This window comes from Ipomoea nil, unplaced genomic scaffold (assembly GCF_001879475.1).
Source record: "Ipomoea nil cultivar Tokyo-kokei standard unplaced genomic scaffold, Asagao_1.1 scaffold0298, whole genome shotgun sequence".
In the NCBI taxonomy this organism is placed as follows: Eukaryota; Viridiplantae; Streptophyta; class Magnoliopsida; order Solanales; family Convolvulaceae; genus Ipomoea; species Ipomoea nil.
This window is the reverse complement of record NW_017616726.1, coordinates 754104-826192: the sequence shown is the minus strand read 5'-3', so window position 1 is coordinate 826192 and position 72089 is coordinate 754104. Positions and strand designations below refer to the sequence as shown.

Here is a 72089-nt window from a genome sequence, read left to right as displayed (position 1 = left end):
TCCAAAATGATTAAAAATTTAAAATGCAATAAATTAACAGTTAAGAAAAGACTTGCACTCCAGTGTACTTCAAAAACAAATTTATTACTCCGTATTATATTCCGTGTAAAAAGGCACTAATATCAATAAATATTTTCAATTTTTTACTTTTAAATATTTGTTTTTATTGGGGTTTAACAAACTTGACAATTTTCAACACAAATTTATTCTTTTCAAATTTTACAACTATAACCAATTGAGCTGCTTATACGGACACCAATTCATACTCTATGTAGTAGTCTCAGCTCACATAATTTTTAATAAATATTCACTTAAAAATAAAATTAATTAATTAGCACAAGCTGTATAATACATAGTGCATGGTACTCTCTTCGTAGGAAAATATTGTATATTTAAAGTATATATATATATATATATATATATATATATATATATATATATAAAAGGGATCAGGTGCATTTGTGGCTTCCTGTGCGGTTGATTAATGTGCGTGAGTCTTGTGCTTAATGTGTCTGAGATTTGTACTTAATGTGCGTGAGTGTGTAATGTTAATGTGCGTTAGTTTTGTACTTAATGTGCCTGAGTGTTGTGCTTATTGTGCAAGAGGTTTGTGCTTAATGTGCGTGACTTTTAACACAATTGCACAGGAAGCTATAAACAAAATACATTCAGACCACAAACTCACACACATTAAACACAAAAGTCAGACAAAGACGAAGACGTATATGATGAAGAACAGAGAGAAGGGACGAGAGCATTAAGAGAATAGGAAGAGAAGACAAAGACGTATATGTATAGGAGCAACATGAGCACATTGACATTACACAGTCACGCACATTAAGTATAAATCTCATGCACATTAAACACAAGACTGATGCACATTAAGTACATAACTCACGCACATTAACATTACACACTCATGCACATTAAGTACAAAGCTCAGGCACATTAAGTACAAAGCTTACGCACATTAATTAACCAAATTAATGTCTTAAGTTCAGATTGAAATACTCAAAAAATGATGATTATATTATATTTGACGGTATAATTATATTGGGTAGACACCCAACCCGGAATCACCCAAAGAAAGTAGGGGTTTCGTAACTGAAACATTTACTCCACCGACCTATTCAAGAGGAGCAATTATGGTGAAGACCACACTCAATGTAGGCAAGGCTCTTCATTGTTATGAAACTGTTACTTGAGCATAAAGACTTTGCAGACATTAGTATAAATAGAAAACATTTCAATAGGCAATGACATGTTCTAATTCTTGGACCATACTCCACACTCTAAGTAATACAACTTTGATTACTTTCTACGTACATAGTATCTGGTAATTTATTTACCGTCATTAATATTCAAGAATTAGATGAATCATTCTCATTCTGCTCTCTTAACCATGCTGCAAACGGACGAGATCTACTCACGTCTAACCTTGTAAGTACGCTACTTCTCCTGATATAATAAACACCAAATTAAATGCATAATAAATATAATATAATACTACGTCTATTAAAGAAGCTTGGCATGCTAAAGATGTAAAGTATGAAACCTAATTGATCACCTTAAGCTCCCATAGCGACGAACACTGGGAGGTGCTGTATAATCAGGCTTGAAAGGCTGCAGTGAAACAAATAAAAGTAAGTAAATAAATAAAAGAGAAAAATTTAAACACCAATCCACTTCGAGATAAAACTTTAAAATTGGTATTGTTTTGGTTTCAAGTAATAGAAAGTGTTAACAATAATTCCCCTTAGATTTATAATGATACATTCGGACGAAAGATGTCAACAAATACAAAAAAGAGCATAATTTTTGTGTAAATGGAAATTAATCTAAGCATAATACATGCTCAAAGTATTTCCTATAAGCTATAGTTAAGTTTTACTCGGGACATCTCATTATTTAACGAAAACAGAGCTTAATTACCTGGTGACAAATCTCACACACAGTGTCACCTTTCTCATTGCACCACCTTTGCACACATTCCCTATGTGCGTACTGAAACCGCCCAAAACAAATACAAGCTAATTAAGAATGATCAAATTCAGAATTTATATATATATATATATATATATATATATATATATATATATATATATATATATACCAATTGATTATGGCTACTTGAAAAAACAGATCCTTATGAAAGCTAATTAAGCACTCAGAGATAAAGTAGTAGTCCAAAATCTTCTCCTATTTGAATACATTAAAATTGTAGTCTATGATAAGTTGGTGTTAGGATCAAAAGCTATTTTTAATAGTGAATTGAATGTACAACTATATTTCTTTATATCATACAAATCATTCTGCTCTCTTAACCATACATTTTCAAGAGTAAGGCTAGTCACATGGTGTTGGCCGGAGTTGGCCCTTCGTGGCCTCAACCCAACAGTTGGGGAAAATAAATTAAACACACTCAAGAAAGGTTCATAGAGTACATAATATACTCAGGTGAAATTAAAAATTTTGGATTTTATTAAAAAAAAAAAAAATGAAAAGAAGCCCACAAACCTTCAAGGTACCACGGCAAGAGCAAGGAGTCTTCATACTTGACTCCAAATCTTCATCATGGCATATTCTGCACTCTACCATCTTGCTTGAAGCCATATCTGCAGTTTTCGATTCCTTCTAGAAAGCAGACATGCAGGGTAAAATCAAAGGAAATGAAGCAAACCCAGGGCCAAACAATGATCTTTGGAATCAAAATTAAGATATAAGTCCATAACAAACAAAGAATCAATTCAATGAAGAATGGGAATTCATTAGAATATACACAGAAGAAATGGAAACAAATTAAGACTTACAAGCTGGACTCCCTTCTCTTCTTCAGAGAAATCTCTGTTTGGGAACGAATCAAAAGAATCCATCACTTCTATTATACCAGTACACCAGATTTCGTGTATAAATACATATTAATTGGTTTGTGTAAGTTACAGTTTGTTCCAGCAAATGACCACCCCGGTCCCTTCAAATGTTTCCAAATTATTAAAATATACTCCATAATAAATTCAATCCCTCACATGTTACATGTAACATTATTTACTTAAAACTTAAGAAATTACATTTAAAGATTAAAAAAAAAAAAGAAAAAGATTTGAAATTTAAAAATGAGGCTATCCCATAAAGGAAATTCTTTGATTACATGTATTATACCTCTTTTAATTATTCACAAGTGAATGAAGTGGTAGCTATAACTATGTGTATTTATATATAGTTACAATTTTCTGGAACAGAAATTATATTATAATGTTAAATAATATGTAAAAAAAATTTAAAATTGAAAAATTCTTATGAAATTGTGTTATGTGGGAGATGTAATATTTTTCTTAGTAAAAATGTAATACTTTTTAAAAAAGATTTCATAAAATATTATATTATCACTAAAAAGTATTACGTGTTTAATCAAGACTCACAATTCAAAAACTAATATACATGTTTTTTAATTTTGTGTTTTAATAAATATCACAAGATTTTATTTTATTTTATTTTTGATATCCAATTCGATTTTATTTTTATTATACTTATATTGAAGTTCAAGGATTGTTTGATCACCATGTCCTTAATTAGGTGTACTGATGAAAAAAAATAAACAATATCCAATATTTCTGGTCAAAGATTAACAAAATTTGTAATCTTCTTTAATAAAAGAAAGAAAAATCACACTTATTTTAAATTATTTTCAATTTTAAAATGTGCTAGTCATTCGATTCTTATGGAAACAAATATGATTTGTTAAATATTTGCTCAAATTGTCAATTTGATTACATTGCCAATTATTACAGAATGGATTATGGTTCATCTTGTAAGGTGAATCACTAATATAAGGAACATTTTTATTATACTGAAAGTATATTTTTAATACACTAAAAGTTTATTTTTTTAAATAATGTACATTATTTGTTATAATAAAAAATAATGAACCTTCAGTATACAAATAATTTATATTTAATATATTAAAAATGTACATTTATTCATGATCCACAAATGTGGCAATCGTTATATCGTGCACCAGGGCACACAATGCATTGTGCGCCCTGACCCAAAACGACGTCGTTTTTATAAGTTGTGTGGGGAGTTGACGCGATGGACACCATTCCGTCCGTCCAATCCCGTTACAATTTTTTTTTTAACAATTGTGTTTATGTGTATTATGTTAAGAGTTTATGTGTATTATGTATTATGTTAGATTATGTGTATTATGTTAAGAGTTTATGTGTATTTTACTATACAATTCTGTACATCCGAAACAAATAATTCTTTTTTTTTTTTTTTTTAGAAGTTAACGGCAGAAACGAGAAACGGCGTCGTTTTAGCTAGGGCGTACAATGAATTGTGCGCCCTAGTGCATGATATAATTTGCCCAAATATGAACCATAGTTTACAATATAATTCGCCTTAGATTGTGAGATGGCCAGATGGGCTAATTGAAAATTAGAAGGACCCCATTTTTTTTTTTTGGAATAAGGGTCAAATAGGTCATCGAACTGCACACAATAAAACAATTAGGCCATTGAACTTAAAAAACCAACAATTAGGTCCCTAAACTAATCAATTTCAAACAATTCTTCCAATTTGAAGGTTTCCAACAGGTCAACAGGTCATCTCCCAAATTAATTATTCTTTTAAAAAATAAATTTTAAAAATTAATTATTTATAAATTAAATAAAAAAAAAAAAAAAAAAAAAAAACTGGAATCCAGCCGGAGACGGTGGAACCAGTTTTTTTTTTTTTTTTTTTTTTTTTTTTTTTTTAATTTAAATAATTAATTTTTAAAATTTAAATTTTAAAAAATAATTAATTTGGAAAGATGACCTGTTGACCTGTTGGAAACCTTCAAATTGGAAGAATTGTTTGAAATTGATTAGTTTAGAGACCCAATTGTTGGTTTTTTAAGTTCAGTGGCCTAATTGTTTTATTGTGTGCAGTTCGATGGCCTATTTGACCCTTATTCCTTTTTTTTTTTTTTTTAAAAATAAGGAATTACAATTCAAGATAATAATCAATTTAACAACTAAAAATGTAATCATCCTATATAAAGAAAAATATTTAATTTCATTTATTATTACACCTCTTTTATATTATGCAATCATTGTAAGATGAACCTAATATAGGTTTTAATTTTTTTTTTTTAGTATACTACTCCGTATATGTTTATTTTTAGTTTATTATCAGTTCATTTTTAATTAAGAAACTTAATAATCAAAGTATTGGTCATTTGTGCAAGTTAGGTACCGTTTAATTTCTAGAAATGATATGTATAATTATGTGCATCTATATATAGGATGATAATGTATTCGGGATGTGTTTGGGATGACTAAGTCCATTACCCAACTCTTGACCCACAACTGGTGAATTTTTTTAAAAATTTTCCAAAATTAATAATAATATTTAAATTATTTTATCCATAATAAAATTACAAATTTTGTTGAGAAACGGTGAAAAGTTGCATGTTGATATACTTGGGCTAATTAAGTCCAGAGAAACCTTGTATTACATAGAAGAGAAGAGAAGCTCGATGTCATTATAGTCTCTAAGGCATGGATCGATATGTTTAGGGAGGACAAAACAACATTGAATAATGCTACATGCAAAATATATATATATATATATATATATATATATATATATATATATATATATATATGTGTGTGTGTGTGTGTGCGCGCGCGCGCGCAGTGGGACAATGAGCCAATGACCATCTCACTCTGGTCTTTTAATTTAGGCTTTCGTATTCTCTAATCTTATAAGAAATTAAAGGATGGGATGAGTGCTTCAAACCATGCATAAACAAGCTAGGATGGCATGCATTTTAATTTAAGAAAATTAAATTCAAGAAATTTGTAGCCAAGTAGCTAGGATTACAAGGAATTGATCAAATTTAAAACAAAATTGACCAAATTAAGTCATCTTAAGATTGAAATATAGAAAACAATATATAATGATGTTCATATATATATATATATATATATATATATATATATATATATATATATATATATATATATATATATATATATATATTCAAGAATTAGATGATGAATCATTCCCATTCTGCTGCTCTCTTATCCGTGCGGTAAATGGATTTGGCCGATTACTGGAGTGTCTCCTTGGAACTATCGTACCTCCTCTGATAGATATAAACAACAAATTAAATGCATAAATACGAGTATAGAATATATATTATATTAAAGAAGTTTGGCATATATATATATATATATATATATATATATGCTGAAGATGTAAAGTAGGAAACCTAATTGTTCACCTTAAGAGGCTAGGAAGGCTCCCATAGCGACGAACAGGAAGGGGAGGTGCTGTATAATCAGGCTGGAAAGGCTATAGTACAGTGAAAGAAAATCAAGTAAAAATTAAAATAAATAAAAGAATTAGAAAGATTTAAACATGAATCCACTTCCATCCGCTTAAAACCTTAAAACTCATATTGTTTGGGCTTCATGTAATTAATAGAATGTGTTAACAATAATCGATCTCCATTAGATTTACAATGATACATACATTCAGATTTAAAGTACCTCCTATATATAGTTAGGGTCTATTTAAGCCAGAGCTTAATTACCTGGTTACAAATCTCACACACAGTGTCACCTTTCTGATTGCACCAGCTTTGGACACATCCCCTATGTGCGTACTGAAACCGTCCAAATTAAAACAAATTAATATGATTAAGCTCCAAATAAATTACCAGGACTATGTGGTCCAATGGTACCCGGGTTGGACTTCCATTTGGAAGGTTATGAGTTTGAGCCTCAGTGGAGGCGTTATTAGCTCTTTGTGTTTCAGTAGGTTGAGAAAGTATATGAACAGATACTACAATGTAATAGAGCTAGTAGCATTCAAAAAAAAAAAAAAAGCTCCAAATAAATTGGATTTGCTCTTATGTAAATAAAATTAAAACCAATAGATTATATATGAGAAGTTGGGCGAGGGAATTAAAATAAGCTAGCTAGCTTAGCATTTAGCGTCACGTACAAATCTACCTACCTTTAAGGTACCCCGGCAAGAGCACGGAACCTCCATATTTGAATCCAAATCTTCACCATGGCATATCCTGCACTGTACTCTCATCGTTGAAGAAGACATATCGATCTGCACTACTCTTCCTTAATTAGCTTGTCAAAGAATGAGAATGTATGTATTAGAATATATATACACAGACGAAAAGGAAACAAAGACTTACAACAACTCCGTGCTCTTCTTGAGAGAAATGGCTAGCTGCTGTTTGGGATTGAACGAAGCAAAAGGATGAAGATCACCTCTATTTATATTGATGTTATACAAGCAGATTTGATGAATAAATACAGATTATATATATATATTGTTGTTGGTTATGTTCCTGTACGTTACAGTATATATGTTAAGCAATTGACCACCTGTTGTGTCCAAAATGATTACATTACAATAACTTAATATTCTATCTGTTACATTTGATCTGTTGTAATATTTTTTATTTACTGGTCAAACCAACAATTTTATTTTACTTATTTTTCTATAGTTTTTAAAATTTTATTTTTTTGTGTGTTTAATAATAATTTTAATACCTTTCAAAAAAAAATAATACTTTTAATATTGTTTTTAAATATATAAATTTTATATATTAATAATAAATTTAATATTATAAAAAATTAAATTATGAATAACTTTAGTCGTCTATACCGAACTAGATATAAACAATAGGAAAGCATAATAATGCTTAGTGCCTGATACTCCATTTTTACAAAAATATTGTATATATTTAAGCCGTAAGCTTTAAAATAAGCTTTACAAAGCATAGCCTTAATGCATTTATTTAATCATACATTTCTCTCTTTTTTAATTTCTCATAATAAATATTATGTAAATTGCTTTTTCATATTAAATGAAATAAATGAAAGAAGGCAATTTATTTTAGAACATATAGTTTTAATTTTTTTCTTTTAAAATCAACCGTTAATATAAACTTCAATACTGTTATGAGACTAATTATTAAAGAGCAATTATTGCTGTGTGGGCCCGATCCACATAATAATTTATCGCAATAGAGCAAAACAATTATATAATCAACCCTCGTGACTTTAAGAAGTTTGATCATGAATTCATTAGATGTACTAATAAACAAAATTAAACAATATCTAATATTTTGTGTCAAAGATTAACAAAATTTATATCAAAATTATTAAACTTCTTTAATAAAAGATAGAAAAATCACACTTTGATTGTGTTAATTATTTTCATTTGGATTGTAGTTCCTTCGACTCTTAAGTAAACAAAATTAGCATTCAAAAAAAAAGAGTAAACAAAATTGGTTTTGTAATTTTCAGTGAAGTTGCCAATTTTGTCCATCAATTCTAATAGATTGAAGGACAAAATTGACAACTTCAACAAATATTGAAGGATCACATTTGCTTACTTAAAAAAAAAGAAATTACAGTTCTCGATAAGAAATAATTTAACAATTAAAAATGTGAATATCTCATAAAGAAAATTTCTTTTATTACATTTATTATACTCTTTTATTTTCTCACAAGTGATAGGTATAACTATGTGTATTTATATATAGCTGTCTGTATTTTACTCGAATAGGAAATTATGATCTTTAATAATACCATAAGAACTTTCAAAAATCATAAAATCTTTTGTGAAATCATATTATGTAAGGTTTCGAAAATCGTAAAATACCATAAAAACTTTTTAAAAGGTTTCAGGTCTGGTTGTTATACGGTGGATCATGGTCCACACAATTATTTGGACCATGGTATGAAAACGGTGCCATTTCTTTAAGTAAAGAAACGGCAGTCGTTAAACTTTAACAAATCGTGCATTTTTTGTGTGTACAGAATAAAATGAAACTGCATTGTATCTAAAATGAAATTGAATAACTTGTCTCACATATTATGTTTATTTTATCAAATGAAACTGTAATTGAATTGAAATGATAGTTTTGTGTTAAAATGAAACTGTAGTATGCATAAAATGAAACTTAATAACATGTCTCACATATTGAGTACAATACTTAGTGCCTGATACTCCATCTTTACGAAAATATTGTATATTTAAGCTATAAGCTCTAAAATAAACTTTACCAAACAGAGCATTAAATGTATTTATTTAATCATACATTTTCTTTATTTCCTCATAATAAATATTATGTAAATTGTTTTTCATATTAAATGAAATATATGAAAGAAGACAATTTATTTTAGAACATATAGTTTAAATTTTTTTTTTTTTCTTTCAAAATCAACAGGTAATATAAACTTGAATATTGTTAATAGAGCAATCATTATTCTGTGGTCCGTGGTCCACACAGCTGTGTGGAATACGGCCCACGCAATAAATTACCGCAATAGAGCAAAACAATCATATGATCAACCCTCGTGACTTTAGGAAGTTTGAACAAGAATTCCTTAGATGTACTAATAATTTTTTTTTAACAATATCCAAAATTTTGTGTCAAAGATTAACAAAATTATTAAACTTTTTTAATAAAAGATAGAAAAATCACACTTTGATTGTGCTAATTATTTTAATTTTTGGAATGTAGCTTCTTCAACTCTTAAGTAAACAACATTGGTTTTATAATTTTGAGTGAAGTTGCCAATTTTGTCCATCAATTCTATTAGATTGAAGGACAATATTGACAACTTCAACAAAAATTTTGAAGGAGCACAATTGTTGCCAAGCACCTTGTGCTCAGATGGCACCCGAGTTGCACTCCCATATAAGAGGTTGTGAGTTCGAGCTTCAGTGGAGGCATTATTGGCTTTTTGTGTTTCAGTAGGTTGAGAAAGTAGCTATGAATAGATACTACATTGTAATAGACCCAGTAGCATTACAAAAAAAAAAGAAGGAAGGAGCACATTTGCTTTCTTAAAAATTAAGAAATTACATTTCAAGATTAGAAATAATTTAACGATTAAAATTGTGAATATCGCATGAAGGAAGGAGCACATTTGCTTTCTTAAAAATTAAGAACTTACATTTCAAGATTAGAAATAATTTAACGATTAAAATTGTGAATATCGCATAAAGGAAATTTCTTTAATTACATTTATTATACTCTATTATTTTCTCACAAGTGATAGGTATAACTATGTGTATTTATATATAATTGTATTTTTCTCGAATAGGAAATTATGATGTTTAATAATGCCATAAAAACTTTCAAAAATCATAAAATCTGTTGTGAAACCATATTATGTGAGGCTTCAAAATTGTAAAATGCCAAAAAAAAAAAAAAAAAAAAAAAAAAAAACTTTTTAAAAGGATACAGACTTAGGCCTAGGCTTAGAGCAATTTATATCGTGGACCAGGGTTCACAGTGCAATGTGGACCCTGGTTCAATACACATAATTTGACTTCATAATGTACAGAATTTATGTTTATAATACACATACACATAAACACGATGTAATGAAGACACATAAACATTTAACATAATACACATAATTTGACTTCATAATGTATAGAATTCATGTTCATAATGCACATAATTCATGTTCATTATATCATGTTTATGTGTATGTGTATTATGAACATAAATTATGCGCATTATGAACATGAATTATGTACATTATGAAATCAAATTATGTGTATTAAACTAGTGTCCACAGTGCATTGTGAACCCTGGTTCACGATATAACGATTGTAGGCTTAGGCGTTAGGTTTCCATAGCAGGTTTAGGCCTAATTTTATAAAGCACGACTCGGCCTGACCAATTTACATCAATTGGCTCAGATTTTCGGTTTGATGATACCAAACATATTTTAAAAGTTAAAGACCCAAATTCTTTTATTTTTCTAGACTTGGGCATTTTCAAATTGTAAATCTGAAATGTTCACTTAAAGGATGGACTTTACTAATATGAAATTTAAAAACCGGAAAGTAAACTAAGTTCGAAATGTAACCCCATGATAATTTAGTCTTGGAAGGTTAGAACAGTAACTTCTGAAAGGTTAATCTTCGAGAAGTCAGATCCAGAAAGCTGAAGAAACGAGAAGTTGAAGATTGAAGACCGAAAAGCTGAAGACGAAGAGTTGAAGACCGGAAAGTTCAATTGGAATGTGGAAGAGTCAAACTTAACAAGAAAGTTGGGGATACGTGATGTGAGTCCAATTATGCATATTTCTAGTATTAGTTTGATTACATTTGTTGGGTTCAAGTCCTTGAAATTGGTACATTTAATTGCATATTCCATTGGTTTATTATTTAGACATGGTTTACGCTTGTTTTGAATGTTTTACGGTGTTTGTGAGTGTTTTAGAACCATTTTAGGTCAAGTGCAAGAGCAAGGGATGTGCTAGGACAAATTTGGACTCAAAATGGACCAAGGAGACTATTACAGGGGATTGGACGCGTCGAGATTCGGACTCGACGCGTCGAAAAATTCTAGTAGCATTTCAATTTTGAGTTCAGGGAACTCGACGCGTCGAGTTGCGCTGAAAGTCGAGAGGCGATGGGCGCTGAATTTAAAAGAGGCAGCCTTCTCCAAATTAAAATGGGGGGGGGGGGGGGGGGGGGGGACAATTCCAAAGTTAAAAGGTGGCACTATTTCCAAATCAAATTGGTGGTTTTTTCCAAATTAATAAAAGTCGACAATTTCCAACAGAAAGAATAGAATTCCAATTTCGCCGTGGTTTGACTCCCGCTATAAAATCCGGCCTTGGTTCAACTTTAGAAGACTTATGCTTAGTTTTGGAGACAAAAAAGAAGAATTGAGAGCCACAAATTGTCTTGGGAAGTAAGAAGAGAACTAAGGAGATTCGAGAGAATTGCTTGGTTTATTCTTGTACTCTTAGATTATTTTGTACTCTCTTTATTTTATTATGAATTCTAGTTTAGCCATGCTTGGCTAAACACTTTAGAGATTCTTGGGTGATAGTATTTATGAACCTTTGTTCCTAGTTCTTATAATCTTTAATATATTATTATTTGGGTTTTATACTTGTGTTGCAATTGTGTTTTGTATTGCTGAAGCTAGTAATTAGTGGCCATAGTTACTTGTTTCTTATGCTATTTTTGTGTCACAACTGGAGTTAGGTATAATTGAGGGCACACACCATTGTAATTAACTGTTACACCTTGGGAGAGGGCAATTTGTTTAAGGAATTTAATTCTTGATTATTGCACATCGGTAGATGGTAGTAGTTAGGAATTTATTATGAATGCTTATTCTTATTTTATTGGGTGTTTATATCACTGGAATGAATATTCACTAGGGTTAGAGACTACGTGAGTAGCTCTATACCACCTTTGGATTCTCACACTTGTTTAAACCGAGATTTAATATTGAACTTAGATTGACACTAGGTGATTAAATACTTGAGTCCCAGAAATCTCATTCTCTCTTTATTGTTTTCACAAACTTGCATCCTTTGTTTTATTTTAATTGTCTTACGCAAACATCCATGTCTTTCGTTAAGATTAACTTCATAAGAATAAATTAGTAGCTAGTGCTTGATACCGCTCCACTTCCCTGTGGATCGATAACTCGTTACTCATAGTTTATTTGTTTGAAAATATACTACAATAAAATTGGCGTCGTTGCCTGGGAAATGACGTTTATGTATTGACATTAGTGAAAGTTTTATTCTAGGAGACTAGTCCATTTTATTTTATTTTATTTTTGCTAACCGTTAACGAGTTGATTTTGTTGAGTGTTATTTTGTTTTGGATCTAAGAACTTGGATTTGTATGCGTACACGATCTTTGGGGAAAGAATGATTATTGCCTTTGAACCTTGAGATTGAGAAAAAGAGCCAAGTTTCTTAGAAAGCAAAGGAGGATGGCACAAGAACAAGACAGCATCAATTTGAACCTAAATGTTGAGGGTGAAGGAGTCGATCAACCACCACCACCCGGGAGGTCCATGTCAGATTACATGGTACCCGAAGTTGGAACACATGATAGCATCAATGCCCTAGGGGTGGAAGCCAACAACTTTGAAATCAATCCGGCCATTCTACAAAGTTGCGTCTTTTTCCTTTTTTCAGTGAAGGATAAAACTCACAATTGGCTTCTCACTTCCAGACAACCACTTTGTTATATGGGATCAACTACATGGGGAGTGTAACACCCCGTGTTACGGTCTTTAATCCCGAATTAATAATTTAATTAATCCCGTTAATAATAATTAAAAAGGATTTAATTTGGTTAGGATTCGCTTTAATTAATTAATATGGTCCACCATGGACCATGGAACCTTATCCCTAAACCAAGCCCTTAGTCCTATAAGGAATAGAATTAGTAAACCCATACCATTCAGACCCTAATTAGGACTCATATATATATATATATATATATATATATATATATATATATATATATATATATATATATATATATATATATATATATATATATATATATAGGAGGCACCTAGAAGTCACACCACAACAGATATCACCACACAAGAATTCCCAAGGGATTCCCCACAACCAAGCCTAGGGAGGTCAATCGGATGGAAATCTTAGGGAAGAACCTTAATAGCCAAGGGAGGATTAATTAAGGCTAAGAGGTAACCCATGTCTCAACAAAACCTATTTTCATTGCTATAATCTTCTTCTTTGGCTCCTTCTATATGCTTGTGTCTTGATGAAATCTTCTATGATAATTATGATGTGATCTTGATGATTGATGGGATGATTTTATGTGTGATATTGATGATGATAAGAGAATCTTGATAATTGTGTGATGTTCTTGATTTTAAAGATAAAGTATGATTTTGTGATTTAAATATGATTAGAGCCCTAGGTTGAATCGTGAATTTCGTATTGTGATATTCTTGGTATATTTGGGTGAGAATTCGCAGGTTCGGGTGTTGATTATGTTTAGAAGTCATGATAGGATGTGTTCAATGTGATTCTTGGTTTTGATCCGTTATTTGACTACGTGGTGTCGTCGTTTGTGTTTAAAAAGTGTCTAGGTATGGTTTCGGGTTCCACAAAGGACCTCGGGACTTATATTTTGAAAAGGATTCAGTGGGGGTAGGGGGACCCGCCACTTACCGGCTGCCCGAATTAACGCCACTGGCAGCGGGCAGACGACTGCCCGCCGGGCACCCGCTGCCCGGAGGTTCGTCGCCGGCGGGTGGCCTTCCACCCGCCGGCCACCCGCTGGATTTTTCCCACTTTGGGACCTTGGCTTCCCCGTTTGATGTTCCCCAACCCTCGTGGTGTCCCAACGGACTCCGTTTGTCGTGCCTGAGTCTAGTTTGATGTTTCGGGTACCGGTCGTAGGATAAAAGAGTCTTGTGTATTGCATGCTAGTTGAATCGGCAACACGTTGGCCTAGGAGGAAGGTGTATGAACCCCTTAGGACTATTCTTAGTATGTAGATGACTACGCATAAGCTTTATTTATACGTTTTCCCCCTCCCTATGTGTTAATGTGGGTAGCATGTGCATGCTACGTGATATATGTGCATGACTCTTGGCTGTGGTCAAATTGGTTATATATGAGCTACGGTTCATTATCCTGGTTGCGGTCAGTGACACACTTCTGGCGCTGCGGTCCACGTCATGGGCCTCGTGTGCTGTGGTCCACCGACTGAACGGGTCAGGCGGTGTGTAGGGCTACAAGCCACGAGGAAGGCCATAGTCCACCGACTGAGTTCGTCAGGCGGTGTGTAGGGCTATGGTCGGCTGCGATCCACCGAGTGAGCGTGACAGCGGTGTGTATGGTCGTAGTTCCCATAAAGAAGGTCATAGCCCACCGACTTAGCCATCGGCTGTGTGTAGGGCTATGATCAACTACGACCCACCGACTGAGCCCGCCAAGCAGTGTGTAGGGTCGCAGTCCCCAAAAGAGGATCACAGTCCACCGACTGAACGCGTCAGCGGTGTGTAGGGCTGTGGTCCGCCGTTGAATTCATCGACGGTCTATGCAATTGGCTGCGGTCAATTCCTTCATGCTGCGGTATGAGGTAGGGTGCTGCGGGGCCGTGTTAGCGTTATATGCGCTAACCCTCATGTATGGGCATGCGATTGGTACCGTGGCGCCACCAAAGTGTGCTTGTGTGACAAGGATATCGATTGAATGATTATGTGAATGATATGAAAGTGAACTGTGACCTGTTTATTTGAAGTTGCCTCTACGTAGTCAGTTATCATTGTTAAATATGTTTATCCCTATCTGTCGAGTCTAAACCTGGTTTTAAAGCTAGAGTCTCCTAAGTATATACCTTCCTGCTTCAAAATGGTTTTACTATATATATATATATATATATATATATATATATATATATATATATATATATATATATATATATATATATATATATATATATATTTACCTATATTGTATTTTAACACGTTAGAGTGGGTTACCAGCATCATTCGCTGAACATATATATATTTGGCTTTCAGGCACGGATGTTTAGCTACCGGAGCGCGCTAGAGGACCTCGGCTTAAATAGATTAGTCTTTCCTTTCGGCCTGCGTGCCTTGATGATGTATGACAATGTTTGAGGATAATTAGTTTGTATATCCTGTGCATCTGAGTTCTCCAGCTCAGATGTGGCATAACACCCCAGACTCTTATGTTTAGTAATGCTCTGTTTTGGGATTTAATGAGAAATTACCTTTATTATATAAGTTTTAAAAGTTTCGAAAATCTGGGGTGTTACAGATGGTATCAGAGTCTAAGTTTGACCCTAGGATAAGACTCTTAAGACAAGACTTTAGGACATTAAGCTTGAACTCTAGGTATTTAGGTACATAGGATTCAGGAAACTTAGGACGCGCGGTGAGATTGTGAGTTTATCACTTTTGACAGGTCTCACATACTTGTTCTTCTTTCCACATACTTGCCCTAAAAGTTGTGACATCCTTGCATGCGTTTACCTGCTTTGTTGCTTATCACTCTTTGATTACCATACTTGTTTATTTGCTTAAACATATGTTCTTAATTGATTTGTTTAGCGACCAAGTCAGGAACTTGGTATTATTGCTTAACTATTTGATCAAACGTGCGTTATTTGGATGTCTGTTATTTGATAGAGTATTTTGGAATTTGCAATTAGTAATTTTATTCGGCTTATAAGAGCTCACTTATCCTAATCATAATTGACCCATTTACTTTGATAGTTAACTCACTAATAGCTCGATAAGTACTTACATGAGTTGCATGAAGGGAAATTGTGGGGAACATAGCTTTAATTAGGAAGGGGAAGAATGGAGTGTGTAATCCTTATAATATCTAGTTGAAGTCTCCCATGTTCCTTATTAGTGTCATAATAATGTGATTCCTTGAGATTTTCCGTGTATTCAAAACCCTTTTTGTTGTTCATATAAGTATGGAATTCTTTGGACTTGAAGTTGTGCATTCTCGGGACTTTCCCGAAGTAATTCCTTCTTCACAGTCACGTTCCAGTGGGGCCTTGACAGGCGGTCGACCGCCCACCTCGCGCCCACTGGTATGGTATGTTTTCTTGACTTCTCGTTTTATTGATCCATTGTGCCTTTGTGTGTCTTCCTTGATACTTCTTATGTGTTTAACATGTAAATAACAATCTAATGCTTGAACATGAAAGACGAATTATCTTCCTAATTAATTTGTTTATAAGTTACATAGAAATACAAAGACTAATTCTATTTCTAGAAATCTAAAAACCTCGGATACATTACATATTAAGTTTTGACGCGAAAGTCAATATGAGTGAGACCGGTAGAAATCCGAGGAACCCAAACCAAGTGGTCATCTAGAAATTATCCTTGGAAAAATATATTGCGTTCCTAAACTATCTTAAAACTATCCCTCTAAACTTTGGTCCATGTTGCATAATAGACCACAAGCTTCCAATACTTTAGAACCCTTCACAACTAAGATAAGGATCCCCTAAACAAACATTTATACATAAATAGGTATATTACTACTATTCTAAATATATTCCCCTAAAACTTCTATTTTATATATATATATATATATATATATATATATATATATATATATATATATATATATATATATATAATAATAATAATAATAATAATAATAATAATAATAATAATAATAATAATAATAATTTGGTGTAAGTGTAGCGTATGAATGTAATTGGGATTTACTACATACTTTTAGGAATGTATATATATATATATATATATATATATATATATTATTATTTTCATTATTATTACACCCTAACCCTAATCACCTTGCTTAATATTAAATCTTCCATGGTTGCGTCATATACGGTACGTCCCTAAACGTTTATATATATATATATATATATATATATATATATATATATATATATATATATATGTATATATATATATATATACATATATATATATATATGTATGTATGTATGTATGTATGTATGTATGTATGTATATATATATATATATACATATATATATATATATATATATATATATATATATATATATATATATATATATATATATATATATATATATATATAAACTTGTGAGCCTACATAATATCCTCCCATATTCATCCGTATTCATATAAATTGTTACAATCATATTGTATACAATAATACCCCTAGCCCCAAACCATACACATGTACCCTAGCTACGATAATCTTATATACATCTATGAGTGTGCCCTTAGCATATCCTAACCCTGAAATATCATTCCGTACAAATTACATCACTCTTATATATATATATACATACACATATCCTGAGATAGCCCTAATTCTACTTTTCCCCTCACATGACCTCCCTGTTACAACTCCTACCTTCCCTAAATAATTAAAAGCTTTAGCGTCATCATCAGATTATCAATTGATTTAGGAATTAGCAATCAAGGGTCTTCAACCCTAAGGTTGTTTAGGTATTCCGGGCTTCTAGACGTAAGATTTATGCCTACCTAAAATCTAATTACCACCAAGATAAAAATAATTTTCCTAATTGCTTGTGTGATTAAATTCTGTCAAGATTTACCAAGATAAAACCTTTAGTACTTGTGAACCTAGGCTATCTTACTCATAATCATTAAAATATTTGTATGCAAATTGCAGGGTCTAATTATAGGTGGAAATTTATATTTTTCATATGTATTGCATGTCAAATCACATAGCTCGCATGCTTATGTTAAACCACACACTTACACACATTCATGTATATATGCAAAGCATGTTAGACAAAAACGGCATCTTATAAGGCATCCCACTATGCATATATACAATATTAATTACAACAATCTGCATATAAGGCCAATACTTGTCATGTGATCACCCGCCATTATCCATGATATGTAAAATAAAGGTCCTAATTCTATTGTCTCCCCAGAATTTATTTACCCCATAAGAGACAAAAACCTTCCTCCTAATTACTACAATCTTTTCCTCAAAACCTGATTTTCGCTACTTGAATAATTGTTATATGATTTATGACCTTCCTGAATCTATATGACAAAAGTTTGGTTATGCCACAATATTAAGTACGTGAATTTAATTGTTTAACATGTTGAATAATACATATATGTGCTTTATGATTCCATAAGACTAGTCATTATTTAAAACTCGAAATAGGTTCACGTGCCTTCATACTCTATGCCTATGGACTTAAGAAATTGCATATTAAGCATAATTACGACTGTATACATATAGGCATGCCAAACTTGTAGGTTCCGCATATAACATAATAGTTAATTATCATACATGTTAGACTTGTTATTTTGTAACTGTGAATATTTGGTATAACCTGCTAAGCACAAAGATTAGGCATACACCCTACATATATGGCATTTAGGCTCACGACATGCTACACTACATAATTAAACGTCTGCATCCATTCGTAAATGAGGTTCGCCTGGGTTGATATATGTGCATGTGTACCTTATGATAATTATGTGGCTATCTGAGCCTGCAACCGCGTGGTATTTGCCTCTCATTTAGGTGTATAGATAATTATATGTTCGGTACGACTTGTGATCCTATATGCTAAATCGTTATAAGAAAATTAAATAAAGAACATACCATGTGTAAAGACTTCTATGTTATGTATTAGTCACCCGTAAAACTTACATATTGTGTGTTGCATGTTCGTAACCTTGTTATTTGGTGCATTCTGCTAGCACAATAGTTAGGTTTAAACCCAGTAAATTTATATGCGTATATGTATATATTTCCCATATAATACTTTCCTTATGAACTACTATACTAATTCGGGCTCTTTGCCCCAAAATGATTTCTAAGCTTCGGGGGCGAAGCTTCTTGTAAGGGGGGAGAGTGTAACACCCCGTGTTACGGCCTTTAATCCCAAATTAATTATTTAATTAATCCTGTTAATAATAATTAAAAAGGATTTAATTTGGTTAGGATTCCCTTTAATTAATTAATATGGTCCACCATGGACCATGGACCCTTATCCCTAAACCAAGCCCTTAGTCTTATAAGGAATAGAATTAGTAAACCCATACCATTCAGACCCTAATTAGGACTCCTATATATATATATATATATATATATATATATATATATATATATATATATATATATATATATATATATATATATATATATATATATATATATATATATATATATATATATATATATATATATATATATATATATATATAAAGACATAGGAGGCACCTAGAAGTCACACCACAATAGATATCACCACACAAGAATTCCCAAGGGATTCCCACCACCAAGCCTTGGGAGGTCAATCGGATGGAAATCTTAGGGAAGAACATTAATAACCAAGGGAGGATTAATTAAGGCTAAGATGTAACCCATGTCTCAACAAAACCTATTTTCCTTGCTATAATCTTCTTCTTTGGCTCCTTCTATATGCTTGTTTCTTGATGAAATCTTCTATGATAATTATGATGTAATCTTGATGATTGATGGGATGAATTTATGTGTGATCTTGATGATCTTGATGATGATAGAGAATATTGATAATTGTGTGATGTTCTAGATAAATCTTGATGTTCTTGATTTTAAAGATAAAGTATGATTTTGTGATTTAAATATGATTAGAGCCCTAGGTTGAATCGTGAATTTCGTATTGTGATATTCTTGGTATATTTGGGTGGGAATTCGCAGGTTCGGGTGTTGATTATGTTTAGAAGTCATGATAGGATGTGTTCAATGTGATTCTTGGTTTTGATCCGTTATTTGACTACGTGGTGTCGTCGTTTGTGTTTAAAAAGTGTCTAGGTATGGTTTCGGGTTCCACAAAGGACCCCGGGACTTATATTTTGAAAAGGAGTCAGTGGGGGTGGGGGGACCCGCCACCTACCCGCTACCCGAATTAACGCCACCGACAGCGGGCAGCCGGCGGGCAGACGACTGCCCGCCGTGCACCCGCTGCCCGGAGGTTCGTCGCCGGCGGGTGGCCCTCCACCCGCCGGCCACTCGTTGATTTTTCCCACTCTGGGACCTTGGCTTCCCCGTTTGATGTTCCCCAATCCTCGTGGTGTCCCAACAGACTCCGTTTGTCGTGCCTGAGTCTAATTTGATGTTTTGGGTTCCGGTCGTAGGATAAAAGACTCTTGTGTATTGCATGCTAGTTGAATCGGTAACCCGTTGGCCTAGGAGGAAGGTGTATGAACCCCTTAGGACTATTCTTAGTATGTAGATGACTATGCATAAGCTTTATTTATACGTTTTCCCCCTCCCTATGTGTTAATGTGGGTTGCATGTGCTTGCTACGTGATATATGTGCATGACTCTTAGCTGCGGTCAAATTGGTTATATATGAGCTGTGGTTGATTATCCTGGCTGCGGTCAGTGACACACTTCTAGGGCTGCGGTCCACCTCATGGGCCTCGTGTGCTGTGGTCCACCGACTGAACGCGTCAGGCGGTGTGTAGGGCTACAAGCCACAAGGAAGGCTATAGTTCACCAACTGAGTTCGTCAGGCGGTGTGTAGGGCTATGGTCGGCTGCGATCCACCGAGTGAGCGTGCCAGCGGTGTGTCTGGTCGTAGTTCCCATAAAGAAGGTCATAGCCCATCGACTGAGCCATCAGCGGTGTGTAGGGCTATGATCAACTACGACCCACCGACTGAGCCCGCCAAGCAGTGTGTAGGGTCGCAGTCCCCAAAAGAGGATCACAGTCCACCGACTGAACGCGTTAGCGGTGTGTAGGGCTGTGGTCCGCCGTTGAATTCATCGACGGTCTATACAATTGGCTGCGGTCAATTCCTTCATGCTGCGGTATGAGGTAGGGTGCTGCGGGACCGTGTTAGCGCTATATGCGCTAACCCTCATGTATGGGCATGCGATTGGTCCCGTGGCGCCACCAAAGTGTGCTTGTGTGACAAGGATATCGATTGAATGATGATGTGAATGATATGAAAGTGAACTGTGACCTGTTTATGTGAAGTTGCCTCTATATTGTCAGTTATCATTGTTGAATATGTTTATCCCTATCTGTCGAGTCTAAACCTGGTTTTAAAGCTAGAGTCTCCTAAGTATATACCTTCCTGCTTCAAAATGGTTTTACTATATCTATGTATATATATATATATATATATATATATATATATATATATATATATATATATATATATATATATATATATATCTACCTATATTGCATTTTAACGTGTTAGAGTGGGTTACCAGCATCATTCGCTGAACAGATATATTTGCTTTCAGGCACAGATGTTTAGCTACCGGAGCGCGCTAGAGGACCTCGGCTTAAATATATTAGTCTTTCCTTTCGGCCTGCGTGCCTTGATGATGTAATGACAATGTTTGAGGATATAATTAGTTAGTATAGCCTGTGCATCTGAGTTCTCCAGCTCAGATGTGGCATAACACCCCAGACTCTTATGTTTAGTAATGCTCTGTTTTGGGCTTTTATGAGAAATTACCTTTATTATATAAGTTTTAAAAGTTTCAAAAATCTGGGGTGTTACAGAGAGTTCTTGAAAAAGTTCTACCCAATTTCCAAGACCCAAAGGATGAGGAGGGCAATCCAAAATTTCAGGCAATTGGCAAGTGAATCTCTAACCGAGTCTTGGGAGAGATTCAAGGAGCTAAAGAGGCAATGTCCACACCATGGGATAAAAATTTGAGATTTAATGATGGGATTTTATGAAGCTTTGCTTGATAACTCAAGGATTTTAGTGGATGCTTCCTCGGACGGTTCTTTCACGGTTTTGGAACGAATTCAAGCCGAAGACCTTTTGGAGAAAATTGCTATGAATGGGTCAACATGGTACTTGATGTAGCAAAAATGAGTGATGGTGAGTGTACGGGTGTGAAATGTCGTCCTCTGGGGATTGGGGGTTATGGCATGTAATACGCAATCACAAGCAACTAGGCACTAGTACTAGGAAATGCACAAGAAGCTAAGCAAATCATAACGATGTTAAGCTTATGGTAACTAAACAAAATAACACGAACACAAATGAACAAGATGCAAACACGAAATAAAGAAATAGGACTCAAGCCAGAAAGCATTGTCATCTAGATACTTCAACAACCTATGGGATTAGGGAGAACAAATAACCATGGAATCAAGAGGGAATGCAGTAGGTATCCTAATCTACGAACCACTCTCGTGATTAATAAACACGGATTAGAACAAGGAATTGCCCCACTCTTGTGACGTATAAATTCCAAGTCCATCAAGCACACAAAGCATCTAAAGCCCCCAATTTCCCCATTTTCATAGGAAAAATTGGGTTTATACAAAGGGTGGCTAAAATCCTTAACCCAATTCTCATTGTAGCAAAAAATTCTCCAAAAGCATGCTAATGAATGTGTACATCAAACATTAACAACATACAAACAGAAATCATTCATAAACTCAAGAACCCTAGGTTAGTGTTCTTCCCCCTTTTTGCAATAATCACAAATCGAGCATCAAGAAAGATAATACAACCCTAACTCAAGTCCATAAACTAACCACACATGATTAAATAGCATAAAGAACACAAAAACATAAATTTAAAGCATAAACATTGCAAAAGAAAAGAGATAAGGGGAAGAAAACTTCACTAAAGAAATGGAAGGTAAATCTTGGAATCGAAGTGTAGATCCTTCAATACAAGCAACTAGAAGCCTCCAATAGCATATCTTCTTTACAAAACTATGTGAAATTCTTCATAGATCTAGTTGGAAATGTAAAACCCTAATCTAGAGAGAAGGGAGAGAAAAAACTAAGCTAATCTAACCTAAAAACCTAGAGTGAGAAAGTAGAAAGATGAATAATGATGTGAATGAATCAGATCTGGAATTTTCGCCCTTAAAATCTCACCAATAGCACATTATTTCCCATTTACGCGCGCGTGACACCTCGCGTGACTGGGTTTCCTGATGCATTCTTCACAGATTTTGACCGCAAAGATGTCCGAATTAGCCGTTGTGATCTTCATGATAGTTGTAGCTCTTTGAACTGCCGATCCAAATCTTCTTCAATCAGCTCATTTGGACATCCCTAGCTCCAGATATGCTCATTTTACCGAAGTGTCGCCAAAATGTCGCTTCAGCTCACGTCGCGTTACGCGCATGACTCCGGCGTAAATGGGAATTTGACTGCCTAGATGTCTGAAATAGCCTTCTTCATCTTCACGAAAGTTGTATATCTTTTCAGTTCCGATCCATGGCCACCTGACTCACCTCGATCGGACACTCTTAGCTCCAGATATGATTTTTCTTTCAAAATGTCGCTGAAATGTCTGAAAATTGTCAATATTTTGCTATTTTCACAAATGTAATCAAAACTAGTCCTTGTGCCTAACTTTAATCAAATTAAGCTATTCTAAGCACATAATAGGCCTAAAGGACTCTAATTAAGCAAAATATGACTCTTAATTAAACCATAAAAGTGACACAATTTAACACTTATCAGTACTCGGAGAGATCTTCCCAAAAACCTGTAGGAGGCATTCATGAAGTGGAACAAATCTCAGCCTTGTCAGCCAATGTGGATAATATAGCTTCATTGGTTCAAAAACTAGCTCAATTCACCATCAAAAATAAAACTGTGAGTTATGTTTGTAATCCTCCTATTCCTCCTTCTCAAGTTTTGATGTGTGAGCTTTGTGGTGGTCGACATAATTTGGGAGAGTGTCTCAATGATTGAAGTTCTCTATCTCCCATGGAGCATATTAATTTAGTTGGATATAATAGGCCACCACAACAATCTTATCAACCCCAAGGGGCCTATAATCCAAATTCTTCTAGGAATCACCCAGGTTTTTCATGGAACAATCCAATGGGAGCTGTAAATCCCCAACACTTCGTAAATATAGGTCCACTAGGTTTTCAAGGGCAACAATTTCAAGGTACGCAACCTCAATCCCAATTACCCGCTTTGGAGGCTCTACCACAACCAAACTTGGAGGCCATGATGAGTATGTTGCTCAAGTCCAATTACAAAGTTAGGAGAGGATCAAGCAAGTGAATGAGAGGTTGGATCAATTGAGTGCCCACAATAAGATGCTACAGAATCGACATGCCAATTAAGCATCTACATCTTCCACCAAAGTCAGTGGAAAGTTGCCCGCTTGCACTGAAAATCCTAGAGCACATGTCAATGCAATTGTTACAAGGAGCGGGAAGGTACATGGTGAGCCATCTCCTCCAATTGAAACATCAATTCCAAATAAAATTGTTGATGTGGAGATTGAGGAGAAACTTGAGGAGGAGGTTGAGCCAACTGATGTGAAGAATAGTCCACAAGTTCATGATGAGGTAGAGAAGCCTATGAGAAGGTATGTAACACCATTTCCCTTCCCTCAAAAATTTCAAAAGCAAGAAAAAGAGAGTAGTCCTTATGGAAAAATTTTTAGGGATATTCTTGCTAAGTAAAAGAAATTTGGTGATCATGATATAGTGGCAATGGCAAAAGAGTATAAGGCTTTGGCTCGTAGTGAAAGTATAAGCATATTGAAGCATAGAGATCCTAGAAGATTCATAATCCCTTGCTTTATTGGAGGCTGTATGATCAAAAGGTCCCTTTGTAATCTCGGAGCTAGTGTTAATGTCATGTCTCTTTCTCTTTGCAAAAAGTTGAACTTGGGAGATCCAAAACTAGTTCAACTTACTTTGCAATTCGCGGACCAATCTTCTATGACTCCCATTGGTATTATTGAGGATGTCCCTGTTCGTGTAGATAAGTACTTTGTTCCTTGTGATTTTATTGTGATAGATACCCCGGAAAATCCTGATGTTCCAATTATTTTGGGGAGACCCTTCTTGGCTACTACTAGAGCAATAATTGATGCAATGAAGGGATCTATTATTTTTTACTCTGGGGAGGAAAATGTGGAACTTAATTAATGTCATTAATGAGCCAAAGTCCACTGTAGTTGAAGAATCTTCTATGATTCATAGCATGTTCCATGGCGTTGGAATGACATTTGAGGAGCAAGTCAAGTGGAAAAACTTCTTCGGTGATGCGGTCAATCTCGCGGATCCACCAAAATGAGCTCTCCATATGAGGCCACGTCGAGCTAACGACGTTAAATTTAGCGCTTCATGGGAGGCACCCCATGATATCTTTTATATTGCATTCGTATTTATTTGATTTCTAGTTTTCGTCTTATTTAGTTTTTATTGCTTTCTAGTTTGTGTTATTTTATTGCTTTTTATCCTTCTCTTTTCTCTTGTTCTCCTTTTCTTTAGTTTTGCATCAGGGACGATACAATTTGGGGTAAATTTCAAATTTCTGCTTGGATGACTCAGCTTTTCTTGGTTAATAGGTTACTTGTCATAGCATGCAATTACAATTTCTCTCTCTTATTGGTTTGTGGTATGTTTTGGTGGTACTTGTTGCAATTCAATTTGTGATTGATGATTTGAGGTGTAATACATGATTGATCTATTCTTTTGCTAATAGTCTTGTTAACCACTCAATAATTAGATTAATTCTTGATCTTGTGTGTTATGCATTGCTAGTGAAGGCTTATGTGAGATTTCGGTCATGGGTGTTTTGCTAGAACATGCCTCATTACTCCCTAGAGAAGTCTAAGTTTTGCATGTCTTGAAGTGATTTAGACCATTATTGTTTAGCCGTAGCCTTTAAGTCTGTCCCTACATATGTTGTTACCCCTTGTGTCCCATTTGAGACTTTTGTTTGTTTAAATAAGTGCTAAGCAGTTATCCCATATTTTGATTGTTGTTCTTTGTGTTAACCATCCGCATAAAAACCCTTAGCCTTTAGCCAAATATTTTCCCTTCCACCCTTGAGAGAATGGAGCTTTTATCTTTAAAATGCTTTTAGAAGAGATCTTTATGGAGTTTGTGCCTAAAAATCAATTTTTGTACAAAAGTTCAAGTGTGGGGGTCTTGATTATTGGTCTAGAATTTATTCCTTGAGAAATTGTTGCATTCCAAAGAAAATTCAAAGAAAAGAATAAAAAGAGAAATCATGAAAAGGAGAAAAGAAAAGAAAAGAAAAGAAAAGAAAAGAAATAATAAAAAGATTGAAAAGTTTGAAGTTTAGACCCCCACTTTATTAGGAAATTTCTTTGTTCTTGAGTTGAAATTCTACTCATTGAGTTGTCATTGTCTTATCTCTTCTAAGGTTTTGGAAAAGAAAGATAATTGTGATATTCTCTCCTTTGTGTATTTATCCATACCACTTCTTTGTTAGCCATACACCGTTAGTCCCATTACAAGCTTAATAGAGACCTATTTGATTTTAGCATGCATTCTTAGAATTGAGCCAATGGGAGTATGAATAGCAAGCCTATGGGATCTCATTCAAAGCCGTATTTTGCAAAATCTCAACTTAGTATTTGTGCACACTTGATCGTCACGTACTTTAATAATTTTGGTGCTTGGTTATTGGCTTGAGAATGGGTCTTATGTGCCAAATTGATTTAATTCTTGAAGCTTGTTGTTTTGTAGCAAGTTGGTTGGTCGTATGAAAGGATGTGCAAGAGAGAGTAGGAGTAATTTGTGTTCTTGACTTGTGATTTATTTCATGGTTTTTGCTTGAGGACAAGCAAAGATTTAAGTGTGGGGGAGTTTGATGTGAGTCCAATTGTGCATATTTCTAGTATTAGTTTGATTACATTTGTTGGGTTCAAGTCCTTGAAATTGGTACATTTAATTGCATATTCCATTGTTTTATTATTTAGACATGGTTTACAGATGATGTGAATGTTTTACGGTGTTTGTGAGTGTTTTGCAACCATTTTAGGTCAAGTGCAAGAGCAAGAGATGTGCTAGGACAAATTTGGAGTCAAAATGTACCAAGGAGACTACTAAAGGGGATTGGACGCGTCGAGATTCGGACTCGACGTGTCCAAAAATTCCAGTAGCATTTTAGTTTTGAGTTCAGGGAACTCGACGCATCAAGTTGCGTTGAAAGTCGAGACGCGCTGAATTTAAAAGAGGCGGCCTTCTCCAAATTTAAAGAGGGGGGGTGGGGGGGGGGGGGGGGGCAATTTCCAAAGTTAAAAGGTGGAGCTATTTCCAAATTAATAAAAGTCGGCAATTTCCAAAAGAAAGAATAGAATTCAAATTTCGTCCCAGTTTGACTCCCACTATAAAATCCCACATTGGTTCAACCCTAGAAGACTTATGCTCAGTTTTGGACACAAGAAAGAAGAGAATTGAGAGCCACAAATTGTCTTGGGAAGTAAGAAGAGAGTTAAGGAGATTTGAGAGAATTGCTTGGTTTATTCTTGTACTCTTAGATTATTTTGTACTCTATTATATTTATTATGAATTCTAGTTTAGCCATGCTTCGCTAAACACTTTAGAGATTCTTGTGTGATAGTATTTATGAACCTTTGTGCCTAGTTCTTATAATCTTTAATATATTATTAGTTGGGTTTTATACTTGTGTTGCAATTGTGTTTTGTATTGCTGAAGCTAGTAATTAGTGGCCATAGTTACTTGTTTCTTATGCTATTTTTGTGTCACAAATGGAGTTAGGTATAATTGAGGGCACACACAATTGTAATTAACTGTTACACCTTGGGAGAGGGCAATTTGTTTAAGGAATTTAATTCTTGATTATTGCACATCGGTAGATGGTAGCAGTTAGGAATTTATTATGAATGCTTGTTCTTATTTTATTGCGTGTTTATATCACTGGAGTGAATATTCACTAGGGTTAGAGACTACGTGAGCTCCATACCACCTTTGCATTCTCACACTTGTTTAAACCGAGATTTAATATTGAACTTAGATTGGCACTAGGTGATTAAATACTTGAGTCCCAGAAATCTCATTATCTCCTTATTGTTTTCACAAACTTGCATCCTTTGCTTTATTTTAATTGTCTTATGCAAACATCCATGTCTTTCGTTAGGGTTAGCTTCATAAGAATAAATTAGTAGCTAGTGCTTAATACACTCCACTTCCCAGTGGATCGATAACTCGTTACTCAGAGTTTATTTGTTTGAAAATATACTACAATTAATATGGAAAGCTAACTAAAGCGAAACGTTAACTTCTGAATAGTAAAGGATTGACTAAGGAAAGTCAAATCGGAAAGGTAGTTGATGTATGATAAGGCTTAGGTTGTAGGCTTTCATAGCAAGCTCAGACCTAATTTTATAAAGCCCTGGCCAATTTTCATCCTTAGTTGCTTATTAAGTAAATCAATGGATATGATAATACTACGTTTTACCAAAAAAAAAAAATTGTTAATGTTTTATGGTACCAACTTAGACCAGTATTCAACCTATCTTTCCGGTAGTTAGTTGCTGCTCCAATTCTTCTAATAGATTCTTCCGTTTTTGAATCTGTCATATCGGTAGTGTTATTTCCAGTAGGTTCTTCTGTTTTTTAACCTATCCTTCCGATATGAATTGAAATTCCATTTTACTACAAACTTAGCATTCCAAGCTCATGTTTGAGTTGATTATTCCTTGAATCACATAGAGGCTAGTGCGTATATCAATAAGATGCTCGTCTGTGTAGATATGTTCCAATTTGATATTATTTTTCTTCACATGATCTCTGATGAATATTAATATGCTTGTTCCTTGAATGTAGAACTGGATTCTCCATGATGGCTATAGCACTTGTATTACACACAAGGCGTTGTGCTAATCTCCTTGGCTTCCACTCCATAGTATATCAGCTGCTGGTTCATCAACAAGACTTGGGCGGAACAACTTCCGACTGCAATGTACTCAACTTATATCATTGAAGTGGCTAGAGTTATGCTTTTTGGTGAACTAGGATACTAGTCTTCTCCCTAGTGATAAGCGTCAAAATATGCTAGTTTTGAGGAACCTTTTATAGGCGTTTTTTTGCATGTTTTTAACTTGAAAGTCTTGCTCGTGAGGGTAGTTTATCCTAAAAACACAGTTTCGCACAAATATATCTTCCCAATTGTATTTTGCATGATTATAGATGTTTTTGGGCAAGAAAAGTGGCAAAAGAGGCTAAAAAGATCAAGGCCAAGAAGAGAGCGCACACGAGGACCCGATTGGCGTAAGGAGGACAAGGTGAAAGCGAATGAGAGTTATTCCCAACTTACGAGGGCCTCACGGCGTAAAAACCAGTGTAAATCCGAAATAAGGAAGCCGGACGAAGCTAAGCACTGAAGGGAGTTATTCCCCATTCACGCCGGCGTGACGCCGTGTGTAAATGGGAGGCCGAATGGAAAAGGCAGTATTTAAGGCATATTTCAGATTTCTTGGAGGAGGAGTTACACAATTTTAGATAGATTTTTCATAGTTTTAGATCTAGATTAGCTTAGTTTTTCTCTCTCTAGGTTTTAGCCAAAAACCTTTGGTTTTGCAAAAAAATTTGGAGATTTGTCGCAATTGTGGCTTGGATCTTCATTTTGCCCTTGCGATTTGATGTGCGTCAAATTGTGCACATTTTTAGTATTGATTTAATTATATTTGTTAGGCTTAAGTTCATGATTTTGGTAATTTATTGGCATAATTCTTTATTTTATTATTTATTTATGGTTCACACTTGTTTTGAATGTTTTACGGTCTTTGTTAGTGTTTTTGAACCATTTTAGGTCAAAGATATGAGCAAGGGGAGTTCAATGATGAGTTTGGAGCAATTTTGGACGAGTTCGGGGCCCAGGGGACTAGACGCGACCCTTCTTCTTGCAAGAGACGGTTCGATAGCAGCTTATTGATTCATTCCTATTCCTGCTTGAAGGAAAGTCACAAGTCATGTGTAAGTACGCGTCGAAATTTTCCCGTAGCTAATAATTCGCGCAAAGGAAGTCTCGACGCTTCGAGAAAATTCTCGACGCGTCGAATAAGCAGCCGTTGATGAGGAGAAAACGACGCCTTTTCTCGACGCGTCGAAACGCGTCTGTTTTTCAATAAAAACAGACACCTAAAGTGACGCGGCTGGGCAAAATTCAACATAGGCGCGGGATTTCTTAATCTTTTCCTTCCAAAATTCAATAACACGGATTCCAAGACCATAATTGGTGTTCCCATGCCAAGTCAAAGAAATAATTTTCAAGATGGAAAGTGAAATTAGGGCAATGATTTTCCAAGCAAATTAAATAGGAAATATTGCTAATTTCTCTAGGGTTGATCCCAGCTTTGTACCTACTATAAAATCCCCCTTCCTCAACCATAATTGAGAGAATTCAGAATTCAGAATTCAGAATCCAGAATCCAGAATCCAGAGATCTTTGGAGACAAGAAAGAGAGAAATTAAGAGCCACAATTTATCTTGGGGAGCAAGAAGAAGACTAGGGAGATTCGAGAGAATCGTCTGGTTCATTCTTGTACTCTTTTGATAATTTGTATTACTTTTATTATTATTTTCTATGTATAATTTAGCCATGCTTGGCTAAATTCTTTAGAGATTCTTGGGTAAAAGTGTTTATGAACCTATGTGTCTAAGCTCTTAGATTCTTTAATATATTATTATTTGGGTTTAATGCTTGTGTTGCAATTGTGATTTTATTGTTTGATGTTTGTAATTAGTGGCCACAGTTACTTGTTTCATTTGTTATCTTTGTGTCACAACGAGAGTTAGGCATAATTTAGGGCACACACAATTGCACCTAACTGTTGCACCTTGAGAAATGGTAATTTTGTTAGGGAGTTTAATTCTTGATTATTGCGCATCGAGAGATGGTAGTAGTTAGGAATTTATGATGCTTGATCTTGTTTTATTGGGTGTTTAAGCCACAAGAGTGGAAATTCACTAGTGTTAGTGACTATGAGAGTAGCTCTATACCACCTTGCATCCTCACACTTGTTAAACCCAGATTTTAATATTGTCTTTAAGATTTGGTACTAGGTGATTAAATACTTGAATCCCAGGAATCTCATATTCTCTCTCATTGTTTTCAAAAATCTTGAATCTCTGTTTTATTTTATTTATTTTATGCAAATCAATCATCTAAACAATTGTTAGGATTAGCTCTAATGAATAAATTAGTAACTAGTGCTTGATACAACCACTTCCCAGTGGATCGATAATTCGTACTCCGAGTATTATTTGTTTGCAAATATACTATGCATCACTATTGAAGAGATCTAGCTTGCATTTGGATAAAATCTACCACTTACTCTTTATTGCTTATATCTTGTTTTGCCTATCTTGCAATTGCTTGATCTTGATATTAATGATGGCAGGCTAAAATTCTAGGGATTGGGATTGTTGTGAAAATTGCTATTGTGTTGATGAGTTTGTTTTGATTTCCCATATTGTGGTGATTGATTGTTGATGTTATGGATGTCTTGTTGTTGAGGGAGATCTTTGTAGCTTCCTTGGAGTGGGGCTCAACTCCTTGGTTGATGTTGGACCCTTAGATTTAGGCAAGAGATTGCTAAATCTAGGTAGGCCTTTTGACTCTCTACATTCCCCACCCTAGATCCAAGAGGATAACGGCTCGGGAAGGAACGTAGACAAGATGTGCGTTAAACTGTCTCGTAGAGAATGAGAATTCCTGCGGGAGCCGTATAGACCGAATTGGCTACGCACTAGCAAGCCGTTCCTCTTGACTAGTAACTCGCATTCAAATCAGCACAACCTCTCATTTTAGGGAGTAACCAATCACACAATGCAGTTGGAGCTCCTGACCTGTTTTCCTTTATTTGTTTCCTATTTCTTCAAAGCTCTTCATTCTTCATTCCTTATCAATCAACTCTTTACTCAATCTTGAATCGAATCACTCAAACGCCAAATCAACCTCACTGTACCTTCTGTTCAACTTCCAAGTTGTCATTCCTTGAGTACGATACTCGGGGTTGATCTCACTCTCCATTTTATTCCCATCTACACCTTACATCTTTACACGACCATTGCACACCAAAATCTTTTGACAACGCGATATAAAATGAGAACTGTAAGCGATCCGCGTTACCGTCACCTAGGTATTGGTATGTTCTAGAAGTGTTTTTCTTGTCTATTTGTAACTTGGAAAATCTGCATCAGAATCACCAATTAGATCAAAATCACCCTATTTAACATTCCATATCTCAATGTTTTGGATGCCCTTGAGGTATTTGAGGATCTTCTTGGTTGCATGAAGATGACTTTCTTTTGGATTAGCTTGGAACCTGGCACACATTCATACTCCAAAAGGTAATATCTGGTCTGTTTGCGAAATATAGGAGAGATCCAATAATGCCATTATACATAGTCCGATCTACACTCTTGCCATCTTGATGTAAGTTCATAATCACGATGGGACCAAACACTTTCCTTTTATTAAGCGAGTTAAGCTCTGCCTCAATTGCCTCTTTCCATTTTAACCAGTTAGGGCGCTTTCGACACCCTATTATTGATTTTGGTTCTAGATCCAGATTATCATGTGATACGTTAGAGGCAATTACAAAAGCAAATGTGTCATCGACGACTATCAAATCTCTGTTATGAGTTTCTCCTGTATTAACAAAGTTTATGGCAGCTTCTATGTTTACATCAACAAGATCATTGTCATTTCCCATAATATTCTGATCTGGATGTTCTGCCTCCCTAGTGTTAATATTACATGGAGCACATGCAAGTTCACTGGATGCTTCGTCTTCATGACGGTTAAAAGTTTTATGGAGCACTAAGACATTTTACCAATTCTCGTTTTCCGCAAATTTAAATCTTTTTGCACAACATGGTCTACCACGCTTCTGCCGATGGGGAGTGTCAATGTGCACACTCGGTCCCCCGACGACCTCTACTTTCGAATGAATATTCTCAACAGGTATATGGGACCTAGTCACTCCACTATAATCAATGAAAACATCTAGCAAACTATTTGTTAAATTATGCAAATTAATAATCTCCTAAACTTCTACTTTTGTTTGACTAGTACGAGGATCTAGATAGTGAAGATTTTTTTTATCCCATGAAATTTCTCGGCATTTTGTTAAATATGGACTTTTATCTCCCCCTAATGTCGGGAAATGATCTTCATCAAAGATGCATTCAACGTACCTCGCAGTAAACTGGTCCTGTAACACCCCCCAAAACATGCTATACAAAAAGCCTTAACACATGCGGATATCACAGCAAACACTAGCACAGCGGAAGATAAAAAGGGTAACTGGTTAGACATAAATCCAAAACATGGGGTGTTATGCCACGTTTACCAACAACGATAAATGCTACTGCCAAATCTACATGGTATACAACTATCCCAAAACTCACAAGTCTAAAACTAAACCGGCTCACAGGCCGTAAGACAAACGAAAGGAGCTACACTATCGGGCACTAGACCTCGCGCTCGTCTAGACATCACCTGAAAGAATATAAATAAACATGGGACGACGCCCGGTCAACAAATAATGCTAGTAACCCACCAATACATGTGAAATAACATACATAGGTAAGGTATAAATTGTAAAACCATTTTCGAAACGGAATACATATATATAAGTGTAAAACCAAGAGTCAAAGCTAACATAAGACTCAACACCCTCAACAAACAACACGGGAACACATCCCAAGACCACAAGAACAACACGACTCACAAAAGAGTCAAGGCATGATCTATCATCACTCAATAGATCAAAACCCGACAAGTACAATGCAAAAGAATAAGACTTACACAACCGGCAACACATGCCTTTGTGACTACACACGTCACAAGAGGAGAACTCACAACACCGGCTACAATAGCCCTCGTGACATCACCCATCACGAGTTGATATGCCTGCCTTATGCCCTGTTCCAACCTTATGGCTACCCCCAACCTTGTTTCTTCTTTCCAACCATTACCTCCAGGACCCCTATACTTCTTAGTCCAACCTTTTCCCTCCGGGACCGTCGTCCCCCACCAACGACCACCAACGAGACCACCAATTTCATAGTACACAAGGTACCGCACACACACACGGCACCACATGCCACCCAAGAATCACGTGGACCCATCACTCAGGCCACAACTCCATAATCACGTCACGGCCACCACGAGGACCGCTGCAATACCTTGGTGACTAGTCTCCCATACCACTAATCGTGCAATCCAGGTAAAGCCACACACGCATCACACTTTAACAGGAATCAATCAACGGATTACAATGAAGGTATGAAACATACTCAATCAAGGAATGGGTCACAACCCACAACAACAACGATGAATAACACAAGTTCTCATCAACCAATCGGAAGGTACAAACAACACACACGCTAGCATTTAACACCGAACTAGCATGCTTATCAAACGGGTAAACGAAACGTAGTTCCGAAGAACACACAAGACTCATTACGGTTCAACGAAACACAATGTTGAACACTTAGCACGATTCAAGACACCAAAGACCTACATGAATACCTACCATATAGTTATAGACATACAAAAATCAAAAAGACACTCAAATAGTTCCACAAAAGAACATCGGGAAGTCAAAAGACCAAATACCGAGTCAAAAGAATCACGGGGAACAAATCCCATCACAACACCGAAGTGTTCCCTATGGGTGGACCCACGGGTAAGCCCCTACCCGGTGGTTCTGCCCGCGGGTACACTACCCACGAGGCCAATGTACCTGCGGGTGGGCGGCGGGTAGAGCTCTGCCGTCGTTCCGCCCGCGGGTACATCCCTGTGTCCAAAAATAATCCCTTTGGGGATTTTCAACTCCAAGCTCAAATTCAAGTCCAAAACATGCCAAATCTCACACATTACAACCAAAGCGCCCAGAGGAACTACGACCAAAATAAAAATACAAAAATCCAAAAACCCACAACCACTCCGGCCGGTAAAGAACGCCGGTTAAAACCCCACCATGGAAAACTAAAAATGCGACCGGATAAAGAACGACAAAATAAAAGAATGGATGAACATAATACCGGTATTTGAAGCAGAAGAGATTCCCCTAAGCCTCTTGGACAACCTACTGCTTGAACCAGCCATGAAAAAACCGCAACTTTGAGTACGCTGGAGAGATTATGCGAAGTGTTGAAGACGCGGGTGAAGAAGGAACGAGAGCTGATGGGAAGCAGAAGAGACCGAGAAAGAAGACAGCGAAGATAGCAAGACAAAATTCCTATTTTATCTACTCTCTTTACCAAATTAACTCCGTTAATATGCGTAGACATAATAAATGCCAAATGAAAATTACAAAACAACCCCTAAAACAATCACACGTGTATTCCATCAACACGCCATCTGACCGTTCAAAAAAAACCCATCAACGACCAAGAAGAGTGCTCACGAGCTCATCTGCCAAGGGGGTGTGCACCGGATCCAATATATATATATATATATATATATATATATATATATATATATATATATATATATATATATATATATATATATATATATATATATATTCCGTTTCGAAAATGGTTTTACAAACTTATATCTTACCTATGTATGATATTTCACATTTATTGGTGGGTTACCAGCATTATTCGCTGACCGGGCGTCGTCCCATGTTTTATATGCTTCTTTCAGGTGATGCTTAGACGAGTGCGCGGTCTAGTGCCAGCTAGTATAGTTTCCCTTTTATGCTTTGTGGCCTGTGAGCCAATCTAGACTAGTACTCTGTTGGATGTTTTTAGATTTTAAACAATGCAGATTAAGCCTGTGTGTTCATCTCTGGGTGAGCGTGGCATAGCACCCCGTTTCCTCGTTTTATATATATCTTATCTTTCAGTCTTCCGCTGTGTTTGGTGTTTTGGTTTAAGTTATCTGCATGTTTTAAGGCTTTAAATAACTTGGTTTTAGGGGGTGTTACAGTTGGTATCAGAGCCTAGGTTTTGAGCCTAGGAGGGTTAAGTCTAGACTTTCTAAGTGGATAAGAATGGTTTGAGACCTTAAAGTGACCTTAAGAATCTAAGTGTTAGGCTTAGGACTCTAGGTTGCGCGGTGAGCTGAGTGTTGCTTTCAGTTATTTGCTTGCTTGTTGTCTTCTGGTAACCGTGTTGTTGTTTTTTTACCGTAGTGTTATTATAATTTGTATAAGTTATTGTAAGTTTTAAATTAAATTTGCAGTTATGGCTCGATTGCGTTTAATAACTCGTACTGAAAGAAGGAAAAGATGTGTAGCTGTATTGCGTGTATGGTTGGATATGTGTGCTTCTGTGAGTTTATTGTTTATCATGATGATGTCAACCTTGACAATTTTGTGTTCTACTAAAAAACGAGTGAAATCTTATATTATAAATACTTTAGGGTCTCGAGAATATATGTTACGAACTGTGTATTCATGTGATGAAAAATGCATATCTCAACTTAGGATGAATCGACATGCTTTTGTGAAGTTGTGTGCAATGTTACAAACTATAGGAGGGTTAAGGCCAACAAGAAATATGCTTGTTGATGAGCAAGTAGAAATATTTTTACATATTATTGCTCATCACGTAAAAAATATGATCATTCAAAATAATTTTCAAAGGCCGGGAGAAACTATTAGTCGATACTTTAATATAGTATTGAATGTTGTTTTGAAACTCCGAAATCATTTATTCAAAGATTCTGAACCAGTTCCAGCTACCTCTACAGATCATAGATGGAAATGGTTTAAGGTAGTTAAACATATCCCCTACAGTTGAGTTATAAGTTTAATTATAATATGAATATATATTTAATAATATTTGATATTATTTCTAGAATTGTCTAGGCGCTTTAGATGGAACTTTCATTAGAATACAAGTGCCATCAGAAGATAAACCTAGATATCGATCTCGCAAGGGTGAAATTGCAACAAATGTATTAGGTGTATGTACACCTAATATGCAATTTGTGTATGTTCTTCCGGGATGGGAAGGATTTGTAGCAGACAGTAGAGTTCTTCGGGATGCATTATCTAGAAGACATCCATTTAAGGTCCCTAATGGTAAGCATTATAATATTAAATTCCAATTATCATGTAATATAATATGCATTCGTATTAAACTATAAAGTTATGTTTCTAGGTTGTTACTACTTAGTTGACGGAGGATATGCTAATAGTGAGGGATTTTTGGCACCATTTAGAGGTCAAAGGTACCACTTAAATGAATGACGTCAAGGTCATCAACCGACAACTCCTCAAGAATTCTTTAATCAATTAATCATTTTATGAACAATGTAACTTTCATTGGATTGTTTTGAGTATTTTGTTCAAAATAACATATGTTATGCTTCTTTTGAATATTGTGTATATATTTTTATAATTTCTATTTATGTCCCTTTTTTGTAGATCTAACTTTAATTTTTGTATATATTCTTGTGAATACATTTTAAAATTATTTATTTAATGATTATATTGATAAGTTTACCCAACATTTGAATCTTAACCAAATAGTTAATAGTTTGAAACCTTAAACCTTAAACCTTAAATAGTTAACTTCTAGTGAACTTCATGTGCTGAACTATATGCATGGGTGCCTCTGTTTCCCATTGTTAATCACTATACAACATATTTTTACCTACTCCAAGTATCTTTATAGTTTATCCTACATCTTTTCACAATTATTACTGCCTTGATCCTAGCATTGGGAAAAAAATTATTGCTCTGCATGTTTGTTGCAACAAAACTGAGTAGGAATTCATAATTACTTGAAAAACAAGAATGAATTCATAATCTATAAGTAACTTGGAGCAGAGTATGGGGGAATCTTAAGCTTTCTTTAATTTGTACAGTGTATGCTATTTTAGATTTGTTTATGCAGTGTATGCTACTCATATGGTACCATTTTTATGTACAGGTAGTTATAAATTGGCCAAAGGAGAATCTTAAGCTTTCTTTAATTTGTACAGTGTATGCTATTTTAGATCTGTTTGTGCATTGTATGCTACTCATATGGTACCATTTTTATGTACAGGTAGTTATAAATTAGCCAAAGAGAAATCTTAAGCTTTCTTTGTACACTCCAGTTAGGTAATTTGTTATTTACATTTTCTTTATGCATTGGAAACATATGATATGATCTGTGTGAGACAATTTTTTATTTCTTTCCCTTTTGTAAACAGTGAGACAGTGTCGCAACGTAACTCAAAGCAAAAGAGTAAAAGACTGATGTCCCAACCTCCCATACTAGATGACCTCGAATTGAATGATGACGCAATTTTCTTTGCAAGAGGAATAGATCAAAGATTCTAACTTTTTTTTTTGTGAGGCTACTTATGCGTATAAATGTATAAATGTAGGAAGTATTTTGATTTATAAAGTAGCATTTTAGAATTGGAAACTAGTTTTTTGGAGGTGGATATTAGAATGAAAACGTTGTGTAATTAAATTTGCTATTGAAATGTATAAAGCTTTGTAGTGATATTGTATTGTTATGCAATTATTACTTGTTCTAAAAATGCCAAACCAATGTATAATTTGTATGAAAGAACATTTTAAAAAATAAAAAAAAAAATTACTTATTATTTCCGACCAAAGATGGTCGGAAATCAAATAAGATTTCACGGGCTGCCCGGATTTTCCAGCCACATGGGGGTCGGAAACAAAACCATCCAAAGGTTGGCTGGTCTGGAATTTCCGACCACAATAACCACATTGTGGTCGTAAATGCCAGACCAGCTAACTTGTTGGTGGACGTTAGCTTTCCGACCTCTTTGGTTAGTGGTCGCATTCCGACCACCAGTGCCCATAGTCGGAATTAGCGACGGAGGATTTTCCGGATGCCCCATTTGGTCGGAACAGTGGTCGGAAGGGTTGTTTCCGACCGGTTTTGGGCATTTCCAGCAGTGATAATTTGTCATTAATAGAGCAAAACAATCTACTGTCGTGACTTTAGAAAGTTCGATCATGAATTGCTTAGATGTACTAATAAAAAATTTAAATATATAATATTTTGTTTCAAAGATTAACAAAATTTATATCAAAATTTTTAAACTTCTTTAATAAAAGATAGAAAAATCACACTTTTATTGTGTTAATTATTTTCATTTTTGTAATGTAGTTCAACTCTTAAGTAAACAAAATTGGTTTTATAATTTTCAGTGCAGTTGTCAATTTTGTCCATCAATTCTATTAGATTGAAGGACAAAATTGACAACTTCAACAAAAATGGAAGGATCACATTCACTTACTTAAAAATTAAGAAATTACATTTCAAGATAAGAAAGATTTAACGATTAAAAATGTGAATATCCCATAAAGGTATTTTCTTTAATTACATTTATTATACTTTTTTTATTTTCTCACAAGTGATAGCTATGTATAATTATGTGTATATATTTATATAAAGTTGTATTTTTTCGAATAGGAAATTATGTTGTTTAATAATGGCATAATTTTTTTCAAAAATCATAAAATCTTTTGTGAAACCATATTAGGTGATGCTTCGAAAATCGTAAAATACCATAAAAACTTTTTAAAAGGTTTTAGGATACCAATTGTAGGCTCAGGTCTGAGGGTAAAAAATAATAATAATAAATTCATATACAGACTCTAGCAAATTATGCAGTGCAATCGTGGTGCACACGGAATTGGATTCATAATTTCTATACTATAGACCCATAATTTTTATACTATAGATTCATAATTTCTATACTATAAATTCATAATTATTAAACTCTATATTCACAATTACAAAACTCTATGTTCATAATTTTCAATGTTCATATTCCCAATTGTTGAAATTTGTATTCACAAATCATTGAATTATATGTTCTTAATTTGATAACTATACAATTTAGAAATTATGAATCTATAGTATAGAAATTATGAATATATAGTATAGAATTATGGATCTATAGTATAGAAATTATTGATTCAATTCCATGTGCACCTTGCATGGTGCACACGGTTGCACAGCATAACGATCCACAGACTCAAGCTTGGGCTTAGGCCTTAGGTTTCTCAATAGTTATATAGTGGAGTGTGACACCCCATAAATCTGAATTCTATTTGAGGATTAATTAAGTAATTAATCCTAGCTTAATTGATAGTTTATTCCTAAAATCCTGAAAATTCAATAGTCGGGGACTAGAAATTTACTAGTCAATCTAAGTCAATGGGTTGTACTCTAAGCTTTGGGAATTGTTCCCTTGTCTCCTTACACTTTTTCATTTTAGTAAGGGTAAAGAAGACCTTTCACCTTATGATTGTATTCCAAGGTAACCTAGAGTCATCTTTCATTCTTTTCCCTAACACCCTAAAAAGAAAAGCTCTTCTTTCTCTCTAGAAATTAGCTAGCTTCTTCTTCAAGCCAAGTTTGGACATTCCAAGATTCTTCAAGATAGTCTCCAAGATTCAACCTTTCTTACTCTTGAGCATATAGGAGGGTAAGATCTTTGGTCCTTTAGTGTTTTTAGTACCTTTTGAGGTGCCTTTTTCTAAAGATGAAATCTTTGTTGCCTTTTGGTGTGCTTGTGAAGTAGAAGTTGGAGGAGAGCCTTGATAGAAGCTTGAAAGGGTGTGATAAGTGAAGTTGTAGGCTACAAGAGGTAACCCATGCCTTACAAAATCTATTTTCTTACCTATGTGATGATTTCTTGACTTCTACTTGTGATTTTTGCTATGAAATGTGAGTTTTGATGCATTGTCTTGTGAGAATGCATATCTAGAGCTTGTTATTAGGGTTCTTCTGTGCCATTGCTTGGCTATTCCTTTGATTCAAGTCATGTTGTTGTATTTTGTGAGATTTTGGGTGTTTTGGACTTGAATTTGAGCTTGGTGTTGAAAATCCTCGAAGGAATTAATTTTGGTACAGTTGTGTACCCGCGGGCGGAACGGCGGGTAGAGCACCACCCGCCGCCCCACCTGCGGGGTACGTGTGTTTGTGGGAGTGGTTCCCGCGGGCGGAACCACGGGTGGAGGTCCACCCATGGCCCCACCCGCGGGGTACACTAATGGTGGTGTTTGGGGATTTGTTCCCCGTTATTCTTTTGACTCGGTAATTTATGTTTTGACTTCCCGATGTTCTTTTGTTGGGCTATTTGAGCGTCTTCTTGATGTTTCGTAGGTCTAGAACTGTATGTGATTCCATGTAGGATTTGGTGTCTTTAATCGTGCTAAGTGTTCAACATTGTGATTCGTTGAACCATGATGAGTCTCGTACGTTCTTCGGAACTATGTTTGGTTTACCCGTTTGATAAGCATGCTAGTTTGATGTTGAAATGCTAGCGTGTGTGGTTTGTTCTTTCCTATTGTGGATGATAACTTGTGTTGATCATCGTTGATGTTGGATTGTAGTCCTTCCTTGATTGAGTATGGTTTCATATCTTCGTTGTGATCCGTTGATTGATTCCTATGATGATGTGTGTGTTGGCTGTACCTGGATTGCACGATTAATGGTATGAGACATTAATCACCAAGGTACAGATGTGGTTCTCGTGGTGGCCATGAATTGAGTTTGGTGGTTTGTTATCGTGAGTATAGCTCACAAGGTTTGGCGGTTTTGTGATATGATCTTGCAATGTACCCTCGTGTACTGTGCGTTCGGCGGTTTTGATTGGCGGTTGTTGGAGGGGGAACGACGATTCCTGGAGGAAAAAGGTTGGACTTGGAAGTATAGGGTGACACTCAGAGGTAAAGGTTGGAACTGTAATAAGGCCGGGGGTAGGCATAAGGTTGGAATAGGGCATAAGGTTGGAACTATGTTTCTTGTGACATGAAGTGTCACTGTGGCATGAAGTGTCAATGTGTTGATGTCTATCCTTATCTGTTGAGCATGTCGAGTGGTATTCTACTTTGTGATCAGTAGAATACACCTCGAGTTGTACTTCTTGTTGTTGTTGTCTTGCCGTGATGTTTTCTGCTTTGTGATTAGTAGACTACATCTTGAGCGGTGTTGAGTTGTTCTGTTGTCGTTCTTGTCTTGATGTTGTCTTGGGATGTGATTCCCTGTTCTTTTGAGAGTGAAATAGAGTCTTTACAGTTGACTTATCTCTTTATGACTTTGAACTGATATATACTGTATTCCGTTTCGAAAATGATTTTGTAGTATATTATCTTTACTTATACTATTGAACGCGTATTGATGGGTTACTAGTAATATTCGCTGACCGGGCGTCGTCCCCTTTCTTTATGTGCTTTACAGGTCCTGAGTAGATGGCAAGAGCGTTAGACATGGATAGTTTAGATCCCTTGAACAGTTTAGTTGCGTTTTGGCCTGTGTGCCACTGATGTTGAACTTGTTAGATTGATGGTTGTAGTTTTTGCCTGTGCGTTCACGTTGGGGTGAACATGGCATAGCACTCCTTGATTTTCTCCGTTTTATGTTTAGACTTCCGCTGTGTTATGCTTAATGCTATCTATTGGTTAGTTTGCCTTGCATATTTAAGCTTTAAATTGGCATGAAAATCGAGGGTGTTACATGGACCATGATTCACAGTGCTATGTGAACCATGATCGTCAAATGAAACTGTAGTAGAATTAAAATGATACTTTAGTGTTGCTATAATGAAACTAGTGTGAGTGGAAAATGAAACTAAAAAACAGAGTTCATTCAACAACGTAATTGTCAAATGAAGCTGTACTATAATTAAAATGATATTTTAGTGTTGTTATAATGAAACTAGTGTATATGAAAAATGAAACTAAAATCTAGAGTCATATAATAACATATATTGTCAAATGAACTTAGAGTGTAATTAAAATAATACTTTAATATTACTATTGCTAGAAATGAGGGAATACTTGCTCAAGACTAAGTGACCGTCAGTGTACTTGAGAAAATCATTAACAAAAATACAATAAAATAAAACATAACCATCAACATGTTTAATGCATCAAAATATATTTTATTTTTATGATTAGGGTTTTAGTAAAGGTTTTAATCTCCATTCTCCATTATATCGCACTCTCAACCTCACTGTATTTCTCCCCTCATCGACAGATTTGACGCCATATTCGCCAATTAGAGAGAAGGAAGAAATTGACCGGAGTCAAATACCTTTTTTGACCAGACATACAAAGATGAAATTGCCCCTTAGACTAAATATTAATTGCCTAATTAAATTTTTTTGATGAGATTTGGCCGGCAATTTGGCCGGAGTTACCAAAATTGATAAAAATTGAATAATTTTAAAAGTCGTGGGTTGCAATTAACAATACCCCAATAGCCATAGGACCAAAACTGAAATTTACTCTATTGGAAAATTTAATACTACTCAGGAATTATTCTTCCAAAAGGCTGAACCCCAACCCTAAGGGCTCTCCACACCCCGACCCAACAAAGTATTTGGGAGGATGTAAATCATGGTAACTCAACTGAACATGAACCACAGAGGCTAGACCGTGCTCACTGCGCACAAGGAACCCCCCTACTCAGGAATTATTTGTTACTTATAAAGGAAAGTGTAATACTTTTGAGTAAAAATGTAATACTTTTAAATAAAAATGTAATATTTAAGGGTTTAATAGTTATGAGAAAAAGTTAATGTTAATTCATGATAAATTGATTAATTGTCCCAAAAAAAACATACTCTGCCTTGCGTAAAGTTGCTAGAGTACGATTAACTTCTGAATTTGAAATCACTACTTATATACCCAGCACGACCATAATTTACAAGAACATTCTGTAGTCTTAGTAAGAGGGGAAAGGGTTAAGGATTTATCCAGTGTGAGATATCACATTGTTTAGGCCGGGAACCCTAGACGTTGTCGGAGTAAAGGATCGTCAACAAAGGCGTTCCAGTGCGTTGTAGATTCTTATCTAAGACTTGAATCATTTGATGATGTCATGTGAATCGCTATGAGAGAAATTGTAATACTTATGAGGAAGATTATAATACTTTTAAATTAAAATGTAATATTGAAGTAACTAATAATCACAAATTTATGTTACTAAACATACAACATCTTTAACAATAACAAATCTTTAATATTTATTTCAATTCTTAAAAAACAGGCCGGGACACATTTCTGTGAATCGTTATATCGGGGACCAGGGTCCACAGTGCATCGTAGACCCTGATCCAATACACATAATTTGACTTCAATACTACAAGACTACAAGTTTAAATGTATTTAACATCATTTATACATTTTAATTTAGTAGAAAATCATGTTAATTTTAGATTTTGAGATTAATAATTAAAATATTATTTTTAACAAAAATATTAATTTTAGAAAAGTGTGTGACTGTGTGTAATGTGTGTGTGTGTGTGTGTGTGTGTGTGTATATATATATATATATTAATTATTATTGATGTATCAAGAGGTTGACGTAGCTTAAGTGGAAAGAATTTAAATTAGTTGTTATGAGGTTAATGGTTCAAATCTTATTTTAAGCAAAATATATTAATTTATAAAAAAAATTATATATTTAAAAAATATAACAAATTACGGGTCTAGCCCGAAATCGGCCCACAAGAAGCTCGGGGCCCAGACCCTGAACCGGCCTGGCATGGGACCGGCCCTGGATACTATGGGCCGGTCCTGAACTGCGCTGACCAAGGCCTTGGCCCAGCCCAGGCCCGGGTTTTGGCCAGCTTTAATACACATACACATAAACATGATATAATTAACATGAACATGAATTCTGTGCATTATGAACATGAATTCTGTACATTATGAATATGAATTCTTTGTATTATGTTAAGAGTTTATGTGTCTTCATTATATCGTGTTTATGTGTATGTGTATTATAAACATAAATTCTGTACATTATAAATATAAATTATGCACATTATGAAATCAAATTATGTGTATTGAACCAGGATTCACAGTGCATTGTAGACCCTGGTCCACGATATAAATTGCCCATTTCTGTGCTTTATGCACCACACCCCAGCCAAGACCCTCTTTGCAAGCAGATGTGGATTCTTGCCATGGGGGGGGGGGGGGGGGGGAGGGGTGCAAATCAAAATCCAACTAGAAGAGATCGAAAAGGCTTGATTCAAGCTCGCGTGCGCCAGCACCTGCTGGCACGAATGTCGTCCGGAAATTGGCTGGCCTTACGGGCTAAGTTATGCCAAACTTCGGTATCATTTTCCAACTGATATAGTCACTTGGTTCGGCCGAGTTCGACCGAAACCGAGAGCACCTACTCTCGTGCTATAGAGAGCACGAGAGGTTGTGGTGCACCGAGAGCACAACTCTCGTGCATCAGTGATCACGAGAGGTGCACTCTCGGGTTGCACCACAGCACGCACGAGAGATGTACTCTCGTGTGAACCTGCACCCCAACGGTCTGAAACCCAAAAGTTCAGCCTGTTGTACAGTTTAAACTCATCTGTTATGGAATTAATACTGTTGTAATTCCAATATTAAATCTGAGTTTAATCCTACTTAATGGGTGGCTGTTACAGGTGTTACACAATTGGTTTTAATACCAATTTAATGGCCATGTTGAATGCTATCCCTTCAACAGCCCTATATAAAGAGAGGTAGGGCAGAAGCATTTTACACAGTACACGAAACTAAGGAATTCCAGTACAGTTTTGCTTCAAAACTTCTGCTTCTACTCTCTTCTTTAGCCAACTAGTGTTCTTGCTGTGCTTTGTTTGCCGGGTTCTTTGTTTAGGTGCATAAACAAAGAATCGTAGCACGTTTTATCCTGGGAAACCTAGGCTACAACGCTCCTAGTACTTGTGGGAGGTAGCAAATAAGGTTTTAAGGAAAAGAACTTTGTGTTCGAACTCGTGCTAAACCTATATCCAAACACTCTACCTTTTCCTTCCCAGCTTTCTGTTTTTCCCTTATAATTATAATTTTTCTGTAGAATTATTATTTTTGGGATTTTCCACCATATTACCCAACAAACATTACATTGATTTAGAAATACAATGCATACAAATTAATTCCATCATACTTACTCATCTAAAAACTTCTTCATTTGCTTATCGTACAATTGTTTTTGCGTTTCATTCATACTTGATGTATCTAGTTGCATAAACTGAATGAGAAGTTTATTTTTCTCAGTTTGTTGTTGTTGTTGCAGCTTTTCTTCTTGTCGCTTCATATATTGTTTCATGAGGTTTATTTTTTCCATTTCCACACTAACTTGCGTTTCAACTTGCTCGCCCAAACTTTTTGATACCGTTGACTGTGTTGTTGATTGCATTCTTTTTCCTTTCGCCTTAGAAGCGTCCCTTCCCATGGGACGAGAGCTAGACCCTCCCACATATGGTGTCTCACTTGGTTGTGAATTTGATGATGAAGATGTGTATTTACCTGACTCCGTATTTTTCGTTCGCTTTGGACGTTCATCTCTGGTTAAGTTAACATCAATGCCACTCCCAGCTTGGTTACACCATTTCTCTTCATTCCTTAGCACTTCCCAAGCATGCAAAAACATAAAACTTTCCTTCTCAATCTCGTGATATAATTGCATGGCCCTATTTTTTTTATCAGCCTCATTTAAGCCACTTTCCCTCCGATGCAAAATATATTCATAATAGCCGGCGAATTTTGAAACTGAATGATTTAGCCTCCCCCAACGATTCTGCAATCCCATTTTATTCTTTTTGGCTTGCTCAGGTTGGCTCCGGTACAGATTATAAAATTCTACAACTTGATTCCAAAAGCTATTACCACTTTGATCCTTTCCAACTGCAGCATCTTTACTAATGTTGAGCCATGCGCTGCATAACATCATGTCATCCTTATTTGTCCATCGAGTTTTCAATATGCCTGGTGGTCGTGTTTCTTGAGGTGTTGACATTTCATGAGTGGAGTACTCAGGAAATTCTCGCAAAGGTATATTTGTTGTATGAGTAGGATGAGAAACCCCAGTGGGAGTAGACATTGGAGTAAAACTAGAATATGATGGATGATAGGTTGGGGGAACACCTTGAAACAAGAAAGGTAATTGCTGATAATTCACATTGCTCATTCCAGGAAGAAAGGGGAATTGAGTGATTGGAGGTTGTGGGTTTTGATTGGCTTCATTAGGGTCATTATGTGAAAGTACTAGAAGTTAAATAATGGATCGCGTGGAGGATCCATTTGAAGGTTTCGAAATATTTCGTAAAGGAAGAAGGCAAAGGAAGGAAGAAGGCAAATGATGGATGAAGTAATATGCAAGAATGATCATGTACTTATACGTGGGATGATACACAACTTTTCTTCAACTTATTATTAGATTCCATACACTAATTTCCTCCCCATAATTATTAGATTCCATATACAAATTTCCTCCACCTAATTATTAGATTCGTTAAATAAATTTCCTTTAACGTATTATTATATTCCATACCCAAACTTTTTACAAACTCAGATGATATTTGTACACAAATTTCGTACAGAAATGATGATATTCTCTACCCAAATTTCCTCCAAAAAATGATGATCCATTATTTATACGTAGGATGATACACAAATTTTCCTAAACTAATTATTATATTCCATACACAAATTTCGTTCACCTAATTATTAATTCCATACACAAATTTCCTTCAACGTATTATTATATTCCACACCCAGACTTCTTACAAACTCAGATGATATTCCATACACAAATTTCCTCCACCTAATTATCAGATTCCATACACAAATTTCCTCCACCTAATTATTACACTCCATACACAAATTTCCTTCAACGTATTACTATATTCCATACCCAAACTTCACAAATTTTCTTCAACTAATAATTATTAGATTCCATACACAAAATTCCTTCAACGTATTATTATATTCCAACTCATATGATATTCTCTACCACTTCAAGAAATGATGATCCATTATTTATACGTTGGATGATACACATTTTACTAAATCTCATTACTCTTTCTTCCCCTCCCAAACTCATTACTCTTTCTTTCATATACTATGGATGATGAGTGGAACTCAATCGGTGATTCTAATTTATTTTATTCTGAATTTTCAACTGAAAATTATGAAAATCCTCCCTTCTCTAACTCATCTTCTTCACCCCAAGACCCAGATAATCCTTTTTCTGAGCAAAATATCATTGAGTGGTTCATGGATGATACTCTATCGAACCTAATAAACCTACGACGATAAGCTATAGAAAATCAGGCTGCATCGTCTCGGCGTAGAAGAAGGCCAAGACAGGTCATTGAGAGAAATCGTGAAGAAGCAGATCAATGTTTATATAATGACTATTTCTCTAATAGTCCAACGTACACCGACGATTTATTTCGGCAAAGGTTTCGAATGCGAAGAAATTTATTTCTTTGCATAGTTGAAGGTGTTACAAATTATGACCAATATTTCCAAAGTACTATAGATTCTACCGGTAGACGGAGCTTTTCGTCACTACAGAAATGTACAGCAGCAATGCGTATGTTAGCGTATGGGAGTTCTGCAGATTCCATTGATGAGAATATACGAATGAGTGAGATCACTATAATGAAGTGTATAAAGAGATTTGTTCAAAGTATAACTGATGTGTTTGGGGAAGAGTACTTGAGAAGGCCAAATGTTGTAGACGTACAAAGGCTAATGCAAATTGGAGAACAAAGGGGCTTCCCAGGTATGCTAGGGAGTATTGATTGCATGCACTGGGAATGGAGAAATTTTCCAACTACCTGGCATGGACAATATGTTAGAGGAGATCACGGCTATTCAACCATTATACTTGAAGTTGTTGCTTCTGCAGATTTGTGGATATGGCATGCTTTCTTTGGTCTTGCAGGTACATTAAATGATATCAATGTGTTGCACCGATCTCCCATCTTCCACAAGGTCTTGGAAGGTAAAGCACCTTAGGTAAATTTCGTTGTTAATGGTAACCATTACAATTTGGGTTATTACTTAGCAGATGGAATATATCCAAGTTGGGCAACCTTTGTGAAGTCAATCCCCTTATCTCAAAGTGCAAAACATAAATTATTTGCAAAGAAACAAGAAGCTGCAAGAAAAGATATAGAAAGAGCATTTGGAGTGCTCAAAGCACGATTTGCTATCATTTCTAACCCGGCACGCATGGGCTCCAAAGAAACACTTGGACAAATTATGAGAGCATGTATAATCATTCACAATATGATTGTAGAGGATGAACGAGATTCATATGCTATTGATTCTAATTATACGAATGAAAGTGTGAATTGTAATGTATCTACACCTAAAAATAGTCCTAGCCACTTCATTCGAAATGAGGATTATATTCAAAATCATGCAATGATTCGCAATAGGCCAACAAACCATCAACTACGAGAAGACTTAATTGAGGAGATAAGGAATCGGTTTGGTGGAGAAGAAAATTAATGAATAAATGTATTTGCTTTCAATGTAATCCGTTAGTTGTAATCTCTTAAATTTTAATGCTTTGAGTACTTTCGTAGTTGTAATTTGTTTCATTTCAGTGTTGTCGTAGTTGTAATTTGTACTTGGGTTAATTTTATGATTTCAATTACTTTGAATTTGTAAGGTTCATTTGAGGTTTAGTTTTACAATTCAAATCGTGGTATAATATGCACTCGGTTATATACCATACATAATACGAATAATTTCTTAAATTATTTTTTAAAATAAATTCATTAAAATTACGTGTCTAAAATTTATGTTGATATACATACATTTTTTTTTTGTAAGATTGATATACATACATTCATTACTATACGTAAATTAATTCATTAATACATACATTTAGTTTTTCCATTAATACATACATACGTAATTAGTTATTTTCAAATTTATTATATTTAATATTTAAATATAATTTATATATTGATATAAATAAATAATGTTGAAGACAAAATAATATTTATTAAGAAAAAATATTAATTTTTTAAAGTGATGTGAAATTGGGGTCCACTTTTGAAGGTTGATTGGATTTGTAGGGATGTAGTGTGAATAGTAGATGATTTGCAAATGGGATGATGTGGAAGTGGGACCCATTTTTTAGAGTGGGAGATGTTTGCGGGGATAAGTTCAGCCTTAGTCATCAAGGCCATTAGCAGCATGCATGCATATTGGTAATAATTTTGTTTTTGGAATTAAGTAAAGAGAAAATAGTTCTATAGCAGTAAATGAAAATAGGAAAATATCAGTTGGCATGGCCTTAATTATTGATAATTAGTTTATTTAATTCATGTTTGTGATGTTAGTCCAGGCCACCAACTACCCTCCACAATAGACTATTGTTGATGATGTACTAAGTGAAACCTTTGGTGTAGTATTTACATCCAACCTTATAATAAAATTTAAGATTTTACAAATTATTTACAAAACTATTAATATTATTAAATATTCAAATTTAGTAATAGTTAATGTTTGAAAAACAAAAAATACGTACAACAATTTGAAATCACGAATTTGTTGACAGTTATTATTCATCACAAGCTTAGTATGTAGCACCAAATGTATTAGTGACCGAAATCTCGTCTAATCATCAAGATAACAAAGGTTAACGTCATAGGACGTTGTGTTAAAATCTTAAATATAAAAAAATCGTGTAATATATTAAGAAATCATCACAAGTAAAGATGAAATTAGATATTTACCATTATACATCTTTGCACAACACATCTGAATTATCAATATAACATATTCAGGGTTTGGGTGGATCACAAGTGGGAGCAATAAATCAACATATTGGTCCCAAAAAGTACACCTTAAATATTTATCCATGTATAGTAGAATACAATAAAGCATAGTTGTTTTCAAAAGTAATAAGATAGGATAGAAAAGTAATAGAGCTATAATATCAAAAGAAGTATTTAAACATGACTCACTCGTGATCTTGAATAACAATCTTCATGAGTCTTTTCTCTCGGCCATTAGCTAATGTAGTTAGGGTGATTGTATAGACACAATAAAGCCAATCAAATCTATTTTAACAAATACATAATTATAAATGAGTAAATGTGACAACATACCCTAGAATGGAACTGAACATGTATTTGTTTTGAATGACATAGAATTGTTGGAGACAATAAAGTTTTTAATAGCATATAAAGAGCTCTCATTAAGCATACACTTGAATTTATCAACATACTCTTGTTTGAATGTCAAGTGTATACTAATACACTGATATATTAATTAATTACAAATTTTCAATGAATGTACAAAAAAATTAGACAAAATTTTCATTGATCATACATTTGAATTTTTTATTTTTTTTTGGGGGTACAATATAGATGACAAGATGTAGTTTAGTGGGATGAAAAAGTGTAAATAGAGATGGGGAATCTCCGAGTATCCTATCTCAAGGATGACAAATTGGAGAAAGCAAAGTGCAATACAATCATATGCAATGTATTCACAAGAGTAGTCTAGGTGCAAGCATGGTGTAGGGAAGAAGCATGTGTGCAACGATAGAAAACAAGTATGTAAAGGCAACAAGCAAATATGTGAAATGGGGAATTGGATGGAAATGACTTGATCTTATGCATTCAATGGTCTAAGGTAGACAAGAGGTAGTGCAATGCATGACTAACTCAAGGGAGAAACATGGCCCCATGACCCCATTACTAAGTCACATAGGACTTGGACTTTTAAATCCTAAGTCGGCTAAGACATTTTATCAAACACTTGGTGGTCTACCTTCTCCTCCCGGGCCTTGCCCTCTTGGATCGAAGGACGGGAATTGGAAATGACTAAGACTACATGAAAGTGCTACTTTCACTCTCTCATACTCCTCTCCTATTGGGATCCTTCAATGAAGAGAGAATCAATACACAACTCATCCACAACATAAGTATTTTAGGTCAAGCATTACACATTATCTCATCAATTCATCAATACAAATCTAGAATGCATAATCACAAGGCAATCAATACAAATATTAGAATTGAGTAAATTTTGATGAGTTAGGCATGTTTGAATCACAAAGCTCTTGCTTTTAGATCATAATTGTTCTGTTGCTTCGAGTTGAATTGAGTAGAATCTAATTTTAGTGCTTGCTTATCAATAATTTGATATCCCTATTTTGTTGGGTAGAGAAAGGCTACCCCTTTCCCCGTTTGGGTAGCAGGATACCTTTCTTTTTAATTGAAAGGAAAAAAGGATGGATTCATCTAGATTTGTATGCTTTAGGTGTTTAGTGTGCTTAGTAGCTGCTGAGCAGTAGTTGCATATTTGAAAATTTTGAGTGAATTTTTAATTGATTTTCTTTCTTTCATTATTGCTACTTCATCAGTTTTCCAGATTGGCTTCTGTTTAACTATTTGCGTTCTGTTTTCAATTGTAATTAGTAATGAAGTTGATATGTAATGCATCTTTTCACTGAAGTGTATGAAATTGGTACTGTAAATTACTTTGGTGTGTGTGTCATATCAGTTTTGTCTAACTGCCTTTTGTTCTTTATTGGAACAGGAAACTGTTGCATCTCCTGGAAGGGGAATCCTTGCCATTGATGAATCAAATTCCACCTGTGGAAAGAGATTGGACTGGAAAACACAGAGACGAACAGACAACTTTTTATGACCACTCCTGGCCTTGGGGAATGTATCTCTGGAGCCATCCTTTTCGAAGAGACAATTTACCAGTCAACTACTGATGGTAAGAAGTTCGTTGACTGCTTGCGGGATGGGAAAATAGTGCCTGGGATCAAAGTTGATAAGGTAGGACCATTCTCTAGTGTTTTCGAAACTTTTTTGATGTGCAACTTGATTTAATTTTAAATCCTTCTAATACTAGCCCCAACTCCCAATTTGAAGGCATTTATATTCAGATAGATTTTGTTTCCAATCTTTTAACTGGTTGACCTCTGCCTATATAGGGTTTGTCCCCACTTCCAGGATCCAACAATGAATCTTGGTGTCAAGGTTTAGATGGCTTAGCTTCTAGATCAGCTGAATACTACAAGCAAGGGGCCCGTTTTGCTAAGTGGCCACTTGCTTGTATACTTTTATGTTTCTATTTAGGTCCACTGAGTTCCTCCAAGTGAACAAGAATTAAATAGTTGATTTGGCAATATTCAGGAGAACAGTTGTCAGCATTCCTTGTGGTCCTTCTGCTTTGGCTGTGAAAGAAGCTGCATGGGGTCTTGCTCGTTATGCTGCTATTTCTCAGGTATTTTCACGTCTTTTTCTCTATTCTCTTAACCAAATCTTTTGAGTCTGTTGATTGACTTCAGCCTTGTCTGTTGAGTTCTTCCTTGTTTAGAAACATTAGTAATATACTAATATCTAAGGAGAATAAGGAAAAGAAACCTTGTGCTATCTTTTGATTGTTTTTCGATTCGTTGATGCTTCAGGACAATTGTCTCGTGCCAATAGTGGAACCTGAAATTCTTCTTGATGGAGACCGGCCACCCAATTGAGAGGACTCTTGAGGTTGCAGAACGGGTGTGGGCCGAGGTCTTCTACTATTTGGCAGAAAACAATGTTTTGTTTGAAGGAATTCTGCTTAAACCTATCTAGCATGGTTACCCCAGGGGCTGAACACTATGCTGAAAAGGAGAGTGCCTCCTGCTGTTCCTGGCATTATGATATGAATGAAATTCTATTACCATGCTCATTAGTATTTGTTCTTCAATCTCTTTGATGATGTTTTTGACATTGGTAAGAGAGAAGTGGAGAACTACAAATATGCATGGTTCCATCTATAACTTATAATAATTGATTTCATAGCTTCAACATAACTATGATCTAATAAATCAATGTTTCTCCATTTGATTTGTGTTTACGAGTGATATTGTGTGTTTTTTAGCTGTTAGTTCTTGTCCGGAGGACAATCTGAAGTGGAAGCAACATTGAATCTCAACGCAATGAATCAAAGTCCAAACCCATGGCATGTTTCCTTGTCATACGCGTGAGCACTGCAGAACACCATGCTGAAGACATAGAAAGGGCAGCCCAATCGAGAATGTGGAAGCTGCACAGAAGGCGCTCTTGGTTTGTGCAAAAGCAAACTCCTTAGCACAGGTAGGGAAGTACTCTGGCGATGGCGAAAGTGATGAAGCTAAGAAGGGAATGTTCGTGAAGGGTTATACCTACTAAGCACCAAGTTGCGGTTTTAGTAGAGTTGTATCTTGACTGCTGAGGCAGATTAAGAATACCGGTTGTTTTTTTTTTTTTTTTTATTAATTTTCTTTTTGGTCTTGAGATACGACGTTCCTCTAGTAATAAAAATGTGGTTAAGCCAGAATGTGAGTTAAGTTTGGAAGTATTTATGGCTGCTGTTACCTTTTTCTTTTTAATCAGACCACTTTAACGATGATTCTATTAACAGAGCATCTGCCCCCCATATTTACAGTTAGTATACTGTGTCCATAGCTCCCAAATAATCAAAATTCAAAAAATTTCGGTTAACTGTTTTTTAATTCCAATACTTCACTTTGGTTAATGGTTAAAGGTTTTTATAAAATTTTAATTATGGATTTGAAAATACTGATTAATCAAAAAATTCTTTAGCAATATCAGTTTACACTTGCCATCAGATGAATTTAGTGCTACAATTACTTCAAAAATCATTGGAAAACCTACAAATTAAACCAGAGAACAGAGGAGGATGTCTGAAACAAAACATATCATGCATTCATTCTGAAAAAAACATATACATTTATGAAACACTGAGTGTACATGTGCTGCGACAAATTGGACATGTTGGGTTTTTTTGCAGCCATTGGGCAATGCAAGCATTGTGAAACCTATGACAACAGGGTGCCAATTCAGTGATCACCATTCCTCTCATATATCTTTCCAGACAAATGCTGCAACATTCCCCCTCTTCCTCATCATAGCTGAGCCGTTCCGTCTTCAACATACAGATTTCCTGCTCCGACATTCCCTACTTTCCCACCATCCACCCCAGTAGGTTGAATCATCAAATCCACTACGAAACCATCCAACTCTTCATAATTATCACCAACAACAGCAGATGTGTCTTCACTCACAATCATATGACCATCCAAGAAATCAGCCGACCTCCTCCGTGGTTCTTCCAACACGTAAACTGTTTCGAGGACGACCGACAAAGACAACCCATATACCCAATTTGTGCTGCGAACTTGGTCGAAAGCAAACCACGATATAGCATAAACGATATCAGAATCTATGGCGGCGAGTGTGCCCAAGAAGAAGTAAAAAGCACTCCCCGGAGAACTCAAGTAGAAAAGTGGATTGAAATTGATTTCAAAAGAGTTGTCGCGCAAAGTAAAGGAAGAACCTGCAGGCATTATACCTCTGGTAATCCTCCGAATGTGCAATCTTCCTTCTGTTGGGTAATGCAAAGGCGAGCCACTCAAGTTCATTATTGCCGTAGCCATTGATGAATGATGTTTCTTGCAGAGAGAGATTATGTTTCTTGCAAAAGAGAGAAATAAGCAGAGACTGAGAAAAGCTGAGCGCAGAGATAGAATTAGGAAACTCACCCTACTATCTACTATAAATAAGTAAGTTGCGCCGACTTTAAGCCCCAACGGCAAAATTAAACTAGGCATGATATTAATTGGGCCGTTAATTCAATTTTAAAAATTAGATAGAAGTGTAAGGGAAAAAATATATATTTTTATATTCTCAGTTATTCTTAGCTAGCTGTTTTAATTTCTAATTTCTATCCTTGTAATATATATGTATGTTAAAATTTTATTATCTTTCTTTAATTTATTATAACCTTTTCGATTTAAGTATTTAATTTGCAAAATAGAGAATTAATGACATTTATTTTTTTTTAAATCATATTTAAGTGCCGTACATTTTTCCTATTTTACCTACACGTAGACACATAGTTGTTAAAATCATTTTTTTTTAATTTTATAAATGTAATATCAACACTAAAAAAATATAATTAAATAATAAATGTTAAAAAGTACTAAAATACCATGCACTAAATAAATTTTAATAGAGTTTAATAGTTTTGTTTATATATTCAATGCTTAAAGCTGCAACCTTTTTGAAGAGTTAACATATATATTGCAACAGTCAAAGATTAAAGACTAAAACCGCTAGCAAAAAATAATTGAGGAACTAAACTTGCTAGCAAAGAACAATCGAGGACTAAAATCACATCTTTTCCGAAGTGTAATTATACCTAGCTACTAGTAAGTTACTAGCAACTTATTATTGACTTATTGAGTTAATGTTGAAGTACACTTTTATTACTTTTTTTTTTTTTTGGTGAAAACACTTTTATTACTTATGAAATTACTATGTGAACTCCCCAAGTTCTATTCTCGAGTCTCGAGTTCTACTTTCACTTTCAAATTCTAGTGGTAAACGTTTAACTTGGACCAACATGATGAAAATAGGCTATCTTGTTTAATTTGTCACATAAGAGAGTAAAATTGACGGAGTAGGATTTGGATATACATACAATATAACTATATTACTTATTCAGAATTGATTTAAGGATAACATGTCCGTTTAAACAATATTTTATAACTACAATAAAAATTTTAAAGACCCTTATAATTCATATACGAGTAAATACCAGCCCTCAACTATTTGAAATTGAGTCTAAATTTATTTATTTATTTTTTTTTTTTTGGGTGGACTGAACCTTATAATGACATTAAAGCAAACATATACTTTCATAGCTTTTATGGAATTCCCCGGCCAGCTAGGTACACATGATGAAAAGAGAAGCTGACTAATCAACTGGGACTCTGGGAGTCAATCACTAGAAATTTCTCTAGCTATCTTCACTATGGAATATTCACCCCAAGAAGAAAGAGGAAGGGGAAAAAGGACGAGAAAAGGGTTGGAGAGGAGGGGAGATAGTTTCTCCGAATTAAGAGACTATTATCTTCGGAGAAATTCTGTCACAAAGCGTGGCGCATGAGAAATCGACACGCACCAATTGTGTGGCGTGTATTGCTCACATGCCACAAATGACGCGCAGATGGTGGGAGATATCCTGTTTCCCGGCAAATTGGTCCACACAGTGTTATGTGGATCATAACAAAAAGTAAATTTTTAATACACTAAATGTACATTGATTTTGTACTGCATGTACATTATACAATATAATGTACACACAGTACACAAATAATGTACATCCCCCGAATACAATGTACATTTTTAATATACTAAAAGTACATTATATTTGTACTGAATGTACATTATTTTACAATATACAAAATGTGATGCACACAGCTTGTGTGGACCATGGTCCACACACTAATGATTGTTGTTTCCCACCACCTGCTATATATTTAAAAAAAAAATTGTATTTTCCCCCAAACTTAAAGACTCTAATGCTCAATTGCACAAAGGTTTATTTGCTTTTTGTTTAGTTTTTTTTTTTTTTTTTTTTTTTAATTTTATTTTTAAAATTTCTATATTAAAATTTATTTTTAAAATTTATTTAGTTGTTGGAATATATATGATTTAAATTTCAATATCGAATTTTTTATTTTGTTATTTAAATTTATTTTCATTTAAAATTATAATTATAAAATTAAAGAATTCTATTTGCACCACCCTTATTGCTATTTACACCACCCTTTGATAGGTGTTCTAGCTTTATAGGCAGTGTAAATAGAACAACTTGCTATTTGCACTACCTTCATTAAAGTTATTCAAACATTAGAAACATTATTTTAATAAACTTAAATAAAATAATTATTTAAAATTAAAAAATTTAAAAAAAATTTTTAAAAAAAAACACTTGCCTTCTCCGTTTAGAAGGTAGCCCCGCGCCTTCTCACCGTGGAAGGCAAGGTTTTTTTTTTTAAAAAAAAAAATTATTTTAATATTTTAAATTTTAATAAAAATTATTAATGGTATACTTTAATCATTTAAAATTATTATGGAATCTCGTAAATTTCATTTGACCATGTTGGTGTAAATAATCATATTCTTTCTATTTACACAACTTATGTACTTGTTGAAATTTTCACCTTTTTACAATTTCAATGTTATTTACACCGAATTTTCACTGGGGTGGTACAAATAGAAACACCCATATCAATTATAGAAAAGTGAATAAAATAATATATGATGTGTAAGGGTGTAAAGAAGTAGGGCCCAAAAAAAAAAAGAAGAGAAAACCAGAGAAGGATGGAAGAGAAAATAGAAGATGAAATTATATGGTGATTTGGAAGAGTTAGATCCACAAATTAGAGAGATAACGGGAGAACCATTATATATAGATGCCTTATAGCATCTCAATTATCAATTAGTGCAAATTGAATGTGAATCTTGTCACGCCCCACTTCTAGGACATGACCCGGTCGTACCGTTACATGAAAACTTGTAACAATACGAAGCCTAACCGCACATATCTCTCGAAACCTTCATAACAACACTTAAATACATAACAACTCCACAACTCAAAATGACAAAATATAAGCAACTAGTTCTTCCCAAAAGCTCATTAAATCCACACACAAATTTTTACAATCATGAGTAGTATGTCCAAAATACATTACAAGCACAACGGGTTACCAAAAATACAAGGGTTAAAGGGAATATCCAAAAGAAACAAAAATTCGTGATAAGCTCCAACACTAGGACTAAGTCTCCTAGTTTCAAAAGTCACCTTCGAGACCCCACCACTTGTGCTCATGCTATTCACATGTCCTTACTACTCTGAAACACGAGAAAATAAAATACAAATAATGAGCTAATGCCCAGTAAGTGATACTCCTCTCAACCCCGGATCAAGTAAACCCAAAATAATACAAAATGCTTTAGAGTAATAACTCAATGAAAAACTCGATCTTTAAACTATATCGAAGTCATAATATACTTTCATCATACTATACACAAGTTCACAAAACAAGAAACTTTAGCTACGTGGGCATCAACAATATTTCATAATACAATACTTTCAAAAGCACAAATCATTCCTTAACATATGACTCATTGGCAACCTACAACTACCATTATATTCTGTGGCACATGTCATTATCGGTATAATGGTCCAAAAAGACTCGACGATTCGGAATGAGTCAGGCTCGACGATTCAGAATGAGCCGGATGGAACGTTCCAACAAATAATTCAAAAGACTCGACGATTCGGAATGAGTCAAGCTCGACGATTCGGAATGAGCAATTAGGAATGTTTCAAACCGAACAGAACAAACAACAAAAATGTAGGTTGCCTCATGAGTTTGATCAAATAATCAAAATAGTTTTTATAATCAAATAGCCCGATATAGCAAAAATCATTTCCTTAAAATCACATAACAAAATACATATTTCCAAAATAGATAATAAGTTTATCAAACTAAGAAATATGCAAGGTATAAACCATTCTCAAAATAATAATTTTCTTAGTACATAACTCTTTAAAAATCATAGAATGGTTTATTAAACCAAAGTAGTTTCAAAGGGTTTGAAATGGCTTAGTTGGAAAGAACTTAAATTAATAAGTATATGAGGTTAAGAGTTCAAGTCTCACTTTAATTAAATAATAATTCATTTAATAAGCATATATTACATATATAAAATAAACATAAGGCAAGCAGAATCAAACTCTGGAACAATCAACACCAGCACAACAACCATAAACCATTCTACCATCACTACACATGGTGATAATTTTAGTCAGAAATTTAGCTTAACTCTCATTCCGAAAACACAGTCCAACAAACCCAAACACCATCTCAATCCAGACTTCAGCTTAGCATTTCAAACTCAAAAACATATCATAGTCCAAAATATCTTTAACTCATACTAACCCTAAAATGGATATTCAAAGTAGTTGAGATTATCCCATAATAAGTTATGGGTTTTGCAAAATAAGGAGAGGAGTTAATCACTTACCTAAAACATCCAAATCTTAGCTATTTAGCTCGCCAAATACTCCTTGTCAAAAATTCCTATTATTTTCAAACATCAATCTTAGGGCTCAAATGATAAACCCAACTCAAAGAGTGAAATATGGAGGTCAAACTCACCTAGAATACTCAAATAGCTTTGAGATCTAAGCTTGAAGAAGATGGAGATCAAAGCTTCAAGGTTTTTCCCTTCCTCTATCTCTCTAGCCAATATTCTCTTTTTCTTCTTTCAAATGAGATGGTCTTCCAAGATAAAAGGGATTCCTTAAGCTTTAAGGATAAAGAGGGGTAATTTAGTAAATTCATCCAATATCATCAATTTTAATAACCTTTGACTTGTTGACCTATTTTAATAACATAGATATATTTTTATTTCTAAGATAGTGGGTATTACAAATCTACTTCATGGAAAATTATGTTGTGCAACTGTGGTGCACACGGTTGCAAAAACAGCATCGTTTTACTTAAAAAAAAAATTTATTTGCGATTGTCATTAATACGTAAACATATGTTCATAATTTTATAATTTCACATTTTGAATGTATAGTTATGAAGTTATGGATGTGTAGTTATGCATGCAATTCTGAACGTATAGTTATGAAGTTATGGATGTGTAGTTATGCATGCAATTCTGAATGTATAGTTATGAAGTTATAATTTCACATTCTGAATGTATAGTTATGAAGTTATGAATGTGTAGTTATGCAATTCTGAATGTATAGTTATGAATTATGAATGTGTAGTTGTGCAATTCTGAATGTATAGTACGTTATGAAGTTATGAATATGTAGTTATGCGATTCTGAATGTATAGTCAGGCCCGGCCCTGGGCAAGTGCAGGCTGGGCCCTTGCCCAAGGCCCATCTCTACCTAGGCGTAGGGGTGTTCATTCGGTTAACCGTTCGGTTAACCGAACCGAATTAATCGAACTTTTTTTTTTGCTTTAACCGTTAACCGAACCGAAATTTACTCTACCGAATTGACCGAACCGAACTTTTTTTCGGTTAATCGGTCGGTTAACCGATTAACCGAAATTTTTAACCCTAAAATTTAAACTTCATAAAATAATTCCTAAAATAATAATTCCAATTAAAATAAAATACATATCATAATAAATTCAGATTATTATTTATTCTATTTGACATTTTGACTATTTATGATTTTAGTAATTATATATTTAATATTTAATATATTATATATTATATATATATTCCAAAATTCGGTTAACCGTTCGGTTAATTCGGTTAACCGACACTTTCGAACCGAATTAACCGTTAACCGAATTTTAGGAAAACCTTTAACCATTAACCGAACCGAAATATTTCGGTTCGAAAACGGTTAACCGAATTTCGTCGGTTCGGTCGGTTAACCGAAATTTCTCCTAAATTTGCACACCCCTACCTAGGCGCCCATAGTCCATATATATATATATATATATATATATATATATATATATATATATATATATATATATATATATATATATATATATATATATATATATATATATATATATATATATATATATATATATATATATATATATATATATATATATTCTTTTATTGTTTTGGTCCGCGTCTTGCGACTCTGAGAGAAAGCCGGAAGGAGTCGAGGAAGACGAGGATACTCTCTCGCACCCACCGCCCACGTCACCGGTTGCTAGGCCTTCTCAAATCTGAACAGAAAAATGGAATCATCAATAAAAGCTCAAAATTCAGAAGCAAACTGCAATCTACAAATTCAGCATCGACGACAATCAACAAATCCGCCTTCAATTAGCATTTACGACCAGGCCTTCCACCTTCGCCTAATCACTACTCACTTTTACGACCTAATCCCTAATTGCAAAGGTATTTTGTAATTTCAACTAATTCTAAATTTCTCCTTTGCTAGTATTCTATTAAAAATGCAAATATGCAATTCTGGGTATTCTGATTGAATTATGATGTGTGATTTGTGAATTATTATGATTTATGATTTGTGATTTGTAATTACAGTTCAGGAATTAAGATTTGTGAATTGTTTATTGTAATTAGGAATTAGGATTTGTGAACCGCAAACTGTTGTACTGCTTAAGTGCTTACTGCTTAGTATCATACAACTGTTATATTTATAATGATATATGCAATATTTGTGGACTCTGACTGCATATCTGATAAAGTAATTGGATAATTGATATATTAATTATTTTGTGCTAAAAAATATCTATGATATAATTGATATTATGACAGCCCTACACACCGCTGATGCGCTCAGTCGGTGGACTGTGATCCTCTTTTGGGGACTGCGATCCTACACACCGCTTGACGAACTCAGTCGGTGGGTCGTAGTAGATCAAGCCCTACACACCGCCTGAGGGACTCATTTGGTGGGCGATGATCTTCGGAGACTACGACCCTACACACCGCTGGACCATACACTCGGTGGATCGCAGCCGACCATAGCCCTACACACCGCCTGATCACTCATTCGGTGGGCTATGGCCTTCCTCGGGCTAGTGGCCCTACACACCGCCTGGCGCGTCCAGTCGTGGACCATAGCACACGAGGCCCATGTGGACCGCAGCCCAAGAAGTGAATCACTGACCGCAGCCAGGAAAATGAACCGCAGCTCATAAGTAACCAATTTGACCGCAGCCAACTTCTGAACTGCAGCTCAGGAACACCCAATTTGATCGCAACCAAATTGGGGTATCATACATCACATAACACATAGTAGCACGTATTAGCACATTGGGAAGGGGAGACGTATAAATAAACTTACGTGTGATCATTCACATACTAAGAATAGTCCCAAGGGTTTCATGCATCTTCCACCTAGGCCAACGGGTTACCGATTCAACTAGCATGCAATTCCTAAGAGTCTTCTATCTCACGAATGGCACCCGAAACATCAAACTAGACTCATGCACGACAAACGGGGACCGTTGGGACACCACGGGGATTGGGGAACATCAAACGGGGAAGCCAAAGTCCCGAAGTGGGCGACGACCAGCGGGTAGCCGATGGGTGGAGGGCCACCCGCCGGCTGCCCGCTGGTGACAGACTTTCCGGGCAGCGGGTGCCCGGCGGGCAGTCGCCTGCCCGCTGTTGGCGGCGTCACTTTGGGCAGCGGGTAGGTGGCGGGTCCCCCTGCCCCCACCTACCCCCACTGACTCTTTATCAAAATAAACATCCCGGGATCCTTTGTGGAACCCGAAACCATGCTTAGACACTTTTTAAACGCAAAAAACGACATCACGTAGGCAATTAACGGATCAAAAGCAACAATCACATAAAACACGACCTATCATGACTTCTAAACATAATCAACACCCGAACATGTGAATTCCCACCCAAATATACCAAGAAAATCCCAATACGAATTTCATGATTCAACCTAGGGCTCTAATCATATTTAAATTAACAAGATCATATTTTATCTTTTAAATCAAGAAACATCAAGACTTATCAAGAATATCACACAATCATCAAGATCCTCTTATCCTCATCAAGATTATCAAGATCACACATAAAATCATCTCATCAATCATCAAGATCACATCACAATTATCATATCAAGACACAAGCATATAGAGGAAGCCAAAGAAGGGGGGCAAATTATGCCCTGGACCCGTGTCCACAATGCATTATGGACACGAGTCCAAAACGACGTCGTTTTTAAGAAAAACGCGTCATTCCAGTTTAAAAAAAAAATTGATTTTGTCTCGCCGTTAACGGCGTTATTCGTTTGTGCCATTATGAATGTACAGTTATGACATTATGAATGTACAGTTATGACATTATGAATGTACAGTTATGACATTATGAATGTAAGTTATAAAATTATAAATACAGAATTCTGACATTATTAACTTACAATTATGAACATATAGTGATAAAATTATGAACATAGAGCTCTAAAATTGTGAACATGGAGCTTCGAAAATTATGATTTTACAGTTATTGAATTATGAATGTACAGTTACGGAATAATGAATGTACAGTTACGCAATTATGAATGTACATTTATGCAATTATGAATATACAGTTATGGAATTATGAACACAAAGCTCTGACATTATGAACATATAGTGATAAAATTATGAACATAGAGCTCTAAAATTGTGAACATAGAGTTTCGAAAATTATGAAGTTACAGTTATTGAATTATGAATGTACAGTTACGGAATTATGAATGTACAGTTATGGAAGTATGAATGTACAGTTATTGAATTATGAATATAGAGCTCTGACATTATGAACTTACAATTATGAACATATAGTAATAAAATTATGAACATATACTCTTATAACGAATCTGAAATTTAAAAAAAAAAAAAGAAAAAAAAAAAGAAAAAAGAAGATAAGAGTGCCTAACGGCACTGTTACCCATGTCCAGCATGCATGCTGGACACGGGTCCAGAGCATAACGATTGAAGAAGGGGATTATAGCAAGGAAAATAGGTTTTGTTGAGACATGGGTTATCTTTTAGCCTTAATTAAATTCTTGGCTATGAAGGATCTTTCTTTAAGATTTCTTCTTTCTTGATTTCTCCTATGGGAATTCTTGGAGATTCTTGTGTGGTGAAAGTTATTGTGGTGTGGGTTCTAGGTGCCTCCTATGCCCCTATTTATATATCTAAAAGTCCTAATTAGGGTCTAAATGGTATGGACTTGCCAATTCTATTCCTTATAGGACTAAGGGGTTGGTTTTAGGGATAAGGGTCCATGGGCTATGGTGGACCCTTCTTAGCTAATTAATTGATTTTAATTCTCTTTTTAGGGTAAGTAATTAATTAATTAGTTTGGTTTAGGGGTCGTAACACGGGGTGTTACAACTTTAGCCTACAACCCCACATTGTTTCATGTTCAAATAATGTCCTACCTTAGAGGCTATTAGGATATTATAAGAAATCAGTCCACCGGGTATAAAAGCACTATGCGAATCAGATATAATATTATCCATCAATGGCTTCATTCTGTGCGTAATCATTTTAGCCATAACCCTATAAATCACATTGCTCAGGGCTATATGTCTAAGATCAGAGACCAACTCTGGGGTATTCTTCTTCGGGATCAACACCACATCAGTATCATTCAGACCAGAGGGGAAGGAGCGCGAATTTACGCAATCCACAATAAAATTTGAAATATCCCCACCAACAATATCCCAAAAATGCTGGTAGAAACCCGGATGCATACCATCTGGGCCAGGTGCTTTATCAGGAAACATTGTAAAGAGGGCATCTTTGACGCCATCTATTTCAAAGAGTCGTAAAAGTGATTCATTCTGTGCCTAGGTTACTCGTAGGATAACATTATCAAATAAAGGCTCACCATTCATAGGATTACTCGAGCAGAAGATTTCCTTAAAATAATCCAGAATAACATCCTTCATATCCTCCCCTTCCACCCACTCCCCATAGTCATTCATAAATCTAGACAAAATATTCTTACTTTTTCGGTGAGAGGCATACTTGTGATAGAACTTTGTGTTTGCATCAGAACCTTTGAGCTAGTGTTGCTTGGCTCTTTGTCTCCAGTACACATCCTCCTGGGTCTCCATACGGCACAGGGCTTCCTCCAAAAGTTGGAATTCCACTAGGGAGGCTGAATCAGTGCACCCTCTCAGATGCTGCTGTTCCCTACGGAATTGCGTGATTTTTTCACCAAACTTGTGATAGCGGTCACCTCCCCATTGGGCCAGATGATTCCCACAGTGTTCAATATCATTTTTTGTGCCTTCATTCCTCCCTTCACCCCATGACTTAGCCACCACAGTCCTGCACCCTTCATCATATAGCCATGTCATTTCAAAACGAAAACTTTTCCTTCCCCCACCTCCCATTGGTCCATAATCGCGGATTGCCAGGAAGATGGCAGAATGATCAGATGTTCTTGTTAGTAAATTGGAAACCATAGTTCCAGTAACAATACCGCACCCGTCATTAGTAGCAAGCATCTTATCAACAATTAAACTTAAATGGGAGGGCAAAATCGACATTTCATGTTTACTCCAATTTGGGAAAGCAATCGTCGTCTTCCTTCACCCAAGAAATCGTGGTCTTCCTTCACACACACACTGCACTTAGCCAAATTCCAGCACAGATATAATTGATCACCATTCCAATTAAAGAACACAAAATCATCTTATTAACCTCCATAGCTGCAATTAAGGAACAACACTGTAATCCATTCATCATAATTACAAACATTAACCATCTCTAATCAGTGCTCAAGCGTTTCAATCAAATTCAGACTCACAAAATCAAACCAAGAACACAAAAGCTAAACATATTATAGTAATGAAGAATGGAAATGGTACCTTAGACTACTTGCAGAGGCACTGCTTGTAAAGATTTGAAGGGCAGATAAATAAGGCACAAAATACTGAACTATGGTTTTCCCTGTGTCCAATCTGATTGGAACTCCAGCGCCATAAACACTCAATTCATCATAACAACTCCAAAGATCACCCAATGCATGTAAAGTTTAATTGTTGGTGTGTGTTCCTTGATTATCATCGTCTTTTTCCGGCGACGGAACCAGAACAACCAGCGGGAGGTGTGTGACTTTGGTCAAGGATAGCTTTCCCAAATTGGAGTGAACATGAAATGTCGATTTTTCCTGCACCCCCCATTTAAGTTTAATTCTTGACTTAAAATTTTCCGGTCATATTTGGTCGGTGTGATCAAAATCGATAAAAATTTTATAGTCAAGGCACTAAATTAACATTTTTGATAATCAATGTTGCAATTAACACAAGTGCAATAGTCAGTAGACTAAAATTGAAATTTAGTCTATGTTATTAGTGTATTTAGTATGGCAAATAAAACCCCTTATTTATTTTTATATAAGTCTCATTTTTAAAAGGCTATACAATCAACAAGTCAAGAACAATTTTAGAGAAGAAACTTTGGAGAAAATACCGTGAAATTAATTGGAGCATGGTGTGTGTACATGAGTTGTAGTTGTAAGAACTTAATTTGAAGCAGCCGATTGGAGCAACAGGTGAGATTGGAACTATCAAGATTACGGAAGAAGCTAGGGTTGAACGTGTAAAGGAACAACCAAGATTGAGAAATTAAAGCAACTAAGGATGGATAAAAAATTATAAAGAGAAAGAGGCGAGATTGAAGCAAATTAAGAAGCAGTTGAAGTTGCAATAAATAAATTAATAAAAGGCATTAGAGATTGCACAATTAAATGTGCAGCTAAAGTTGCATGCATAAAATAAGGAAGCAAAGGAAGTTTTACCGTGTTCTTATAAGCAGATTAAATTGGAAAGAGCTAAGTTTAATTAAGAACCAACTTATTATGGAAAGAGCTAAGGTTGTCAATTGTTTAATTCACTACTGGAAATTATGGAATTTCCGACCACCTGAAAGTGATCTTAAATCAAGTCAAAAGCCTTGTTCCGACCACTTTTGGTATCCGAAAAACCTTTGTTGCTATTTTCGACCATTTTTTGGAATTTTTGGTATCAACTTAATTTAATATCATTTTCAGGTGGTCGGAAATTCCATAATTTCCAATAATGATTTATGGAAGGAGCTAAGGTTTGAGAGCTAATTTATAATGGAAAGAGCTAAGGATTGGTTCTACATACAACTCAAATATACATCAGCTAAAATGGAGAGCTAAGGATGTATAAAATAATTAAGGAGATGAAGTTCACAACATGAGTTTTCAAATAAAACACTCCTAATTGGGCCAATCTGAAAAAAATTTATTTGACCAGCACTTTGCCCCTTAATTAGGCCGGCCCAATGCGAATGGGGATTAGTCTGTGTATGGCTCGGGCTTAAAGGTGTCTCCTACAGTTAAAGCCTGCTCAGAACACCTCATGGTTTGACCAAAATAAAATAAAATAAAACACTCCTACTAAAAATTAATTTTTAAACAAAATCAGAGGGAGAAAAAGTCTATAAAGTTTTTGTAAAGACTAATCAAAAGATGGAAAAACTACAGGATCTGCTGACAAAGTTTAAAATTTGAGATTGTCTTTTTTTTTCAACGGACAAATTTTCAAACAACTATATGAGGATGAAGATTTGAAGAAGCCAAATGACAACAAGTGCGATACACTCTAGATCAAGCAAGTGAAATTCAAAGAGCATACAAAGATCTTCATCTTGAAAAGAGACTTAGCTACCCATTATAGATATTCATTCAAAAGTCTCTAAATTGGAAGAAAGAAAAATCTTGTTTTTAAACAAGTGGTTTCTCTACCGATGGTAGATATAGGATAGTACATAGAGTTGTGAAATCTTAGTTTCAGTGTTGATGCATTGGAGCTGTGTGATTAGTGCTAGTTTTGTGATCAAGAAACTTAGATCATTAATTCATTGTATCTTGTACCGGAGTGGTGGATATAGTGAATTCGTCCTGGAAATAGGAATAGAGTGAAAGACTAAAAGTAGAAGTATTATTACATACACCTTCGAACCACTATATTGATATGTTCTTTATTGTTTTACTTTTATTTATTTTTACATGCACTATTACATGTGAATTATACACGACACAACCACTACACAAGTTTTTAAATTTCGATGTGCACAAGACACTGATAATATAATTTTATCAACTATTCTAAATTCATTATATATATATATATATATATATATATAAAAGAGTCAATAAAGTTATGTTTCTAATGGGAACTAAAAAATGTTCGTGTAATTATTAGTTTTAGGCTAAGCCTCAACTATCTAATCCTGCGGTTGAGAGCGCCTCTCGCATCACGAGCAAGAAGAGCTGTCAAACCTTCTATTGCATCTGGAAAAACCCAAGTGCCCCAATCTTTAGTTTGAGCTAGATTGGCAAGAAAATCCCTGCAGCAGTTCCCTTCCCTGAAGATGTGTTTGAAGGCAATCCCCTCAAAATCTCGACACCATACCGAGGCAGTCCTCCAAAAGAGGAGTTATCAGAATCTGTTTCACCATGCATGAGTGTAATTATTAGTTGAAATGAATGGTTCATATTATTTTGATTTTATTATTATTATTATTATTATTATTATTATTATTATTATTATTATTATTATTATTATTATTATTATTATTATTATTATTATTATTATTATTATTATTATTATTATTCCTACTTTACCCTCTATTATATCATTTACTTTTTCCTAAATACTCTGCATTCTTTCAGTGTAAACTTTAGTAACGGAATATTCCGTTAACTATATTTTTATTCTTAACTTACTTATTGATTTTAATAGGAAAGGTCTTAGGTTCGAACTCCATCCCAATCAATATTAACATTTTGCATATTTCTCGATCACTATTGTCACTATTTTTTTTTTCTAAGGCAGGAGTATTAGGTCTTTTTAAAACGATTAACAATCGTTATACCCTGCACCACGACGCACACAACATTGTGCGTCCTGCGCCTTCCAAAATGACGTCGTTTTGTTAAGTTGTGTAGGAAGTTGATGTGATTATGTACATTATGGTATACAATTATGTACATTTGTTTATATAATTATGTACATTTTTTTATACAATTATGTACATTTTTTTATACAATTATGTACATCCGAAACAACGAATTTATGTGTATTATGTTAAGAGTTTATCTATATTATGTTAAAAGTTTATGTGTATTATGTATTATGTTATATTATGTGTATTATCTTTTCAAAAAAAATATGTGTATTTTCTTATTCAATTCTGTGCATTTTAGTATACAATTGTGTGTATTTTAGTATACAATTATGTGCATTTTTGAAATATGAGATTTTTTTTAAAGAAAATTAGCAATCGACACAGGAAAGCGGAATTAAAAATAAAAAAATAAAATTCCAAAACGACGTTGTTTTGCACCAGGATGCACAATGCAATGCGCGCCCGGTGCACGATATAAGTAGGCAAAAATTAATAGCCTACATATTAAATAGGCTTTTAAACAGACTTCATATCATGTAAGGCCAATTGTAGGCTCAGGCTTGAGAAGCCTACATACAAGCCCAGACTCAAGCCTTACAATCGTTATGTTGTGCATCAGTATGCACCGTGCATGGTGCATACTGATGCAAAAACGACGTCGTTTTGACGTCTAACTTAAAAAAAAATAAATCAGAATTGCCTAATTACACATCCATAATTTCATAACTATACATCCAGAATTACATAACTACACATCCATAATTTCATAACTATAAATCTAGAATTGCATAACTACACATCCATAACTTCATAACTATACATCCAGAATTGCATAACTATACATCCAGAATTGCATAACTATACATCCATAACTTCATAACTATAAAATCCAGAATTGCATAACTACACCATGCATAATTACACATCCATAATTTCATAACTATAAATCCAGAATTGCATACCTACACATCCATAATTTCATAACTAAATCAGAATGAACGAACTAATAAATGAACAACATAATGTTATTGTTGGGAATCGAAATTGATTTTTTTTAAGTAGGACACGCGTTTTGATGCAAAACGACGTCGTTTTTGCATCCATATGCACCATGCATGATGCATACGGGAAGCCTTAGATTTCTATAGTAGGTCTAGACCTAATTTTCTAGAGCTCAACTCGGCTTGACCTATTTTTATCTCTACATTTAGGTATATCAGTATATGATAGAAATGGCATGGGCTACTTTGTGACAACCCAAAATTTTAATTTTCTAAATCCAATTTTAAGAAATTTCAAAATAACCATTTTCACTCCATTAATTTTTTTTTGCGATCGAATGGTGTTTGAATAAATTATTTTAAACACATTTTAAATCAATTCAACACCAAAGTTTATTTTTAATCCAAAATCCTAAATTTTTGTGTAACTCGCGTACCAAGTTTTAAACTGAGAAACCAATCTGAGTGAGACCGGGAGTATTCTAAGAAGCTTTAAACAAGTGTTCATCTAGAAAACTCTTTGAGAAAATTCCTTTTCAACCCCAAAGTATTTTAAATAGCAATTCTAGCCTTGGGTCCATGATGCTAGGTGAACCACAACCTCCCAAAAGCTTTTCATGATGCACTATTTAGCAGGGTTGGGGTTCAGCCTTGGAAGAATGATGCACTATTTAGCCAATCTTTTGCCATTTTTACCCTCCACCAATCATTGTGGATTCTCCTAGGGTTTAGTGCCCCTATAAATAAGAACACAATTAGACCTTGCCTCTTGATTCCCAACCTTGTCTTCCTCCTCAAAAGCTCCACAAGACATCCAAGAAAATCACAGTAAGTTTCATACCATTTCATCTCTTCTAGTTTTAATTTCTTTCCTAGCTTTCTTCTCTGAGAACTTAGTCTTAAGGTTGTTGTTTGAGATGTTTAGGAGGTGAAGGAGGGTGTAGCTAGCTTCGGAAGAAGGTGGAATCCCAACAAATAGGAGGAGTTTACAAAGGTCAAAGGTATACCCCTCCTGGACTCTCTCTTTGATATTTGGCTATGTGAAGCATATTATTTTGAGTAGAAATGAGTAGAAATGGTAGAGTTTTGTTGTGTTTGAGCTTGGAAGTGATCTAGTATTTGTCTTTGTAGTGTTGATAATGTTTTGGATGCTTTGGACATGCTTGAAATGTGTTTTGCAAATGAAATAACCTATCTGGTGCACACACAGTGTGCACCAGACCTGAGTAACGGCCCTAGCCGCGGCCATCAAAGGGGTCGCCGGCTCTACCGGGCCTAGGGCACGACCCTAGGAGAGGGTCGTTGCCAAGGCCCGGCTATGTTGCGGCCTTAGGGGGGCGGCTCATGAGGAGTCCCGCCCAGGTCCCTGAGTATTGTTCTGAGAAGATTTTGTGCAGTGGTCGGATCTTTGTGGCTTAGCTACGTATCGTTTCGGGCCAGGTGTCACGGGCCCTTGTGGTTCGGTACCCCGGGGCCTTCTCGACGCACGTTTTGGCTTTGATTTCGTTGAATTTGGATTAGAAATGAGTATGTTATGATGGATTTGGTGATGATTTTGCTTCACAGTACTATTTGTTGAGTTCACTGTAAATGAGATTTGCCTTGTTTTGTCTTCCTGATGTTGTTGAGAAATGAATAGAAAAGAATGATCATTCTGAGAATATGATTTATTAGAAAAGCATGACTAGAATGTGATGTTTGATTAATGGAATTTGGAGTATATTTTGATGATAGAAATATATAGAATTTGATATGTTGCAAGCCGAGCATGATATTGTATTCTTGAGAATTTTATGATTTATATACATGGATTTGAAGCATGTTGTATAGTCTTTGACATTCCATGTAGTCCATGTTTTAAAAGTGCATAAGTGGCCAACGTGAGCCCAAGTATTATTTTCCAAAAATATCATATTCCACATAGAGCATCCTTATCTTATTTTTGAGAATGAGTTGAGAA

At 35.0% G+C, this 72089-nt stretch overlaps 3 protein-coding genes, 1 long non-coding RNA gene and 1 pseudogene across 4 annotated transcripts; 2 read left to right on the top strand and 3 right to left on the bottom strand.

The window, feature by feature from the left end:
- Positions 1–1566: 1566 nt before the first annotated feature.
- Positions 1567–2609, bottom strand: LOC109157603. The gene is made up of 3 exons (XR_002050257.1): positions 2518–2609; positions 1933–2004; positions 1567–1623 (listed from the first exon to the last, which is right to left on the bottom strand). It is a non-coding gene; the product is annotated as an uncharacterized LOC109157603 (long non-coding RNA).
- Positions 2610–45983: 43374 nt separating this feature from the next.
- Positions 45984–47006, bottom strand: LOC109157332 (glutathione S-transferase T3-like). Its single transcript, XM_019305231.1, has one exon. The coding sequence runs from the start codon at positions 47004–47006 to the stop codon at positions 45984–45986; it is 1023 nt and encodes a 340-aa protein (XP_019160776.1).
- A 1406-nt stretch (positions 47007–48412) lies between these two features.
- Positions 48413–49342, top strand: LOC109157325. The gene is made up of 3 exons (XM_019305227.1): positions 48413–48608; positions 48771–48830; positions 48897–49342. Exons 1-3 carry the CDS (start codon positions 48413–48415, stop codon positions 49340–49342), a joined length of 702 nt encoding a protein of 233 aa, XP_019160772.1.
- Positions 49343–52336: 2994 nt separating this feature from the next.
- On the top strand, positions 52337–54118 carry LOC109157320 (annotated as a pseudogene).
- An 11127-nt stretch (positions 54119–65245) lies between these two features.
- On the bottom strand, positions 65246–65734 carry LOC109157316. Its single transcript, XM_019305216.1, has one exon. It carries the CDS (start codon positions 65732–65734, stop codon positions 65246–65248), a length of 489 nt encoding a protein of 162 aa, XP_019160761.1.
- Positions 65735–72089: the final 6355 nt, after the last annotated feature.

What these genes read in the sequence shown, in the direction of transcription:
- LOC109157316 (XM_019305216.1), bottom strand. Translation starts at nt 65,734, where the DNA reads ATGTCGATTTTGCCCTCCCATTTAAGTTTAATTGTTGATAAGATGCTT.
- LOC109157325 (XM_019305227.1), top strand. Translation starts at nt 48,413, where the DNA reads ATGCGTATGTTAGCGTATGGGAGTTCTGCAGATTCCATTGATGAGAAT. An exon ending in AGAACAAAGGGGCTTCCCAG is followed by an intron (nt 48,609 to 48,770) that starts GTATGCTAGGGA and finishes TTGGTCTTGCAG; the next exon opens with GTACATTAAATGATATCAAT. An exon ending in CTTCCACAAGGTCTTGGAAG is followed by an intron (nt 48,831 to 48,896) that starts GTAAAGCACCTT and finishes ATTACTTAGCAG; the next exon opens with ATGGAATATATCCAAGTTGG.
- LOC109157332 (XM_019305231.1), bottom strand. Translation starts at nt 47,006, where the DNA reads ATGAGCAATGTGAATTATCAGCAATTACCTTTCTTGTTTCAAGGTGTT.